Here is a 62745-nt window from a genome sequence, read left to right as displayed (position 1 = left end):
CCATACAATAACCATATAACTTTAAAGAATTGATGTTAACCATAAGTATTCATAGTTTAAGCATAGGAGCTGGGTATGTCATACCTGGTCTTACTGAATTAAGTAAGTTACAGAAATATCACAGTGGTACATGGACATTGTGTATGTGATGTACAGTATTATATATCAACTGTGAGATTATTCACTTAAATCCATCTGTTTTTGATTCAGGGATAAAAACAGCCAAAGAGTAGAACATTGGCATATAGAAATAGCTTATCCTAATACTACATTGACCTATATGCATTAAGATATTTTGTTGAACACTCCTTCCATGAAATGCCTACTCATAGGAGCCGTTTTCCCTAGAAAGATTTCATCAACACTCCTTGCCTTACAGGATAAAGCACTTCTACTCATTGACTGACTCATGATGTGGGTTGAGACTGTTGTGAAATTCCCAGTTCTCTTCTGTGAAAGTTTTTAAAATGTATTTTTTACCAATAAAGCTTTCTGTGCTTCATTCATTGTGTACTGTGTTCTTATATACTATTATACATGCAGATGATAAGAAAATATTCATATATCAAGGTAGTCAGTTAGCAGTTTATATTTCACTGTGTAAGTTGTCAATATTAACATATTGTTTGAGATATATCTCTAAAGAGCTCTGTCTAAGGAATGATGAATATAATTTCATATTAGAACAGGGACACCATGATTTGAAAGGCACTTTCCAACATGTAAGTAAACTTACAAGTTATGCAACATTTATAATAAACGTGTTTAAACTCTGAACAAGTAAAGGCAACACTATTTGGCACCTATAGTTGAAGTCGGAAGTTTACATACACTTAGGTTGGAGTCATTAAAACTCGTTTTTCAACCACTCCACAAATTTTTTGTTAACAAACTATAGTTTTGGCAAGTCGGTTAAGACACCTACTTTGTGCACGACACACGTAATTTTTCAACAATTGTTAACAGACAGATTATTTAACTTATAATTCAATATATCACAATTCCAGTGGGTCAGAAGTTTACATACACCAAGTTGACTGTGCCTTTAAACAGCTTGGAAAACTCCAGAAAATGATGTCAAGGCTTTAGAAGCTTCTGATAGGCTAATTGACATCATTTGAGTCAATTGGAGGTTGACCTGTGGATGTATTTCAAGGCCTACCTTCAAACTCAGTGCCTCTTTGCTTGACATCATGGGAAAATCAAAAGAAATCAGCCAAGACCTCAGAAAGAAAATTGTAGACCACAAGTCTGGTTCATCCTTGGGAGCATTTTCCAAATGCCTGAAGGTACCACATTCATCTGTACAATCAATAGTACGCAAGTATAATCACAATGGGACCACTCAGCCGTCATCCTGCTCAGGAAGGAGATGCGTTCTGTCTCCTAGAGATGAACGTACTTTGGTGCGAAAAGTGCAAATCAATCCCAGAACAACAGCAAAGGACCTTGTGAAGATGATGGAGGAAAACAGGTTCAAAAGTATCCATATCCACAGTAAAATGAGTCCTATATCGACATAACCTGAAAGGCCGCTCAGCAAGGAAGAAGCCACTGCTCCAAAACCACCATAAAAAAGCCAGACTACAGTTTGCAACTGCACATGGGGACAAAGATCGGACAAATGTTCTCTGGTCTGATGAAACAAAAATAGAACTGTTTGGCCATAATGACAATCGTTATGTTCGGAGGAAAAAGAGGGAGTCTTGCAAGCCGAAGAACACCATCCCAACCGTGAAGCACGGTGGTGGCAGCATCATGTTGTGGGGGTGCTTTGCTGCAGGAGGGACTGGTGCACTTCACAAAATAAATGGCTTAATGAGGAAGGAAAATTATGTGGATATATTGAAGCAACATCTCAAGACATCAGTCAGGAAGTTAAAGCTTGGTTGCAAATGGGTCTTCCAAATGGACAAAATGGCTTAAAGACAACAAAGTCAAGGTATTGGAGTGGCCATCACAAAGCCCTGACCTCAATCCCATAGAAAATGTGTGGGCAGAACTGGAAGTGTGTGCGAGCAAGGAGGCCTACAAACCTGATTCAGTTAAACCAGCTCTGTCAGGAGGAATGGGCCAAAATTCACCCAACTTACTGTGGGAAGCTTGTGGAAGGCTACCCGAATCGTTTGACCCAAGTTAAACAATTTAAAGGCAATGCTACCGAATACTAATTGAGTGTATGTACATTTCTGACCCACTGGGAAATGAATAAAATAATTTAAAAAATGAAATAAATAAAAGCTTAAATAAATCATTCTCTCTACTATTATTCTGACATTTCACATTCTTAAAATAAAGTGGTGATCCTAACTTACCAAAGACAGGGATTTTTTACTAGGATTACATGTCAGGAATTGTGAAAAACTGAGTTGAAATGTATTTGGCTAAGGTGTATGTAAACTTCCGACTTCAACTGTATTACATTACACACTGACATTATCAGTGGACGTTCTGTTCGCCTCCTGAACTTTTCTGTATCTCAAGAACAATGTCAAAGTAGTGGTTGAATCTATATACAACTACTGGACTTCTCGCTGTATGTCCCCAGTGTTTTTCACAGACCGGAAGACCGGCACTACAGTATAGGAATGTGGGTGTCAGGTCAGTGTCCTTTCTCTGTCTTTAGCTCCAGTTCCACTCTGAGGTTTCAGTACTCTGCATGCAGAGGGAAGTCTTTGTGCTTGTTGCCCCTGCAGTGAGGAGGAGGGTACGTCAGGGAAGAACAGGTAAAGAGGATAGTGGGGTTGAAGACAGCATCTAGACACTCTGGAACTCTGTGGACTCACCATTCCATAGTGAATCCTCTCCATTTCCTGTTGAAACCCAGGATGACTTTTATGTCTGCGGGACTTAACTTGAAGTCAGACACCTGTTTATAGGCCACAAAATAACAATTTAGGAGTGTGAAGGAAACAGTGGCTCGGGAGTTACATTCCTGCCTTGAAACCAAGAGATTGTGGGTTCAAATCCCACAATCTCTTTTTTTTGCGTGCAACTCTCAATGTGAAATATACAAAAAGAAAAGGTAAAGGTGTCAATGGCTCCCAAGTTAAATCCCTGCCTTGCATGTAGGTTCAAAACTACTCTCGCCTGTTTGTGTACGACTCTCAATATCATATACACTGAGCGTACAAAACATTACGAACACCTGCTCTTTCCATGACAGACTGACCAGGTCATCCCTTATTGATGTCACTTTGTCTTGCCCATTCAAAGGGTGAATGGGCAAGACAATATTTAAGTGCCTTTGAACAGGGTATAGTAACAGGGGCCAGACGCTCTGGTTTGAGTATGTCAAGAACTGCAACACTGCTGGGTTTTTCACGCTCAACAGTTTCCCGTGTGTATCAAGAATGGTCCACCACCCCAAATACATCCAGCCAACATGTCACGACTGTGGGAAGCATTGGAGTCAACATGGTCCACCACCCAAAATACACCCAGCCAACTTGACACGACTGTGGGAAGCATTGGAGTCAACATGGGCTAGCGTGCCTGTGGAACGCTTTCGAACACCTTGTGGAGTTCATGCTCCAACGAATTGAGGCTGTTCTGAGGGGGGGTGCAACTCAATAAGAGAGGTGTTCCTAATGTTTTGTACACTGTATACAAAGAGAAGGGTAACACGTGTGAAGGGGTCTGTGGCTCTGGTGTAAGGATCTTTCCCCCAAAGCACAAGGTTGTAAGTTTGAACTCTTGTGCTGGCTCTTGAGCATGGTTGGCTACTGAGGACTCTGCTGGTCAGTGAGTCAAGACAACTTCAGGGAGTGGCTGCCACACATTTGATGCCCGGGGGGGACTGGCATTGGCTGGAAGAGCGTGACAAGCGGACGGGCTAAACCACTCCTGGAAAAAGTGGGAACTTAGTTTTAAATGAAGATGTGCCTATATTTAAACAAAGTGCCCACTCTTTCCATGAGGGGACACCAAGTATTTACCACCATGAGTTCTGAGAGCCTTCCAACTATCCCAGAGTAAACGCAACTACATTCAGGAGCTGAGCCTGGGATCGAACCTACAACTCTGTACATCAGAGGTAAGATTCTTACCAGAGCCAACAGCTCTTCCACAGTTAGAATACTGCTCTTCGTATATTTGACATTGAAACAGACAAGAGAGGAGATTTGAACCTAGAACCTCTAGGTTGGGAGGCAGGGATTTAACCTCTGGGGGACCAACTCCTTCAGGATTCTGCGTAAGCACGCCCTTAGAATGCACTGACAGTGGTTTCCACATCTCTATCTAGGCAGTTATATTTGAATAGAAAAGACACTGCCAAAGTTCAATGAAGTGAAAAAATGTATTTGAAGTAAAAAAAAATATATATTTTATTGAATCGCTTCCAGTCACAATTGTAATTGTCAAAAATACCTGGAAATTTTCCTTGATCCGGGAGGGCGTTGCCGACTTGGGAATGACGATCACATTTCTCTGGATTTGAAAGCGGATAAGGACCTGTGGAGATAAGAACAGGGATTGGTCCCTTGGCTGGCCTTAGACCAAGACTCCTTTTACCCAGCCAAAGAATGTAACTGTTACCATGTGAGTGTTGGACCCACGTCCTGATGACATGGTTTCAAAACAATGATTCTTATGTTAGAAGAGACTTGTCTTGGAAAACAGCATCCAAAACCTTCACAATTGAATGTCCCCATTCTAATCCCTAGGTGTTTTTCTTTCAATTCTACACAAGGGACCAATATCCAATTTCATACATAGGCTAATCAAGGCTTAAAATATAGGATCAAATCTTGCTACAGTATGTCACTAAAGGCAGAATTAGGGGAAAGTGTTGTTTCTCTCATACCTGTGCTGTGGTCTTATTGTGCTTATCAGCGATGGCCTTTATCTTTGGGTCCTCAAGCAGGGACGGCTCACCAGGTTTCGCCCTGTTGAAAATGTCATTTATTTTATGTTGACGTGAAGTCAAACACAAGTCATTGTTTGTGGTGGGTGGGGCCTGAACAAAAAAATCTAGGGAAAGAATAGGGTCCGACACTGCACGCACTCATTGAAACGTTGTCAATAACCAATTAAACACAATGCATGTTTTCGATCATTTCAGTGTACAGGTTGAGTGTATTTCATTCTTGAACCTTCTATTTGATCCAAAGTGACTGTAAAAGTGTGATCTATCTCACCATGGTCTGTCTGGGGAACCCAGGGGGCTGTAGGCTGTCACAGAGATGCCCTTAGAGTGACAGTAGTTGATCAACTTCTCCTGAGTCAGATAGGGGTGGCATTCAATCTGGACAAATACAAAGATGAGGTGTTGGGAATACAGAGATGGGGGTAATAATGCCTTGATACAAACTGTATTGACTTGTTTTGTCTGTCTTGATCACCACAGACTACAGTACCTGGATGTTGGCAGGTTTATACTTGAGGCCTGGCTTGTTCAGGATGGATTCAATCTGGTCTTTGTTAAAGTTGGAGACACCGATAGCCTTGACCAGTCCAGCATCCACCAGCTCCTCCATAGCCTATTCAATAGGTCAAGATCTAGCTCAGTAAACTGTCAAATATCTTGTGGTATAATCTTGTTTGCTGGTGTCGGGGGATGTCTGTGGAGAGACCTGAAAAGAGCTGTGCAGTGACACTCCCCATCCAACCTGACAGAGCTTGAGAGGATCTGCAGAGAAGAATAGGAGAAACTCCCCAAATACAGGTGTGCCAAACTTGTAGTGTCATACTCAAGAAGAGTCGAGGCTGTAATTGTAATTGTAATTGTAATTATGCTTAATCTTGGTCATCATCATAGTTCATTAAAACTCTCAGGATATATGCCAAATGAGAAGACTGTCAATTATTTGAACATGAACACACCGGTAGCTGCCAAAGGAAGAAACAGTTAACTGCCTATTGTTGATTCCATGAGTTCAGTTCAACAATGATCAATGCCATCCATGCAAGATGACTAGAATTAACAATTACGCTTTATTGTATATTAAAGATATGAAAGATGCTTGATCTTGCTGTCTTTTTCTTTATGTGGAAGACTCTACACTTCTGGTGTCTCACAAAAGTAGAACTATATCTTGGATAGCATACTTAGCACAGAGCTTACTAACATTAGCAAATGGCTTGGAGATAATAAGCTATCTCTGCACTTAGGGAAAACAGAAGCAATTATTTTTGGATCCAGACCTAAATTTAGTAGGTCGTCTGAAATCAGAGTGGAGTTAGGGGGTGAGGTGCTGACTACTAAAACCTCTGTTAGCTACTTGGGATGTATCCTTGATGGAAGCTTGGGAGGTGTGAGCATGGCCAATAAGGTGCTAGGGAAGGTTAATGCCAGGACTACGTTTTTGGCTAGAAAGTCCAAGCTGCTTGATAAGGACTCCATGAATGCCATTTTGACTACGCTAGTACTTCCTGGTTTGGGGGCTTATCTAAACTTATGAAGGGGAAGCTCCAGATAGCCCAGAATAAGCTGGTCAGGGTAGTATTGAAGGTGAGTCCACGTACTCACATAGGCAGGAGCTGCTTTCAGGAACTAAACTGGCTGCCTGTTGAGGCTAGGGTGTCCCAGATTAGACTAAATTTGGTTTACAGGAGTATTTATTGTCTGCGCCCAGATATCTAAGTGATTACTTTCCTCTTGTTAGGGATGCACACAATCACAGCACCAGATCAGGTTCAGGAGTAATGCTGGGAATGTTACTTTCTTGTATACTGGAGCCTCAGAATGGAATGAGTTGCCTCTGCCCATAAAAAAAACGTCCTCTCTGGGCAGCTTTAAAAATAAAGTAAAATTATGTTTGACGCCTTCTGTGCCTATATGAATAACCCCTATGATGTAACTGCAAAGGTGAGAGATGTTTTTTGGTTTTATTATTTCACTGCCATACCTTGTTTAACTGTGTTCGATCTTGTCTAGCTATCTTGTCTCAAGAGGACCACGATGGAAATAAGTCCCAGATTGTATTGAATGTTATCCTCGATGATTTGTATGGCTTTTTCAAGTTTTATGTGTGCTTGTTTTTTTAAATGGTTGAATTAATAAACTAAACTAAATGTCCCCAACATGTGAGGAGGGTTATGGGGTTTATGTAGAGGGAGAGAGTGTCACTAGCATACAATAGATTAAAGGCAACAGATCTACATCACAAGCCTCGAAAGCATAGCTAGTTTACTAGACTTGAACCCACAAGCTATCTAGGTTAGGGTTGGGCATAAGGTTAGCAGTGTGGTTAAGGTTTGGTTTAAAATCACATTTTAAGAAGAGAAATTGTAGAAATGGGAGGGAGTTATAGCTTGGTTGTGGTAACTAGTGACGGCCCTGAAGAGCCTGTCTAGAGGACTTGAGAACTTGAGAAAAGTGTAAATGTACAAAGGATGAAAAGCTGAGATTGAACAGTAAAATATGGTGAGGTGTTCTAATTATTGTATGTTGAGCAATGAATTCAGATTAAAATTAAAATGGATTTGAACATATTTAAGTTTTGTGATACGTTTACATCCAGACCATAACATTGTCCTACCATAATTCTCATCATAGGTGACATTATAATAGTTTTAACACAAAAACATTTTCAAACGCACATACCTAAAGTATTGCAGTAGTTATTAGTGATTCTGTAAAAGCATACTGTTTGGCAAATACTTCGCCAAGGTAATCTACTGACTCAAATACTAAAATAAAACATTTATTGATTTAAACACACATTCAAATGTGTGTGTGTGTGTGTGAAGTGGTGTAATTGTTATAGTTTTGAATTAAAGACCTCAACCAGAAACATTTTCAATAAGTAGAAATTACTCACTCCAAACATCTGTCAAAATGTAAATAACGCAGTATTGTGGAAGTGATCAGACATCAAGTATTTCTCACTGGAACCAGTTAGTAGTGTATTAAAAACATTTTCATTCAAAATAAATAGGAATAAATTGATGAAAAGGACATTATAATGGTTATCATTAGAAATCAATATCAAAGACATCAAACGTTTCACATTGAAATCAATTAGTAAAGTGTTGCCAGATTGTGACCGTTGAGGTTGGGTTAGGAAAACTAAATAAAATGGGTGCATCGTTCCGGACCTGTACCGGACTTAGCAATGATAAACAACCAACTTAACAGAACTTGAAGAATTTGAAAAATAATCATGTGCAAATATTGTACAATCCAGGTGTGTAAAGCTCTTAGACTTTCCCAGAAAGAGACTTACCCAGAAAGACTCACAACTGATATCACTACCAAAGGTTATTCTAAGATGTATTGACTCAGGGGTGTGAATACATATGTCAATTAGATATTTATGTATTTCATTTTCAATAAATTGGAAACATGTTTTCACTTTGTCATTATGGGGTATTGTGTGTGTAAATGGGTAAGAAAAACATTAATTGAATCAATTTTTAATTCAGACTGTAACACAACAAAATGTGGAATAAGTCAAGGGGTATGAATACTTTCTGAAGGTATTGTATATATTTAATGACAAGTACCATGTCCTCACCCTGTAAAGTTTAAACTGAAATTGTTCAAGAGGAACAAGCTAGCTAGCTTGATAAACAGTGCGAACAATTACATTTGGGTTAGCTAGCTAAATTATACAGCCAGAATTGTGTCTATATTGATGCTGTTACAATAACCAAACAGTTGGATAAAAAAATAATTTGTGAATCCATGATGTGGCATGCAATTCCAATGTTGCTTGAGTTAATTTCTTAAGTTGATTTGAGATAATCTCACTGCAACACAGCTCACTGTGTCCATGTTGCTTGAAATAGACGTTTTCAATGAACCGTCAGTCAAGGTGAGCTCCCCACCCACTCAGTCTGCCTTTTCAGAGTCCCTGGTAGTTTGACATGAGAAAAAAGTACCCGGAAAAAATATTATAGGTATTTTAGTCACTCAAAAGGCTATTTTACATGGGCATCATAATGACTTGGCTCAGGACCTTTAAATATATTTGGCTACATGTGAGAGGTTATAGGCCTACAGTCAATGTCCAGACTTCAGAAGATGAAAGGTTTGAACCCTTTCCACCTTGCATGGATTTCTTGTGTTTCATTTATCTGCACAAGGTGCCTCTCTTGGAAAGAAGTATTGTGTGTGGATGTGGGCACACACCAGAGTACTGATTTTGCCATTATGTTGAAAGAGCCTGTGTGCTGGCCGCTCTGATGAACTCTCATTCTGCCACTGAGTCATTACTTAAGATCTACAGATGTATCACGGAAATCAAGTGCTCTTTGCATGTGAAAATATCATGGGATGCACTGCCAACTTCAACATGCCATCACTTTGCTTCCTTCATTCGTGAAAACCGTGGCTTTAAGCATCCTCATCATGAGCCCCACAAACCCTACTGGTTTACTAACTTGGTTTCAACCACATGGAAATGCAGCCTAGCAGATACTACCTCTCTTGTTATTAAACTTTTGTTTCCTCATCTCTCAGAACATTTAAAGACTAAAGAAGACATTGTGGGTCTCTGGCATTGTGCTAGGACTCCAAAATGCAGATGTAGCTTTAATTAGTGGTCCTAGAACCAGTTGTAGCACATATTTACTAAACAGTATGTTGTAAATAGTATGTGTACGTTAACTACACAGTGTGTTGTTTTAGTAAGTATTAGGCAAGACAGAGTTTTTGTCCAGCACATAGTAAATGCACACAGATGTCACCTTGCAGCTCACAATTTCTTTAGTCTTTAAAAAACCAGATTGGCAGTATCAGGTGCTAAAACTACAGCTCACCTTTAGCTGCATTTACACAGGCAGCCCGATTCTGATCTTTTGCCCAATTATTGGCAAAAGAGTGGATCTGATTGGTCCAAAGACCCAATTAGCGGAAAAAGATCAGAATCAAATCAAGCTTTATTTATATAGCACATTTCAGACATGAATACAACGCAGTACGCTTCACAGGAAAAAACAAATAAAAAAACCAGAAATTAAAACTGAAACATTTACTACATAACATAAGAGGATAAAAAATGTAATAATATCAATAAAAACTGCAAGGCTAATAAAAGCACCCTGAGGAAAAGCAAAGCTAAAAAGGTGTGTTTTTAAGATTTATTTTCCATATGCCCACTGTTATGTGCCCCGCAGGTTCTCTGGCAGGCTATTCCAGAGGCTGGGGGCATAATAACTAAAGGCTGTCTCTCCATGACTCTTGGTCCTAGGCTTTGGGATAGTTAAAAGGCCAGTGTCAGAGGACTTGAGGGACCTAATGGGTACATAACTTAAAAGGATGTCTGACATGTATTGGGGTGCACAATCATGGATTGATTTAAAAACCAAAAGAAGAATCTTACAATTATTTCTAAAACTCACAGGCAGCCAGTGCAGAGACTTTAAAACTGGTGTAATGTGTGATCTCTGTCTGGTCTTGGTCAGTACCCATGCTGCAGCATTCTGTCTGTTTTGCAGTTGACCAATGGCTTTCTTGGGTAGACCAGACAGGAGAGCATTACAGTAGTCAAGCCTGCTTGCAATGAAAGCATGGATGAGTCTCCCTGTTTCAGCCTGAGGTAGAAACAGGTGCACCTTGGCAATGTTCCTCATGGTAAAAAGCGTGTGATTTGAAATTGAGTTCAGAATCTAAAGTGACACCTAGATTTTTTACCTGGTGTTTTATCTTTATTGCCTATGAATTAAAATGTATGGACAGATTATCTCAGTGCTTTGGCTCCAATAATAAGGACCTTGGTCTTGTCTTGATTTAGCTTGAGGAAATTGTGAGTCATCCAAGTATTTCAATCACTAATACAGTCTAATCTATCTGTGGAGATAAAATCCTCTGGTGACACAGAAATGTAAAGTTGTTGAAAATCAATGCTTTGCTTTCCGATAGCGCTGTCAAGGGGTAACCTATATAAACTGAACAGTACCGGACCCAAAATCGAACCTCATGGAACGCCACATATGATATCTATAATCTCTGAGTTATGTTCACCCAGGGTGACAAACTCTCGACTGGTTAAATATGTCCTAAACCAATTTAGAACTGGACCGGATAGGCCAAGCCACCTCCTCTGTCCAGAAGGACATCAGGGACATTAAATCCCAGAGTACAAGGAAAGAGAGCTGTTTGGCATCTGTGTTGGCTCTAAGATAATTTACCACTTTAACTTTAACCACTAAGGCTGTCTCTGTGCTGTGGTGGGCACAAAAACCAGATTGGAATTTTTCAAAAATAATTTTGCTGTTTGAAAACCAATTCCTCCAGAATTTTGCTTAAGAAAGGAAGGTTGGCTGAAAATTGCTAAGAGCTGAAGAATCTAGATAACCCTTCTGAAGAAAAATGTCATCATAACAGTTTCGTGCAGTGGAGAAAGAGCCTGTGAACAGGGACTGATAAACAATAGCTTGCACTTCTTCAGATATGCAATTAAAAACTGTTTTGAAGAAGGTGATGGTAACAGGTTCGACAAGGCAGGTGGAAGGCTTAAGTTGTGATATCACTTTCCTGAGAATGTTTGTGTCAACCAGGGAAAATAACTCCATAGTGCCTTTGTGGTAGGCTAGGGCACATATTATCAAACTTATCAGGTCTTGCTTGACTGATAACCAACATTAGGCTGGGTATCTTATCTCTGAAATATGCTGCAAACTCATCATATTTGGATGTGGAGGAAAGTTCACATACTGTAGGTTTGCGGGGTTAGGATTTATCAGGCCATCAATTGTCAAAGAAACATGAACATTTGACTGGTTAAAATATGTCCTTTGGTCTGGATTTTTGTTTCCTACCGCCGAGTCTTTGAGACACAGAGTAGGTGAACGGATGATCTCTGAATGTGTGGTTCCCACCGTGAAGCATGAGGAGGAGGTGTGATGGTGTGATGGTGCTTTGCTGGTGACACTGTCAGTGATTTATTTAGAATTCAAGGCACACTTAACCAGCATGGCTATCACAGCATTCTGCAGCGATACGCCATCCCCTCTGGTTGGCGCTTAGTGGGACTATCATTTGTTTTTCAACAAGACAATGACCCAACACACCTCCAGGCTGTGTAAGGGCTATTTGACCAAGAAGGAGAGTGATGGAGGGCTGCATCAGATGACCTGGCCTCCACAATCACACGACCTCAACCCAATTGAGATGGTTTGGGATGAGTTGGACCGCAGAGTGAAGTTAAAGCAGCCAACAAGTGCTCAGCATATGTGGGAACTCCTTCAAGACTTTTGGAAAAGCATTCCTCATGAAGCTGGTTGAGAGAATACCAAGAGTGTGCAAAGCTGTCATCAAGGCAAAGGGTGGCTACTTTGAAGAATCTTAAATATATTGGTTTAATACTTTTTTGGTTACTACAAGATTCCATATGTGTTATTTCATAGTTTTGATGTCTTCTATTATTCTACAATGTCGAAAATAGTAAAAATAAAGAAAGACCCTTGAATAATTAGGTGTGTCCAAACTTTTGACTGGTACTGTATATGCCAAGTTGCTCCCTCATAATGGACTTGCAACTTTCTTTCTCTACTTCCGCTCTGTCTTTCTGCAACTTCTCTTTAGTTTATTTGTTACCTCATTCATCCAAGGGCCTCTGCATTTGGATGTGGCCTTTTTACATCTTACTGGAGCTATGCATCAATGGTTGCCCTTAATTTGCTATTAAACTTATCAACCAAATCATCACAAGAGGAAGGCAGAATAGGTGATGGTGTATTGTTCATACTGTTAGGTTCTAATTTTTCAGAGTAAATAACTTGCAGACACTAGAGAAGCTTAACCAAGTTTAATTCTTCCCAAAGGGTCGTTACAGCTGTAATTCAGATCAAAAAATACATTTCACACAAACACTGATATTTAACCCTTTCTCATAGGCTGAGTCTCCTCCTCCACAACTGAACATCCAATGCATCTCTGTTGCTAGACAGAACCTTAGTGATATCTGTTCTTCCTCACTTCATCTAACCTGACCTCTACCCCAAATTGCTCACTCCTCCCCAACTTAAGGCTGTCATGGTTATTGATACAAGACTGTGTCCCCTCTCCTCCCAGAGTATCCTTGATAGTTTCCAAGATCTCCCCCTCAACACATTCCAAAGCCACCTGTCTTTCCACAGAAAACCATTAACTTCTGACATAAACCCAGTCTCTTTCACTCCTTATATTCTATGCTTCTGATCTATTATGTATTTAATATAACAATGTTCAAAGTTTAGCCCGACTTCAACAATACACTCAATAAAATCTGTAGCAAGTTCAGAGGTAAGATACTGTTTCTTAATAATGTATTCAGTATTACATTTTGCTGTAGTAAAAAGCACACAGTGGTAATCAGATAAAGCAACAATCAACCATAGAGGATTTGTCAATAGAAAGCCACTTGGTAATAACCAGGTCTAGAGTATGGCCGCAGTTATGGATGGATCCAGTAACATATTGGATAAAGTCCATAGAGCTAAAAGATGAATCAATTCAATGGCCTTGTTGTCAGTCTCTTTGTCAACATGAATATTAAAAATCGCCCAAAACAATGATTTTATCATAGTCCTCAAGGACAATAGACAATAGTTCAGAGAAATCAGTAAAGATAGTGGGGCAGTGCTTTTTGGTGGCCACCAGTGCTGGCTATAACCCTGTATAGCCAGCACTGGGGGCTGACATTTAAACAGTATAGCATGATAAATGAAATGTTCTTACAGCTGAGTGCATTAGTAAAATGCCCACCCTTTTCCCTTTGTTTTATAGAGTATGAAAAGCTGTAGTCCGGGGGGAGGCTTCGGCAAGAGAGGCGCTACAGTCTGAAGACAGCCATGTTTCAGTGAGAAACATGCGATCAACATTGCGCTCTGTAACGAGGTCATTCCCAAGAAAGGTTTTACTAGTGATTGCGCTAACATTTAAAAGCGCCATAATGACTTAGTGAGGGCCACTCTGCTCCTGGGGCATCTGCTTCCAGGTAACCAATGGAATAACAACCAAATTATTAATATTACAACCACGTTTTCTGATAATATCCAATCTATGAGAATGGTAGGATATAACAGTCGTATAAACTCACTAGCAGGTGGAGTTAGAGGAACATACTTCGGTATATGTAGTGTATGTGGACACCCCTTGAAATGAGTGGAATCTGCTATTTCAGCCACATCCGTTGCTGACAGGTGTATAAAATCGAGCACATAGCCATGCAATCTCAATAGACAAACATTGGCAGTAAAATGGCCTTACTGAAGAGCTCAGTGACTTTCAAAGTTGCACCATCATAGGATGCCACCTTTCCAACAAGTCCGTTTGTCACATTTTTTATGCTAATTTTACAAAAGAGGAATTTGTATGCAAAACAAATGACTATGTGAATGAATGTTGCCGTCAACTATCTAAAGGTGACTATCGCACACTGCATTATGTCCCTATCCTATAATTCCACCATAATATCTCATCCACAGTGGAAAGCTGTTTGGAATCAGGACAAATCACCAAAAAATAAGTTGTGTGAAATTTCCCAAGATACCAACTTTCCATACAGTCGCTAAATTACACAAACAAGTGTCTCCTCCTCCAGGTAGACCCATTGTAGCAGCAATCGACTCTGTGACATCCAACATTTTCTAAATTTGTGGATTACCACATTAAACCAATGGTTGAGAATCTCCCATCTTATGTCAGACACTAGTCACATGATCTCATTGATAGAGGGCTTAGGAAGGATACCAGAGGGTACCCTGCTGGCCACTTTTGATGTGGAGAGCTTGTACACTAACATACCACACACTGGAGGCTTGCAGGCGCTACAACACTTCCTTCAGCAGAGAGACTCTACCCTTGCTACATCCAATGATTGCATCTCACAACTTACTGAACTGGTATTATCCAATAACTACTTTGTCTTTGAGTCAGACTTTTTCCTTCAAATTCGGGGTGTAGCCATGGGCTCCCCTTTTCCCCTCAACTATGCAAACCTGTATGTGGGACAATTTCAGGAAGCGCTCATGTACAAAACAGAGACACACCCCCTACTTTCTAAAATACTCCTATGGAAGACATACATAGATGATGTCTTTGTGCTCTGGGAAGGAAGTCAGCAAAAACTAAATGAATTCCAAACTCTACTAAACGAGAGCTCTGAATACCTCAAATTCACCATGCAGACTGATGAGAGAGAAATAAACTACCTGGACCTATGGATCATCAAAGAGAATGATGCATTACACACATACTTATACACAAAACCCACAGACTGCAATACCTTGCTATGTGTGGATAGTATGCATCCCCTTCCCCTCAAGAATGGTCTACCATATAGCCAGGAATTACTAAAAACTCAACCAAAGAAGAAAAACAACGCAACTGTCTTTTGCACTAAGTACACCAAGGGTTCGGAGAAAATGAAAGCAATCCTGAAAAAGCACTGGCATATTCTGCAATCAGACAAAAAAAAAATCGCACACCTCTTCAAGGAACCCCCACTGGTGGTCTGTAAGCGTGGTCATAATATTGGAGGTAGCTTGGTGAGATCTGACATGCCCCCTGAGCTCACTCAGACATTGTTGACACCTATCCCAAATGGGAACTACAAATGTGGCTCATGCGCACAGTGCAATCAGGGGCGGAAATCCCGGGGGGGACACGACCCCCCCATCCTGGGAAAAATATGATTTGTCCCCCCCCAATCTATCACTGAAACATAACTATGTAATTTAAATAATATTAATAATACGCAATGAAAGCAATTGTGCTGATTATAGACACTTAATAGAGCGTTTTTAAGTTTCAAAAGATTGCGACCCCCCCACTCTTTGCCTCACAATGGTTTGATCCACTGCCAGTTCCTTAGCTTGCTAGGTAACAGAGAGGTCGTATATACTGTCTGAAAGGCACTCAATGCACGTAACTGACGTGAGGTTAATCCAGTCAATCGCGCACACACACTAGCTGAATATGCAGAGCTAGCGCGCAAATATTAACTATTAAGCTAGCTAGTACCTATTCCATTTATGTGGCGTCGTCAAAGATGGAATCTTTGCTATCGTCAATTTATTCCAAGATCAGCATGCAGATGATGTAAGTTAGTACTTCAAAGTCCCTGTGATAAAGGTTAGCAATAAACTGAACAGAACTACACTCTCTTCTACCATTGTCTTAAATATATTTAATGGTCTCGTTGCAAAAGTTAAATTGTCGCAAGGGAACTTTTATTTATTTATTTTATTTCACCTTTATTTAACCCGGGTAGCAAAGATTATAGCAAACACCACTGAAACTGAATTGGTGCTCGCTAGCTTTGCAAATTCAGCTATTGTTGGAAGCCAGCCAATATGAAACAAACTATTAAAATTACAAAAGGTTGCAGCATATGTTGTGTAAATGGTGAACTCATACAGCTGTCAACTCTTGTCATTTTAATCCGTTTCACATTTGCTAGCTACCTTTTAGATCGAAGCCCAAATAGAATGATTGAAGATGATAGAAGCCCATCTCCTACTGTAAATAACCTACACACTGTGTGTAGCCAGCCAGCCAGCCAGGTAGAAAAATGGCAGAAAAATAAAAGACGGACATCAGAGTATTTTTCAATACACCAAAACGCATAGTAAGAACCCTAGTAGCCTAATATCTCAAAGACTAGTTGATAAAATGTTCATAAGAAAGAAATGAAATTCTAATGGAAATGTTTCACAATGATGTCATTAGGCAGAGCAGGCAACAGATGGCACACAGACAGCAGAGTTGGGGACAGATATGCAGGGACAGACTGGCAGAGACAGGGAGTCTCAGGTAAGTTTGTTGAGTCTTTGTTTGGCAACATTATGAAAGGTTCTCAATTTTTTTGACTTGTAAAATAGGAACATAATTGGAAAATGCCATGGATACCCCCACTCTCAACTTAAACTGGTGACTGAACTAAGATTTGTTAAAGGCAATGGTATTGCTGTTGTGATTAGTTGTGTAGTTTTGGGTACCGGTAGTTAGGAGTACGGCAAACACCTTATTTCTTTGGTTCCTCAATATACATTTACTATATTACAATGTAGGCTATGTGTTACAGCACTACTTTTGGTGTCCCCCTCAGGAATTGCTCTTGAGAAAATTTCATGTAATTGTCCCCTCCAAAGTTGATATCAGATTTTCGCCCCTGAGTGCAATAGAACTATAAAAACACCCTTCTTCAGACACCCACAAACATGTCGGAAAATACCTGTTAAGGGTATCATTTCATAGAAGACCAAGGGAGTAATCTATCTCATCACCTGATCATGTGGAAAAGCCTACGTAGGACAAATGAAAAAGACAATTAAAACAACGCATAGCTGAACAGCACAGCTCAATCAGGTGTAAGAACATTGACAATCCAGTAGCAGCTCACTTTGTTGAAGCTAACCATCCAATCTCCTCCCTCAAATACACAGGCATTGAGAATGTTGCTCTACCAATGAGAGGAGGTAACATTGAGATCCAACTACTACAAAGGGAGGCTTACTGGATATCCAATCTAAAAACATTGACCCCTAGTGGTCTGAATATTGAATTTGATCTCAGGCCTTTCTTATGAACAAGTATTATATATTGATATATTCTTTCTACAGCTTATTAGCGTACACCTATGATTCTATATGATAACAATAGGCTAATATATTTAATATGCCACAAACTATTGTTTTTTTGAACAGTTTCACTAATTCATTCTAATTAACTTAATCATTATGACACACCCCTCACTATTGTCATTGGTTGCTCTAATTGCACTGTTTGTCTACATAACCTGGTTCAAGTATTCATGACATTACCCTGAAGAAGGCACCGTGATGCCGAAACGTTGGTAAATACCCAATAAATTACTGGGAGTATATATATGGAGTCTGCGACTCTTTATTTTGATAGTTACCTGTTTATTCACCGTTAGTCAGCACTTCCAACAAAGTACTTTTTTCTGGGTGTGCGCCAGCTCATGTTTTTTATGTTGAAAATTCTAAAATAATTTGCTGCATTTTTCACAATTTTCCATCCAGTTTTCTTTATTTTTGTAATACACTGAGTGTACAAAACATTAAGAACACCTGCTCTGACCAGGTGAAAGCTATCATCCCTTATTGATGTCAGTTGTTAAATCCACTTCAACCAGTACAGATGAAGGGGAGGAGACAGGATAAAGAAGGATTTTTAAGCCTTGAGACATGGATTGTGTATGTCTGCCATTCAGAGGGTGAATGGACAAGACAAAAGATTTAAGTGCCTTTTGAATGGGGTATGGTAGTAGGTGCCAGGCACACCGGCTTGTGTCAAGAACTGCAATACTGCTGGGTTTTTCACGCTCAACAGTTTCCCGTGTCTATCAAGAATGGTCCACCATTCAAAGGACATTCAGCCAACTTGACACAGCTGTGGGAAACATTCGAGTCAACATGGGCCAGCATCCCTGTGGAACGCTTTCGACACATTATAGAGTCAATCCCCGACGAATTGAGGCTGTTCTGAGGAAGGTGTTCATAATGTTTAGTACTCCCCAACGAGTTCAGGAGGCGAAGGTCAAGTCATGCATCCTCCGAAACATGACCCACCAAACCGCGCTTCTTAACACCCGCCCGCTTAACCCAGAAGCCAGCCGCACCAATGTGTCGGGCGCTCGAGTCGCAAGAGTGCGATGAGAAAAGTAATGTGGACAGACCTTCTTGTGCTTTCTATTGTCACCATACTGAACAGCTTCCTGAATAAACAGCAAAACTTTATTGGGCTTATTTGACCGTAATAAACAAAGGGTCTTAATTAAAATAAATGTTATTTATTTGTAATCCACCATATAATTTAATTCTGTATGTTAATGAACGTAAAATTCCACTCCACTAATTCTCTAATGCTACAGTACATCCCATGTGTTGTAATAAGAACTGTAGGTGAAGTGAATAACCTCACTAATTATCTCTACTGCCAGGTTGAATGCCACCCCTATCTGAACCAGGAGAAGTTGATCAACTACTGTCACTCTAAGGGCATCTCTGTGACAGCCTACAGCCCCCTGGGTTCCCCAGACAGACCATGGTGAGGGCATATACTTCAACTAATAATACCTGAGAGATATACACTGAATATACAAAACACTAAGAACACCTGTCCTTTCCACGACAGACTGACCAGGTGAAAGCTATGATCCCTTATTGATGTCACTTGTTAAATCCAATATTTCAATTCAATATTAGGAAGGTGTTCCTAATGTTTGGTATAGTCAGTATACATTCACCTTGTACATGAATTCTGAACATACAGACATTTACAGTTGTCCCTGTGAAAAGATTGTAACACTGTGTGTCAATAACAGGACCAAACCAGAGGACCCTTCGCTGCTGGAGGATCCCAACATCAAGGCCATCGCTGAGAAACACAAGAAGACCTCTGCCCAGGTACTGTATTCTAATACCCTTTTCACACTATCGAACCAGCCCGAAAGGTACTGATATTTCTTTAACCTGGGATCCCATTTACATGTCCGCTTTTCTCTCTGTCATCCTCACTTCAGGTCCTGATCCGCTTCCAAATCCAACGGAACACGATTGTGATTCCCAAGTCTATCACCCCCACACGTATCCAGGAGAATTTCAAGGTATTATCTCCCATAAATTCTCCGTTATTTGAAGAGGTGTGTCATCTGATTTAGTTCACACGGGTGGCTTTGGGGTAATTGTCTTTTTGAACCATGCAGGTGTTTGACTTTGTGTTGAGCGATGAGGAAATGAAGACCATTCTGGGCTTCAACAGGAACTGGAGAGTCTGCCCAATGACAGGGTGAGACCCTACGTGGTTCATTTTGACCAATGTACTGTATTTTACAGTATACACACTCTCTGCAGAGGCTCAAACTGTTTAAATAAGTATTGTGAGGTCAAATTTCAGTCATCCTCATTTTAATGTGATGATGACAGCTATGTTTATTATGCTGTTACTTTTCTTTGAATGCAAATATACTTCATGTTTATTTGATTTCTGAACATGTGAAAAACTGTACTGTCTCTCTGAATGGTGTTTTGTTTTTCTTTGTCATCCAGGGGCATGAAGCACAAGGACTACCCCTTCAATGCTGAATTTTAAGGAACGTTACATCTGGTGCTATAACTTGGTTGAGATGTCTGCCCTCTCTCTGTTCTCGTTCAGATTCATTCTTATTTCTCCCTTTAAGACAATATGCATAACAGCCACCCTTGAGCTAGTTTCTAGCGATTGACTGATTTAGTGTCTGTGTGTTGCACTATTGTATTTCTCATGACATATACACTCTGACTTATGTTATAGCCTGCTAACCTAGCCTAATGCACAATGGTCATTATTTTTTCAACAATCATGGAAACATAATTTGACATAGGATTGATATTAGCGAAGTTTAAAAAAAGCTTGAGAGTTTAGTCGCTGGTTTGATAGGAAATCTGGAGCCTTGGATCTGCTAACACACAATAGGGTGTTTGTGGCTTCTCACATGACCTAGTTTGTTTGTCTCATTCGATTTGAGTCTCCAATGGTCTCACAAACTTTTTCATCAATGAGCCTCCACATTTAAAGGCCATACAATAACCATATAACTTTAAAGAATTGATGTTAACCATAAGTATTCATAGTTTAAGTATAGGAGCTGGGTATGTCATACCTGGTCTTACTGAAGTAAGTTACAGAAATATCACAGTGGTACATGGACATTGTGTATGTGATGTACAGTATTACATATCAACTGTGAGATTTTTAATTTAAATCCATCTGTTTTTGATTCAGGGATAAAAACAGCCAAAGAGTAGAACATTGGCATATAGAAATAGCTTATCCTAATACTACCTTGACCTATATGCATTAAGATATTTTGTTGAACACTCCTTCCATGAAATGCCTAGTCATAGGAGCCGTTTTCCCTAGAAAGATTTCATCAACACTCCTTGTCTTACAGGATAAAGCACTTCTACTCATTGACTGACTCATGATGTGTGTTGAGACTGTTGTGAAATTCCCAGTTCTCTTCTGTGAAAGTTTTTTAAATGTATTTTTTACCAATAAAGCTTTCTGTGCTTCATTCATTGTGTACTGTGTTCTTATATACTATTATACATGCAGATGATAAGAAAATATTCATATATCAAGGTAGTCAGTTAGCAGTTTATATTTTACTGTGTAAGTTGTCAATGTTAACATATTGTTTGAGATATATCTCTAAAGAGCGCTGTCTAAGGAATGATGAATATAATTTCATATTAGAACAGGGACACCATGATTTGAAAGGCACTTTCCAACATGTAAGTAAACTTACAAGTTATGCAACATTTATAATAAACGTGTTTAAACTCTGAACAAGTAAAGGCAACACTATTTGGCACCTATAGTTGAAGTCGGAAGTTTACAGACACTTAGATTGGAGTCATTAAAACTCGTTTTTCAACCACTCCACAAATTTCTTGTTAACAAACTATAGTTTTGGCAAGTTGGTTAGGACACCTACTTTGTGCACGACACATGTAATTTTTCAACAATTGTTAACAGACAGATTATTTCACTTATAATTCAAAATATCACAATTCCAGTGGGTCAGAAGTTTACACACACCAAGTTGACTGTGCCTTTAAACAGCTTGGAAAACTCCAGAAAATGATGTCATGGCTTTAGAAGCTTCTGATAGGCTAATTGACATCATTTAAGTCAATTGGAGGTTGACCTGTGGATGTATTTCAAAGCCTACCTTCAAACTCAGTGCCTCTTTGCTTGACATCATGGGAAAATCAAAAGAAATCAGCCAAGACCTCAGAAAATAATTGTAGACCACAAGTCTGGTTCATCCTTGGGAGCAATTTCCAAATGCCTGAAGGTACCACGTTCATCTGTACAATCAATAGTACGCAAGTATAAACACAATGGGACCACGCAGCCGTCATCCTGCTCAGGAAGGAGATGCGTTCTGTCTCCTAAAGATGAATGTACTTTGATGCGAAAAGTGCAAATCAATCCCAGAACAACAGCAAAGGACCTTGTGAAGATGCTGGAGGAAACAGGTTCAAAAGTATCTATATCCACAGTAAAACGAGTCCTATATCGACATAACCTGAAAGGCCGCTCAGCAAGGAAGAAGCCACTGCTCCAAAACCGCCATAAAAAAGCCAGACTACGGTTTGCAACTGCACATGGGGACAAAGATCGGACAAATGTTCTCTGGTCTGATAAAATAAAAATAGAACTGTTTGGCCATAATGACAATCGTTATGTTTGGAGGAAAAAGAGGAGTCTTGCAAGCCAAAGAACACCATCCCAACCGTGAAGCACAGGGGTGGCAGCATCATGTTGTGGGGGTGCTTTGCTGCAGGAGGGACTGGTGTACTTCACAAAATAGATGGCTTAATTAGGAAGGAAAATTATGTGGATATATTGAAGCAACATCTCAAGACATCAGTCAGGAAGTTAAAGCTTGGTCGCTAATGGGTCTTCCAAATGGACAATGACCCCAAGCATACTTCCAAAGTTGTGGCAAAATGGCTTAAGGACAACAAAGTCAAGGTATTGTAGTGGCCATCACAAAGCCCCGACCTCAATCACATAGAAAATTTGTAGGCAGAACTGAAAGTGTGTGCGAGCAAGGAGTCCTACAAACCTGACTCAGTTAAACCAGCTCTCTCAAGAGGAATGGGCCAAAATTCACCCAACTTATTGTGGGAAGCTTGTGGAAGGCTACCCGAAATGTTTGACCCAAGTTAAACAATTTAAAGGCAATGCTACCGAATACTAATTGAGTGTATGTACATTTCTGACCCACTGGGAAATGAATAAAATAATTTTAAAAATGAAATAAATAAAAGCTTAAATAAATCATTCTCTCTACTATTATTCTGACATTTCACATTCTTAAAATTAAGTGGTGATCCTAACTTACCAAAGACAGGGATTTTTTACTAGGATTACATGTCAGGAATTGTGAAAAACTGAGTTGAAATGTATTTGGCTAAGGTGTATGTAAACTTCCGACTTCAACTGTATTACATTACACACTGACATTATCAGTGGACGTTCTGTTCGCCTCCTGAACTTTTCTGTATCTCAAGAACAATGTCAAAGTAGTGGTTGAATCTATATACAACTACTGGACTTCTCGCTGTATGTCCCCGGTGTTTTTCACAGACCGGAAGACCGGCACTACAGTATAGGAATGTGGGTGTCAGGTCATTGTCCTTTCTCTGTCTTTGGCTCCAGTTTCACTCTGAGGTTTCAGTACTCTGCATGCAGAGGGAAGTCTTTGTGCTTGTTGCCCCTGCAGTGAGGAGGAGGGTACGTCAGGGAAGAACAGGTAAAGAGGATAGTGGGGTTGAAGACAGCATCTAGACACTCTGGAACTCTGTGGACTCACCATTCCATAACGAATCCTCTCCAGTTCCTGTTGAAACCCAGGATGACTTTCATGTCTTCGTCACTCAGCTCGAAGTCAAACATTTGTTTGAAGGCGACAAAATAACAAATGTAGAAATATGAAGGATCCAGTGGCTTGAAACCAAAAGTTTGTGGGTTCAAATCTGACATTTTCTCTTTTTGAGTACAATTCAAAAACGGTCAATGTCAAATATATGAAGAGGTAAAAGTGTCTTGGTCTCAGTGGCTCCCAGGTTAAAACCCTGCCTTGCATGTAGGTTCAAAACAAATCTCTTGTCCGTTTGTGTACAACTCTCAGTATGGGGCGAAGGTTAACCTTTCAACGGGACCCTAAGCACACAGCCCAGACAACTCAGGAGTGGCTTCGAGTCTCTGAATGACCTTGAGGGGCCCATCCAGAGCCCGGACTTGAACCTGCCACAACCATCTGTGGAGAGACCTGAAAATAGTTGTGCAGCGACGCTCCCCATCCAACCTGACAGAGCTTGAGAGGATCTGCAGAGAAGAATAGGAGAAACTCCCCAAATACAGGTGTGCCAAGCTTGTAGTGTCATACTCAAGAAGAGTCGAGGCTGTAATTGCTGTCAAAACTGCTTCAACAAAGTACTGACTAAAGAGTCTGAATACTTATGTAATTGTGATATTTCAGTTATTTTTAGTTATTTATTTGCAAAATAAAATGACAAACCAGTTTTGCTTTGTCATTATGGGGTATTATGTGTAGATTGATAAGGGGAAAAAACTATTTAAAACATTTTAGAATAAGGCTATAACGTAACAAAATGTTGGAAAAGTGAAGGGGTCTGAATACTTTCCAAATGGACTGTAATTTTAAATATAGGCACGTCTTCATTTAAACTAAGTGCCCACTTTTTCCAGGTGTTTTTCTCAAATTGTATCTTTTCACAGGCGGGAGCCCAGGTATTTACCACCATGAGTTCTGACAGCCTTCCAACTATCCCAGAGAGTCAGCTGAGCCTGGGATTGAACCTACAATCCCGTACATCAGAGGTAAGATTCTTACCAGAGCCAACGGCACTTCCACACTTAGAACACGGCTCTTTGTATATTTGACATTGAAAGCTGCAGAAAACAGACAAGATATGAACCTAGAACCTCTAGGTTAGGAGGCAGGGATTGAACCTCTGAGCGACCAACGCCATCCAGTTATAATTGTCAAAAAATACCTGAACATTTTCCTTGATCCAGGAAGGTGTAGCCGACTTGGGAATGACGATCACATTCCTGTCATCATTGTGTGTAGGAACGGACCAAGGCGCAGCATGAGTATAGTTCCACATCTTTTATTTGAATGTGAAACTTTGCAAGACAAACAATAAACTATAAACAAAACACAAACCGTGACGACAGAGGTGCAACATGCACTAACTCAAAAATAATCTCCCACAAACACAAGTGGGAAAAACAACTACTTAAATATGATCCCCAATTAGAGACAATGATGATCAGCTGCCTCTAATTGGGAATCATACAAAAACCCAACATAGAAAAAAGAAACTAGAACACAACATAGAAAAAATAAACTAGATTAAAAAAATCAGTCACGCCCTGACCTACTCTACCATAGAAAATAAGAGCACTCTATGGTCAGGACGTGACAATTTCCCTGGATTTGAAAGTGGATAAGGACCTGTGGAGATAAGAACAGAGATTGGTCCCTTGACTGACCTTAGACCAAGACTCCTTTTACCCAGCCAAAGAATGTAACTGTTACCATGTGAGTGTTGGACCCACGTCCCGATGACATGGTTTCAAAACAATGATTCTTATGTCAGAAGAGACTTGTTTTGGAAAACAGCAGCCAAAACCTTGACAATTGATTGTCCCCATTCTAACCCCTAGCTGCTTTCTTTTAAAGCTTTACACATGCGACCCATAACCAATTTCATACATAGGCGAATCATTGTATATAAATCTATCTGCATATATCATTGTACTGTAAGGTTCTTTGAAGCTGTGTTAACCTCAACTTGAATGGACTTTTGTTGAAAATTGAGAATTTCACGAATCATGACAGGAGTAGGCGTGGTTGAGAACAAGGTTTGTTCTGCCCTTTGTATTCCCTATAGCTAGGGCCTTGGGTTTAGTGAAATCATGTGACATGCCTGGATTTTAACCTTTTTTTATGGTCTCCCCTTTCCTTTTTCTGTCAGATGGTCCACCACCATCCTCAGACAATTGCTTTCATTTTTGGTGTAATTCAATATTTCTGAATAAGGCTTAAAATACAGGATCAAATCTTGCTACAGTATGTCACTAAAGGCAGAATTAAGGGAAAGTGTTGTTTCTCTCATACCTGTGCTGTGGTCTTATTGTGCTTATCAGCGATGGCCTTTATTTTTGGTCCTCAAGCTGAGATGGCTCTATTTTAGATGGCTCTATTTTAGTCTTCCTTATGTTGACATGAAGTCAAACACACATCATTTTTAATGGTGGGTGGGGTCTGAAAAAAAATCTGTAAGTGGGGAAAGAATAGGGTCCAACACTGCACACACTCATTGAAACATTGTCAATAACCAATTACATACCATGAATGTTTTCAATCATTTCAGTGTAATTCTATAACCTCGACTTTATACACATCAGGAATATGTTATAAAAGGGTGATCTATCTCACCATGGTCCTCAACCAGGTACTGCAGTCTGTGGTGATCAAGATAGACAAAACAAGTCAGTACAGTTTGTATCAAGGTATTATTGCCCCATCTCTGTATTACCAACGGCGCATCTTTGTTTTTGTCCTTTCAGAATGAATGCCACCTGTATATGACTCAGTAGCAGGCAGGTTGGTACTTGAGCCCTGGCTTGTTCAGTATGTATTCAATCTGGTCTTTGTTAAAGTGTTGTAATACAGTAATATTAGACTGCTGCAGCACGTGTTGAATTACAATTGAAATGACAATATAGCCTATGGTCAAATTGAAGTGTCATGGAGAAGTGTGGCAGTTGAGTAAGAGCACACCCAGAACAAATGATAGTACTAGCATGACATTGGTCACCATACAGAGCATGCACATGACATGCCTTCAGCATGTATGGAGCTCTTTGTCTGCCTGGCGTCTAGTGGGAAATCATATGAACAAATCTACAAACATGAGTCTTGTGACCAAGTTGATAATTGGCCTCGTACGCACCTTACTGACAATGAAAAGATCCAAAGATCCAGAATTCCTAGAGACATGTGTGGTGAGTCAGTGCGAGAGGACGCGTCCTCTAAGACACTATAGGACACTGTACAGTTCTCTTCAATTTAACATCACTTCAACTGGGTTATATTCATTAGACACCAAACGGACTGAAACAGGGACTACCTGGTCCAATAAGAAATGCTCATTTTTGTTTTCCGTTGTGTGCCCTAATGAATACAACCCTGAGTTTATTGTAATCTATCACACATTGGGGATGCCGTGTTGTCCTGTATACTAGGCTATGGAGGAGCTGGTGGATGCTGGACTGGTCAAGGCTATTGGTGTCTCCAACTTTAACAAAGACCAGATTGATTCCATCCTGAACAAGCCAGGCCTCAAGTATAAACCTGCCAACAACCAGGTACTGACTTTCCTTCATTACTGAATGAGTGTTTACTGATGGCGATAGTCACTCAAAAAGCTCACAAGCCTGGGATCAACACCATACATTGTGAAACACAATGCTGATCCTATATTCTTATGTGATGTTAATTGTATCTTGTATCCCTCAACCTTTTTCTAAATTAGACTTTTCAGGACACTGAGCACCCAACGCTTGTTTTAAACATTCCCTCAAGGGACAGAGGCCTCATTTGTCAATATCCCTGCCCTATTGTCTTATTCACAGTGACCGCTTGGTCAAGTAGAGGCCTGTTTAGTGCCTTATAGGCAGCCTCTTTCCCTGAGGCAAGGCAGCAATGCTTTGGTGACCTTATATTCCTGCTGTTTTGCAGGCACATCTATCCCAATAGACATCCTGATTAACAGGTACATATCAATCTGATTATTTGAGTGGACAGACCTTCTTGTGCTTTCTATTGTCACCATACTGAACAGCTTCCCGAATAAACAGCAAAGCTTTATTGGGCTTATTTGACCGTAATAAACAAAGGGTCTTAATTAAAATAAATGTAATTTATTTGTAATCCACCATATAATTGAATTCTGTATGTTTATGAACGTAAAATTCCACTCCACTAATTCTCTAATGCTACAGTACATCCCATCTGTTGTAATAAGAACTGTAGGTGAAGTGAATAACCTCACTAATTATCTCTACTGCCAGGTTGAATGCCACCCTTATCTGAACCAGGAGAAGTTGATCAACTACTGTCACTCTAAGGGCATCTCTGTGACAGCTTACAGCCCCCTGGGTTCCCCAGATAGACCATGGTGAGGACATATACTTCAACTAATAATACCTGAGAGATATACACTGAGTATACAAAACATTAAGAACACCTGTCCTTTCCATGACAGACTGACCAGGTGAAAGCTATGATCCCTTATTGATGTCACTTGTTAAATCCAATATTTCAACTCAATTTTAGGAAGGTGTTCCTAATGTTTGGTATAGTCAGTGTACATTCACCTTGTACATGAATTATGAACATACAGACATTTACAGTTGTCCCTGTGAAAAGATTGTAACACTGTGTGTCAATAACAGGGCCAAACCAGAGGACCCTTCGCTGCTAGAGGATCCCAACATCAAGGCCATCGCTGAGAAACACAAGAAGACCTCTGCCCAGGTACTGTACTCTAATACCCTTTTCACACTATCGAGCCAACCCGAACCATACTGATATTTTCTTTAACCTGGGATCACATTTACATGTCCGCTTTTCTCTCTGTCATCCTCACTTCAGGTCCTGATCCGCTTCCAAATCCAACGGAACACGATTGTGATTCCCAAGTCTATCACCCCCACACGTATCCAGGAGAATTTCAAGGTATTATCTCCCATAAATTCTCCGTTATTTGAAGAGGTGTGTCATCTGATTTAGTTCACACGTGTGGCTTTGGGGTAATTGTTTTTTTGAACCATGCAGGTGTTTGACTTTGTGTTGAGCGACGAGGAAATGAAGACCATTCTGGGATTCAACAGGAACTGGAGAGTCTGCCCAATGACAGGGTGAGACCCTACGTGGTTCATTTTGACCAATGTACTGTATTGTCAGAGGCTCAAACTGTTTAAATAAGTATTGTGAGGTCAAATTTCAGTCATCCTCATTTTAATGTGATGATGACAGCTATGTTTATTATGCTGTTACTTTTCTTTGAATGCAAATATACTTCATGTTTATTTGATTTCTGAACACATGAAAAACTGTACTGTCTCTCTGAATGGTGTTTTGTTTTTCTTTGTCATCCAGGGGCATGAAGCACAAGAACTACCCCTTCAATGCTGAATTTTAAGGAACGTTACATCTGGTGCTATAACTTGTTTGAGATGTCTGCCCTCTCTCTGTTCTCGTTCAGATTCATTCTTATTTCTCCCTTTAAGACAATATGCATAACAGCCACCCTTGAGCTAGTTTCTAGCGATTGACTGATTTAATGTCTGTGTGTTGCACTATTGTATTTCTCATGACATATACACTCTGACTTATGTTATAGCCTGCTAACCTAGCCTAATGCACAATGGTCATTATTTTTTCAACAATCATGGAAACATAATTTGACATAGGATTGATATTAGCGAAGTTTAAAAAAAGCTTGAGAGTTTAGTCGCTGGTTTGATTGGAAATCTGGAGCCTTGGATCTGCTAACACACAATAGGGTGTTTGTGGCTTCTCACATGACCTAGTTTGTTTGTCTCATTTGATTTGAGTCTCCAATGGTCTCTCACAAACTTTTTCATCAATGAGCCTCCACATTTAAAGGCCATACAATAACCATATAACTTTAAAGAATTGATGTTAACCATAAGTATTCATAGTTTAAGCATAGGAGCTGGGTATGTCATACCTGGTTTTACTGAAGTAAGTTACAGAAATATCACAGTGGTACATGGACATTGTGTATGTGATGTACAGTATTACATATCAACTGTGAGATTTTTCATTTAAATCCATCTGTTTTTGTTTCAGGGATAAAAACAGCCAAAGAGTAGAACATTGGCATATAGAAATAGCTTATCCTAATACTACATTGACCTATATGCATTAAGATATTGTGTTAACACTCCTTCCATGAAATACATTTACATTACATTTTACATTTAAGTCATTTAGCAGACGCTCTTATCCAGAGCGACTTACAAATTGGTGCATTCACCTTAAGATATCCAGTGGAACAACCACTTTACAATAGTGCATCTAAATCTTTTTTTGGGGGGGGGGGGGTTAGAAGGATTACTTTATCCTATCCCAGGTATTCCTTAAAGAGGTGGGGTTTCAGGTGTCTCCGGAAGGTGGTGATTGACTCCGCTGTCCTGGCGTCGTGAGGGAGCTTGTTCCACCATTGGGGTGCCAGAGCAGCGAACAGTTTTGACTGGGCTGAGCGGGAACTGTGCTTCCTCAGAGGTAGGGAGGCGAGCAGGCCAGAGGTGGATGAACGCAGTGCCCTTGTTTGGGTGTAGGGCCTGATCAGAGCCTGAAGGTACGGAGGTGCCGTTCCCCTCACAGCTCCGTAGGCAAGCACCATGGACTTGTAGCGGATGCGAGCTTCAACTAGTCATAGGAACCGTTTTCCCTAGAAAGATTTCATCAACACTCCTTGCCTTACAGGATGAAGCACTTCTACTCATTGACTGACTCATGATGTGTGTTGAGACTGTTGTGAAATTCCCAGTTCTCTTCCGTGAAAGGTTTTTAAATGTATTTTTTACCAATAAAGCTTTCTGTGCTTCATTCATTGTGTACTGTGTTCTTATATACTATTATACATGCAGATGATAAGAAAATATTCATATATCAAGGTAGTCAGTTAGCAGTTTATATTTTACTGTGTAAGTTGTCAATATTAACATATTGTTTGAGATATATCTCTAAAGAGCTCTGTCTAAGGAATGATTAATATAATTTCATATTAGAACAGGGACACCATGATTTGAAAGGCACTTTCCAACATGTAATTAAACTTACAAGTTATGCAACATTTATAATAAACGTGTTTAAACTCTGAACAAGTAAAGGCAAGACTATTTGGCACCTATAGTTGAAGTCGGAATTTACATACACTTAGGTTGGAGTCATTAAAACTCGTTTTTCAACCACTCCACAAATTTCTTGTTAACAAACTATAGTTTTGGCAAGTCGGTTAGGACACCTACTTTGTGCACGACACACGTAATTTTTCAACAATTGTTAACAGACAGATTATTTAACTTAATTCAATATATCACAATTCCAGTGGGTCAGACTTTTACATACACCAAGTTGACTGTGCCTTTAAACAGCTTGGAAAAGTCCAGAAAATGATGTCAAGGCTTTAGAAGCTTCTGATAGGCTAATTGACATCATTTGAGTCAATTGGAGGTTGACCTGTGGATGTATTTCAAGGCCTACCTTCAAACTCAGTGCCTCTTTGCTTGACATCATGGGAAAATCAAAAGAAATCAGCCAAGACCTCAGAAAACAATTGTAGACCACAAGTCTGGTTCATCCTTGGGAGCAATTTCCAAATGCCTGAAGGTACCACATTCATCTGTACAATCAATAGTACGCAAGTATAAACACAATGGGACCACTCAGCCGTCATCCTGCTCAGGAAGGAGATGCCTTCTGTCTCCTAGAGATGAACGTACTTTGGTGCGAAAAGTGCAAATCAATCCCAGAACAACAGCAAAGGACCTTGTGAAGATGCTGGAGGAAACAGGTTCAAAAGTATCTATATCCACAGTAAAACGAGTTCTATATCGACATAACCTGAAAGGCCGCTCAGCAAGGAAGAAGCCACTGCTCCAAAACCGACATAAAAAAGCCAGACTACAGTTTGCAACTGCACATGGGGACAAAGATCGGACAAATGTTCTCTGGTCTGATGAAACAAAAATAGAACTGTTTGGCCATAATGACAATCGTTATGTTCGGAGGAAAAAGAGGGAGTCTTGCAAGCCGAAGAACACCATCCCAACCGTGAAGCACGGTGGTGGCAGCATCATGTTGTGGGGGTGCTTTGCTGCAGGAGGGACTGGTGCACTTCACAAAATAAATGGCTTAATGAGGAAGGAAAATTATGTGGATATATTGAAGCAACATCTCAAGACATCAGTCAGGAAGTTAATGCTTGGTTGCAAATGGGTCTTCCAAATGGACAATGACCCCAAGCATACTTCCAAAGTTGTGGCAAAATGGCTTAAAGACAACAAAGTCAAGGTATTGGAGTGGCCATCACAAAGCCTTGACCTCAATCCCATAGAAAATGTGTGGGCAGAACTGGAAGTGTGTGCGAGCAAGGAGGCCTACAAACCTGATTCAGTTAAACCAGCTCTGTCAGGAGGAATGGGCCAAAATTCACCCAACTTACTGTGGGAAGCTTGTGGAAGGCTACCCGAATCGTTTGACCCAAGTTAAACAAATTAAAGGCAATGCTACCGAATACTAATTGAGTGTATGTACATTTCTGACCCACTGGGAAATGAATAAAATAATTTAAAAAATGAAATAAATAAAAGCTTAAATAAATCATTCTCTCTACTATTATTCTGACATTTCACATTCTTAAAATAAAGTGGTGATCCTAACTTACCAAAGACCGGGATTTTTTACTAGGATTACATGTCAGGAATTGTGAAAAACTGAGTTGAAATGTATTTGGCTAAGGTGTATGTAAACTTCCGACTTCAACTGTATTACATTACACACTGACATTATCAGTGGACGTTCTGTTCGCCTCCTGAACTTTTCTGTATCTCAAGAACAATGTCAAAGTAGTGGTTGAATCTATATACAACTACTGGACTTCTCGCTGTATGTCCCCGGTGTTTTTCACAGACCGGAAGACCGGCACTACAGTATAGGAATGTGGGTGTCAGGTCATTGTCCTTTCTCTGTCTTTGGCTCCAGTTTCACTCTGAGGTTTCAGTACTCTGCATGCAGAGGGAAGTCTTTGTGCTTGTTGCCCCTGCAGTGAGGAGGAGGGTACGTCAGGGAAGAACAGGTAAAGAGGATAGTGGGGTTGAAGACAGCATCTAGACACTCTGGAACTCTGTGGACTCACCATTCCATAACGAATCCTCTCCAGTTCCTGTTGAAACCCAGGATGACTTTCATGTCTTCGTCACTCAGCTCGAAGTCAAACATTTGTTTGAAGGCGACAAAATAACAAATGTAGAAATATGAAGGATCCAGTGGCTTGAAACCAAAAGTTTGTGGGTTCAAATCTGACATTTTCTCTTTTTGAGTACAATTCAAAAACGGTCAATGTCAAATATATGAAGAGGTAAAAGTGTCTTGGTCTCAGTGGCTCCCAGGTTAAAACCCTGCCTTGCATGTAGGTTCAAAACAAATCTCTTGTCCGTTTGTGTACAACTCTCAGTATGGGGCGAAGGTTAACCTTTCAACGGGACCCTAAGCACACAGCCCAGACAACTCAGGAGTGGCTTCGAGTCTCTGAATGACCTTGAGGGGCCCATCCAGAGCCCGGACTTGAACCTGCCACAACCATCTGTGGAGAGACCTGAAAATAGTTGTGCAGCGACGCTCCCCATCCAACCTGACAGAGCTTGAGAGGATCTGCAGAGAAGAATAGGAGAAACTCCCCAAATACAGGTGTGCCAAGCTTGTAGTGTCATACTCAAGAAGAGTCGAGGCTGTAATTGCTGTCAAAACTGCTTCAACAAAGTACTGACTAAAGAGTCTGAATACTTATGTAATTGTGATATTTCAGTTATTTTTAGTTATTTATTTGCAAAATAAAATGACAAACCAGTTTTGCTTTGTCATTATGGGGTATTATGTGTAGATTGATAAGGGGAAAAAACTATTTAAAACATTTTAGAATAAGGCTATAACGTAACAAAATGTTGGAAAAGTGAAGGGGTCTGAATACTTTCCAAATGGACTGTAATTTTAAATATAGGCACGTCTTCATTTAAACTAAGTGCCCACTTTTTCCAGGTGTTTTTCTCAAATTGTATCTTTTCACAGGCGGGAGCCCAGGTATTTACCACCATGAGTTCTGACAGCCTTCCAACTATCCCAGAGAGTCAGCTGAGCCTGGGATTGAACCTACAATCCCGTACATCAGAGGTAAGATTCTTACCAGAGCCAACGGCACTTCCACACTTAGAACACGGCTCTTTGTATATTTGACATTGAAAGCTGCAGAAAACAGACAAGATATGAACCTAGAACCTCTAGGTTAGGAGGCAGGGATTGAACCTCTGAGCGACCAACGCCATCCAGTTATAATTGTCAAAAAATACCTGAACATTTTCCTTGATCCAGGAAGGTGTAGCCGACTTGGGAATGACGATCACATTCCTGTCATCATTGTGTGTAGGAACGGACCAAGGCGCAGCATGAGTATAGTTCCACATCTTTTATTTGAATGTGAAACTTTGCAAGACAAACAATAAACTATAAACAAAACACAAACCGTGACGACAGAGGTGCAACATGCACTAACTCAAAAATAATCTCCCACAAACACAAGTGGGAAAAACAACTACTTAAATATGATCCCCAATTAGAGACAATGATGATCAGCTGCCTCTAATTGGGAATCATACAAAAACCCAACATAGAAAAAAGAAACTAGAACACAACATAGAAAAAATAAACTAGATTAAAAAAATCAGTCACGCCCTGACCTACTCTACCATAGAAAATAAGAGCACTCTATGGTCAGGACGTGACAATTTCCCTGGATTTGAAAGTGGATAAGGACCTGTGGAGATAAGAACAGAGATTGGTCCCTTGACTGACCTTAGACCAAGACTCCTTTTACCCAGCCAAAGAATGTAACTGTTACCATGTGAGTGTTGGACCCACGTCCCGATGACATGGTTTCAAAACAATGATTCTTATGTCAGAAGAGACTTGTTTTGGAAAACAGCAGCCAAAACCTTGACAATTGATTGTCCCCATTCTAACCCCTAGCTGCTTTCTTTTAAAGCTTTACACATGCGACCCATAACCAATTTCATACATAGGCGAATCATTGTATATAAATCTATCTGCATATATCATTGTACTGTAAGGTTCTTTGAAGCTGTGTTAACCTCAACTTGAATGGACTTTTGTTGAAAATTGAGAATTTCACGAATCATGACAGGAGTAGGCGTGGTTGAGAACAAGGTTTGTTCTGCCCTTTGTATTCCCTATAGCTAGGGCCTTGGGTTTAGTGAAATCATGTGACATGCCTGGATTTTAACCTTTTTTTATGGTCTCCCCTTTCCTTTTTCTGTCAGATGGTCCACCACCATCCTCAGACAATTGCTTTCATTTTTGGTGTAATTCAATATTTCTGAATAAGGCTTAAAATACAGGATCAAATCTTGCTACAGTATGTCACTAAAGGCAGAATTAAGGGAAAGTGTTGTTTCTCTCATACCTGTGCTGTGGTCTTATTGTGCTTATCAGCGATGGCCTTTATTTTTGGTCCTCAAGCTGAGATGGCTCTATTTTAGATGGCTCTATTTTAGTCTTCCTTATGTTGACATGAAGTCAAACACACATCATTTTTAATGGTGGGTGGGGTCTGAAAAAAAATCTGTAAGTGGGGAAAGAATAGGGTCCAACACTGCACACACTCATTGAAACATTGTCAATAACCAATTACATACCATGAATGTTTTCAATCATTTCAGTGTAATTCTATAACCTCGACTTTATACACATCAGGAATATGTTATAAAAGGGTGATCTATCTCACCATGGTCCTCAACCAGGTACTGCAGTCTGTGGTGATCAAGATAGACAAAACAAGTCAGTACAGTTTGTATCAAGGTATTATTGCCCCATCTCTGTATTACCAACGGCGCATCTTTGTTTTTGTCCTTTCAGAATGAATGCCACCTGTATATGACTCAGTAGCAGGCAGGTTGGTACTTGAGCCCTGGCTTGTTCAGTATGTATTCAATCTGGTCTTTGTTAAAGTGTTGTAATACAGTAATATTAGACTGCTGCAGCACGTGTTGAATTACAATTGAAATGACAATATAGCCTATGGTCAAATTGAAGTGTCATGGAGAAGTGTGGCAGTTGAGTAAGAGCACACCCAGAACAAATGATAGTACTAGCATGACATTGGTCACCATACAGAGCATGCACATGACATGCCTTCAGCATGTATGGAGCTCTTTGTCTGCCTGGCGTCTAGTGGGAAATCATATGAACAAATCTACAAACATGAGTCTTGTGACCAAGTTGATAATTGGCCTCGTACGCACCTTACTGACAATGAAAAGATCCAAAAATCCAGAATTCCTAGAGACATGTGTGGTGAGTCAGTGCGAGAGGACGCGTCCTCTAAGACACTATAGGACACTGTACAGTTCTCTTCAATTTAACATCACTTCAACTGGGTTATATTCATTAGACACCAAACGGACTGAAACAGGGACTACCTGGTCCAATAAGAAATGCTCATTTTTGTTTTCCGTTGTGTGCCCTAATGAATACAACCCTGAGTTTATTGTAATCTATCACACATTGGGGATGCCGTGTTGTCCTGTATACTAGGCTATGGAGGAGCTGGTGGATGCTGGACTGGTCAAGGCTATCGGTGTCTCCAACTTTAACAAAGACCAGATTGATTCCATCCTGAACAAGCCAGGCCTCAAGTATAAACCTGCCAACAACCAGGTACTGACTTTCCTTCATTACTGAATGAGTGTTTACTGATGGCGATAGTCACTCAAAAAGCTCACAAGCCTGGGATCAACACCATACATTGTGAAACACAATGCTGATCCTATATTCTTATGTGATGTTAATTGTATCTTGTATCCCTCAACCTTTTTCTAAATTAGACTTTTCAGGACACTGAGCACCCAACGCTTGTTTTAAACCCTCCCTCAAGGGACAGAGGCCTCATTTGTCAATATCCCTGCCCTATTGTCTTATTCACAGTGACCGCTTGGTCAAGTAGAGGCCTGTTTAGTGCCTTATAGGCAGCCTCTTTCCCTGAGGCAAGGCAGCAATGCTTTGGTGACCTTATATTCCTGCTGTTTTGCAGGCACATCTATCCCAATAGACATCCTGATTAACAGGTACATATCAATCTGATTATTTGAGTGGACAGACCTTCTTGTGCTTTCTATTGTCACCATACTGAACAGCTTCCCGAATAAACAGCAAAGCTTTATTGGGCTTATTTGACCGTAATAAACAAAGGGTCTTAATTAAAATAAATGTAATTTATTTGTAATCCACCATATAATTGAATTCTGTATGTTTATGAACGTAAAATTCCACTCCACTAATTCTCTAATGCTACAGTACATCCCATGTGTTGTAATAAGAACTGTAGGTGAAGTGAATAACCTCACTAATTATCTCTACTGCCAGGTTGAATGCCACCCCTATCTGAACCAGGAGAAGTTGATCAACTACTGTCACTCTAAGGGCATCTCTGTGACAGCTTACAGCCCCCTGGGTTCCCCAGATAGACCATGGTGAGGACATATACTTCAACTAATAATACCTGAGAGATATACACTGAGTATACAAAACATTAAGAACACCTGTCCTTTCCATGACAGACTGACCAGGTGAAAGCTATGATCCCTTATTGATGTCACTTGTTAAATCCAATATTTCAACTCAATTTTAGGAAGGTGTTCCTAATGTTTGGTATAGTCAGTGTACATTCACCTTGTACATGAATTATGAACATACAGACATTTACAGTTGTCCCTGTGAAAAGATTGTAACACTGTGTGTCAATAACAGGGCCAAACCAGAGGACCCTTCGCTGCTAGAGGATCCCAACATCAAGGCCATCGCTGAGAAACACAAGAAGACCTCTGCCCAGGTACTGTACTCTAATACCCTTTTCACACTATCGAGCCAACCCGAACCATACTGATATTTTCTTTAACCTGGGATCACATTTACATGTCCGCTTTTCTCTCTGTCATCCTCACTTCAGGTCCTGATCCGCTTCCAAATCCAACGGAACACGATTGTGATTCCCAAGTCTATCACCCCCACACGTATCCAGGAGAATTTCAAGGTATTATCTCCCATAAATTCTCCGTTATTTGAAGAGGTGTGTCATCTGATTTAGTTCACACGTGTGGCTTTGGGGTAATTGTTTTTTTGAACCATGCAGGTGTTTGACTTTGTGTTGAGCGACGAGGAAATGAAGACCATTCTGGGATTCAACAGGAACTGGAGAGTCTGCCCAATGACAGGGTGAGACCCTACGTGGTTCATTTTGACCAATGTACTGTATTTTCAGAGGCTCAAACTGTTTAAATAAGTATTGTGAGGTCAAATTTCAGTCATCCTCATTTTAATGTGATGATGACAGCTATGTTTATTATGCTGTTACTTTTCTTTGAATGCAAATATACTTCATGTTTATTTGATTTCTGAACACATGAAAAACTGTACTGTCTCTCTGAATGGTGTTTTGTTTTTCTTTGTCATCCAGGGGCATGAAGCACAAGAACTACCCCTTCAATGCTGAATTTTAAGGAACGTTACATCTGGTGCTATAACTTGTTTGAGATGTCTGCCCTCTCTCTGTTCTCGTTCAGATTCATTCTTATTTCTCCCTTTAAGACAATATGCATAACAGCCACCCTTGAGCTAGTTTCTAGCGATTGACTGATTTAATGTCTGTGTGTTGCACTATTGTATTTCTCATGACATATACACTCTGACTTATGTTATAGCCTGCTAACCTAGCCTAATGCACAATGGTCATTATTTTTTCAACAATCATGGAAACATAATTTGACATAGGATTGATATTAGCGAAGTTTAAAAAAAGCTTGAGAGTTTAGTCGCTGGTTTGATTGGAAATCTGGAGCCTTGGATCTGCTAACACACAATAGGGTGTTTGTGGCTTCTCACATGACCTAGTTTGTTTGTCTCATTTGATTTGAGTCTCCAATGGTCTCTCACAAACTTTTTCATCAATGAGCCTCCACATTTAAAGGCCATACAATAACCATATAACTTTAAAGAATTGATGTTAACCATAAGTATTCATAGTTTAAGCATAGGAGCTGGGTATGTCATACCTGGTTTTACTGAAGTAAGTTACAGAAATATCACAGTGGTACATGGACATTGTGTATGTGATGTACAGTATTACATATCAACTGTGAGATTTTTCATTTAAATCCATCTGTTTTTGTTTCAGGGATAAAAACAGCCAAAGAGTAGAACATTGGCATATAGAAATAGCTTATCCTAATACTACATTGACCTATATGCATTAAGATATTGTGTTAACACTCCTTCCATGAAATACATTTACATTACATTTTACATTTAAGTCATTTAGCAGACGCTCTTATCCAGAGCGACTTACAAATTGGTGCATTCACCTTAAGATATCCAGTGGAACAACCACTTTACAATAGTGCATCTAAATATTTTTTTTGGGGGGGGGGGTTAGAAGGATTACTTTATCCTATCCCAGGTATTCCTTAAAGAGGTGGGGTTTCAGGTGTCTCCGGAAGGTGGTGATTGACTCCGCTGTCCTGGCGTCGTGAGGGAGCTTGTTCCACCATTGGGGTGCCAGAGCAGCGAACAGTTTTGACTGGGCTGAGCGGGAACTGTGCTTCCTCAGAGGTAGGGAGGCGAGCAGGCCAGAGGTGGATGAACGCAGTGCCCTTGTTTGGGTGTAGGGCCTGATCAGAGCCTGAAGGTACGGAGGTGCCGTTCCCCTCACAGCTCCGTAGGCAAGCACCATGGACTTGTAGCGGATGCGAGCTTCAACTAGTCATAGGAACCGTTTTCCCTAGAAAGATTTCATCAACACTCCTTGCCTTACAGGATGAAGCACTTCTACTCATTGACTGACTCATGATGTGTGTTGAGACTGTTGTGAAATTCCCAGTTCTCTTCCGTGAAAGGTTTTTAAATGTATTTTTTACCAATAAAGCTTTCTGTGCTTCATTCATTGTGTACTGTGTTCTTATATACTATTATACATGCAGATGATAAGAAAATATTCATATATCAAGGTAGTCAGTTAGCAGTTTATATTTTACTGTGTAAGTTGTCAATATTAACATATTGTTTGAGATATATCTCTAAAGAGCTCTGTCTAAGGAATGATTAATATAATTTCATATTAGAACAGGGACACCATGATTTGAAAGGCACTTTCCAACATGTAATTAAACTTACAAGTTATGCAACATTTATAATAAACGTGTTTAAACTCTGAACAAGTAAAGGCAAGACTATTTGGCACCTATAGTTGAAGTCGGAATTTACATACACTTAGGTTGGAGTCATTAAAACTCGTTTTTCAACCACTCCACAAATTTCTTGTTAACAAACTATAGTTTTGGCAAGTCGGTTAGGACACCTACTTTGTGCACGACACACGTAATTTTTCAACAATTGTTAACAGACAGATTATTTAACTTAATTCAATATATCACAATTCCAGTGGGTCAGACTTTTACATACACCAAGTTGACTGTGCCTTTAAACAGCTTGGAAAAGTCCAGAAAATGATGTCAAGGCTTTAGAAGCTTCTGATAGGCTAATTGACATCATTTGAGTCAATTGGAGGTTGACCTGTGGATGTATTTCAAGGCCTACCTTCAAACTCAGTGCCTCTTTGCTTGACATCATGGGAAAATCAAAAGAAATCAGCCAAGACCTCAGAAAACAATTGTAGACCACAAGTCTGGTTCATCCTTGGGAGCAATTTCCAAATGCCTGAAGGTACCACATTCATCTGTACAATCAATAGTACGCAAGTATAAACACAATGGGACCACTCAGCCGTCATCCTGCTCAGGAAGGAGATGCCTTCTGTCTCCTAGAGCTGAACGTACTTTGGTGCGAAAAGTGCAAATCAATCCCAGAACAACAGCAAAGGACCTTGTGAAGATGCTGGAGGAAACAGGTTCAAAAGTATCTATATCCACAGTAAAACGAGTTCTATATCGACATAACCTGAAAGGCCGCTCAGCAAGGAAGAAGCCACTGCTCCAAAACCGACATAAAAAAGCCAGACTACAGTTTGCAACTGCACATGGGGACAAAGATCGGACAAATGTTCTCTGGTCTGATGAAACAAAAATAGAACTGTTTGGCCATAATGACAATCGTTATGTTCGGAGGAAAAAGAGGGAGTCTTGCAAGCCGAAGAACACCATCCCAACCGTGAAGCACGGTGGTGACAGCATCATGTTGTGGGGGTGCTTTGCTGCAGGAGGGACTGGTGCACTTCACAAAATAAATGGCTTAATGAGGAAGGAAAATTATGTGGATATATTGAAGCAACATCTCAAGACATCAGTCAGGAAGTTAAAGCTTGGTTGCAAATGGGTCTTCCAAATGGACAATGACCCCAAGCATACTTCCAAAGTTGTGGCAAAATGGCTTAAAGACAACAAAGTCAAGGTATTGGAGTGGCCATCACAAAGCCTTGACCTCAATCCCATAGAAAATGTGTGGGCAGAACTGGAAGTGTGTGCGAGCAAGGAGGCCTACAAACCTGATTCAGTTAAACCAGCTCTGTCAGGAGGAATGGGCCAAAATTCACCCAACTTACTGTGGGAAGCTTGTGGAAGGCTACCCAAATCGTTTGACCCAAGTTAAACAATTTAAAGGCAATGCTACCGAATACTAATTGAGTGTATGTACATTTCTGACCCACTGGGAAATGAATAAAATAATTTAAAAAATGAAATAAATAAAAGCTTAAATAAATCATTCTCTCTACTATTATTCTGACATTTCACATTCTTAAAATAAAGTGGTGATCCTAACTTACCAAAGACCGGGATTTTTTACTAGGATTACATGTCAGGAATTGTGAAAAACTGAGTTGAAATGTATTTGGCTAAGGTGTATGTAAACTTCCGACTTCAACTGTATTACATTACACACTGACATTATCAGTGGACGTTCTGTTCGCCTCCTGAACTTTTCTGTATCTCAAGAACAATGTCAAAGTAGTGGTTGAATCTATATACAACTACTGGACTTCTCGCTGTATGTCCCCGGTGTTTTTCACAGACCGGAAGACCGGCACTACAGTATAGGAATGTGGGTGTCAGGTCAGTGTCCTTTCTCTGTCTTTAGCTCCAGTTCCACTCTGAGGTTTCAGTACTCTGCATGCAGAGGGAAGTCTTTGTGCTTGTTGCCCCTGCAGTGAGGAGGAGGGTACGTCAGGGAAGAACAGGTAAAGAGGATAGTGGCGTTGAAGACAGCATCTAGACACTCTGGAACTCTGTGGACTCACCATTCCATAGTGAACCCTCTCCAGTTCCTGTTGAAACCCAGGATGACTTTCATGTCTTCGTCACTCAGCTCGAAGTCAAACATTTGTTTGAAGCCGACAAAATAACAAGTGTAGAAATGTGAAGGATCCAGTGGCTTGAAACCAAAAGATTGTGGGTTCAAATCTGACATTTTCTCTTTTTGAGTACAATTCAAAAACGGTCAATGTCAAATATATGAAGAGGTAAAAGTGTCTAGGTCTCAGTGGCTCCCAGGTTAAATCCCTGCCTTGCATGTAGGTTCAAAATGGATCTCTTGTCCGTTTGTTTACAACTCTCAATATGGGGCAAAGGTTAACCTTTCAACAGGACCCTAAGCACACAGCCCAGACAACTCAGGAGTGGCTTCGAGTCTCTGAATGACCTTGAGGGGCCCAGCCAGAGCCCGGACTTGAACCTGCCACAACCATCTGTGGAGAGACCTGAAAATAGCTGTGCAGCGACACTCCCCATCCAACCTGACAGAGCTTGAGAGGATCTGCAGAGAAGAATAGGAGAAACTCCCCAAATACAGGTGTGCCAAGCTCGCAGTGTCATACTCAAGAAGAGTCGAGGCTGTAATTGTAATTGTAATGATGCTTAATCTTGGTCATCATCATAGTTCATTAAAACTCTCAGGATATATGCCAAATGAGAAGACTGTCATTTATTTGAACATGAACATACCTGTAGCTGCCAAAGGAAAGAAACAGTTAACTGCCTATTGTTGATTCCATGAGTTCAGTTCAACAATGATCAATGCCATCCATGCAAGATGACTAGAATTAACAATTACGCTTTATCTTACCCTCTGTGCTTGGGTCTTTGCTGTTTTTATTGTATAGTAAAGATATGAAAGATGCTTGATCTTGCCGTCTTTGCCTTTATGCGGAAGACTCTACACTTCTGGTGTCTCACAAAAGTAGATCTATATGTTGGAGAGCATACTGAGCACAGAGCTTACTAACATTAGCAAATGGCTTGGAGATAATAAGCTATCTCTGCACTTAGGGAAAACTGAAGCAATTATTTTTGGATCCAGACCTAAATTTAGTAGGTCGTCTGAAATCAGAGTGGAGTTAGGGGGTGAGGTGCTGACTACTAAAACCTCTGTTAGCTACCTGGGATGCATCCTTGATGGAAGCTTGGGAGGTGTGAGCATGGTCAATAAAGTGCTAGGGAAGGTTAATGCCAGGACTACGTTTTTGGCTAGAAAGTCCAAGCTGCTTGATAAGGACTCCATGAATGCCATTTTGACTATGCTAGTACTTCCTGGTTTGGGGGCTTATCTGAACTTATGAAGGGGAAGCTCCAGATAGCCCAAAATAAGCTGGTCAGGGTAGTATTGAAGGTGAGTCCACGTACTCACATAGGCAGGAGCTACTTTCAGGAACTAAACTGGCTGCCTGTTGAGGCTAGGGTGTCCCAGATTAGACAAAATTTGGTTTACAGGAGTATTTATTGTCTGCGCCCAGATATCTAAGTGATTACTTTCCTCTTGTTAGGGATGCACACAATCACAGCACCAGTTCAGGTTCAGGAGTAATGCTGGGAAAGGTACTTTCTAGTATACTGGAGCCTCAGAATGGAATGAGTTGCCTCTGCCCATAAAAACAACATCCTCTCTGGGCAGCTTTAAAAATAAAGTAAAAATATGTTTGACGCCTTCTGTGCCTATATGAATAACCCCTATGATGTAACTGCAAAGGTGAGAGATGTTTTTTGGTTTTATTATTTCACTGCCATACCTTGTTTAACTGTGTTCGATCTTGTCTAGCTATCTTGTTTCAAGAGGACCACGATGGAAATAATTCCCAGATTGTATTGAATGTTATCCTCCATGATTTTGTATGGCTTTTTCAAGTTTTATGTGTGCTTGTTTTTTTAAATGGTTGAATTAATAAACTAAACTAAATGTCCCCAACATGTGAGGAGGGTTATGGGGTTTATGTAGAGGGAGAGTGTCACTAGCATACAATGTATGAAGGTGGCATAGCATAAAAACACAATAGATTAAACGCAACAGATCTGCATCACAAGCCTCGAAAGCATAGCTAGTTTACTAGACTTGAACCCACAAGCTATCTGGGTTAGGGTTGGGCATAAGGTTAGCAGTGTGGTTAAGGTTTGGTTTAAAATCACATTTTAAGAAGATAAATTGTAGAAATGGGAGATAGTTATAGCTTGGTTGTGGTAACTAGTGACGGCCCTGAAGAGCCTGTCTAGAGGACTTGAGAACTTGAGAAAAGTGTAAATGTACAAAGGATGAAAAGCTGAGATTGAACAGTAAAATATGGTGAGGTGTTCTAATTACTGTATGTTGAGCAATGAATTCAGATTAAAATTCAAATGGATTTTAACATATTGTAACGACCCGGTATTGTGTTCTGTGTTCGTGGGTGTGTTATGGTTCTCATGGCTACTAGCAGGGGTTGAATGTGTCAGGACAGAGGGAAAGGGTGGGGGGTATGATGGGTAATCCCGCGGGATTTGGAAATGCATAAATAGGGATTACTGTCTCATCTCTCTCTCTCTTTCTGTTCGGGCCTTGATCTCTTCTTATGGGGGTGACCCTTAACCCGACATGGTGTAATTGTGTACGTTCGGTATTTAGCGGCGTGGGCTGTGGCCACAACAATAGCCCAGTTTAGGAATAAACCTGTGTTCTAACCTGCACACCTGGAGTCCGTCTCTTTTCCTTTTATGACCCAGCCGGGTCATTACAATATTTAAGTTTTGTGATACGTTTACATCCAGACCATAACATTGTCCTACCATAATTCTCATCATAACTGACATTATAATAGTTTTAACACAAAAACATTTTCAAACGCACATACCTAAAGTATTGCAGTAGTTATTAGTGATTCTGTAAAAGCATACTGTTTGGCAAATACTTCGCCAAGGTAATCTACTGACTCAAATACTAAAATAAAACATGTATTGATTTAAACACACATTCAAATGTGTGTGTGTGTGTGAAGTGGTGTAATTGTTATAGTTTTGAATTAAAGGCCTCAACCAGAAACATTTTCAATAAGTAGAAATTGCTCACTCCAAACATCTGTCAAAATGTAAATAACGCAGTATTGTGTACGTGATCACACATCAAGTATATCTCACTGGAACCACTTAGTAGTGTTTTACAAACATTTCATTCAAAATAAATAGGAATAAATTGATGAAAAGGACATTGTAATGGTTATCATTAAAAATCAATATCAAAGACATCAAATGTTTCACACTGAAATCAATTAGTAAAGTGTTGCCAGATTGTGACCTTTGAGGTTGGGTTAGGAAAACTAAATAAAATGGGTGCATCATTCCGGACCTGTACCAGACTTAGCAATGATAAACAACCAACTTAACAGAACTTGAAGAATTTGAAAAAGAATCATGTGCAAATATTGTACAATCCAGGTGTGTAAAGCTCTTAGACTTACCCAGAAAGAGACTTACCCAGAAAGACTCACAACTGCTATCACTACCATAGGTTATTCTAAGATGTATTGACTCAGCCAGCTGAAGTGTCTCCTGGGCTACAATCACCTATCCTGACCCGCTTTACTGCCGATGCGGAGCCCCATCGGGCCTTCATGACTGGACCACCGACGTTATCTGCCCGAGGGAGTTATCCAACTGGCCCCTCCGTCGCGACGTAACCTGATCGCCCATCTGCGGTCCACTAATCGTTAATCGTTAGCTGTCTTATCGGCTGCAATCTGAATAGGTCTATCGGACACTTTTCTTGGGCCACTATAACTAACTATTTTGCCAACTTGGACTGGTCCCCCCTTCCACACGGAACCCCACTAACCCACAGACGGAAACGCACGAGGTGGCTTAAAACAGACCTCCCTCCATCTTCCACCAGCTTGCTACCTATGGCCCGGCTAGCTGTCTGAATATCACTGGACCCTTTGATCACTCAGCTAAGCATGCCTCTCCTCAATGTCAATATGCAATGTCCATTGCTGTTCTGGTTAGTGTTTATTGGCTTATTTCACTGTAGAGCCTCTAGCCCTGCTCATTATATCTTATCCAACCTCTCAGTTCCTCCACCCACACATGCTATGACATCTTCTGGTTTCAATGATGTTTCTAGAGACAATATCTCTCTCATCATCACTAAATGCCTAGGTTTACCTCCTCTGTATTCACATCCCACCATACCTTTGTCTGTACATTATACCTTGAAGCTTTTTTAATCGCCCCCAGAAACCTGCTCCTTTTTCTCTCTATTCTGGACGTCACAGACGACCAATTTTTATAGCTTTTAGCCGTACCCTTATACTCATTCTACTCTGCTCCTCTGGGGATGTAGAGGTGAATCCAGGCCCTGCAGTGCCTGGCTCCACTCCTACTCCCCAGGCGCTCTCTTTTGATGACTTCTGTAACCGTAATAGCCTTGGTTTCATGCATGTTAACATTAGAAGCCTCCTCCCTAAGTTTGTTTTATTCACTGCTTTAGCACACTCTGCCAACCCGGATGTCCTAGCTGTGTCTGAATCTTGGCTTAGGAAGTCCACCAAAAACTCTGAAATCTTCATCCCTAACTACAACGTTTTCAGACAAGATAGAACGACCAAAGGGGGCGGTGTTGCAATCTACTGCAGAGATAGCCTGCAGAGCTCTATCCTGCTATCCAGGTCTGTACCCAAACAATTTGAACTTCTACTTTTAAAAATCCACCTCTCCAAAAACAAGTCTCTCACCGTCGCCGCCTGCTATAGACCCCCCTCGGCCCCTAGCTGTGCTCTGGACACCATATGTGAACTGATTGCCCCCCATCTATCTTCAGAGCTCGTGCTACTAGGTGACCTAAACTGGGACATGCTTAACACCCCAGCCATCCTACAATCCAAGCTTGATGCCCTCAATCTCACACAAATTATTAATGAACCCACCAGGTACAACCCCAAAGCCGCAAACACTGGCACCCTCATAGATATCATCCTAACCAACGTGCCCTTTAAATACACCTCTGCTGTTTTCAACCAAGATCTCAGCGATCACTGCCTCATTGCCTGCACCCGTAATGGGTCAGCGGTCAAACGACCTCCACTCATCACTGTCAAACGCTCCCTGAAACATTTCAATGAGCAAGCCTTTCTAATCGACCTGGCCCTGGTATCCTGGAAGGATATTGACCTCATCCCGTCAGTAGAGGATGCCTGGTTATTTTTTTTAAATGCCTTCCTCACCATCTTAAATAAGCATGCCCCTTTCAAGAAATGTAGAACCAGGAACAGATATAGCCCTTGGTTCTCCCCAGACCTGACTGCCCTTAACCAACACAAAAATATCTTGTGACGTTCTGCATTAGCATCGAACTGCCCCCGCGATACGCAACTTTTCAGAGAAGTTAGAAACCAATACACACAGGCAGTTAGAAACGCCAAGGCTAGCTTTTTCAAACAGGAATTTGCTTCCTGCAACTCAAACTCTAAAAAGTTCTGGGACACTGTAAAGTCCATGGAGAATAAGAACACCTCCTCCCAACTGCCCACTGCACTGAGGATAGGAAACTCTGTCACCACCAATAAGCCCACTATAATTGAGAATTTCAATAAGCATTTTTCTACGGCTGGCCATGCTTTCCACCTAACTACCCCTACTGCATTCAACAGCACTGCACCCCCCACAGCTACTCGCCCAAGCCTCCCCCATTTCTCCTTCTCCCAAATCCATTCAGCTGATGTTCTGAAAGAGCTGCAAAATCTGGACCCCTACAAATCAGCTGGGCTTGACAATCTGGACTCTTTCTTTCTAAAATTATCTGCCGAAATTATTGCAACCCCTATTACTAGCCTGTTCAACCTCTCTTTCGTGTCGTCTGAGATTCCCATAGATTGGAAAGCAGCTGCTGTCATCCCCCTCTTCAAAGGAGGTGACACTCTTGACCCAAATTGCTACAGACCTATATCCATCCTACCCTGCCTTTCTAAGGTCTTCGAAAGCCAAGTCAACAAACAGATTACCGACCATTTCGAATCCCACCGCACCCTCTCCGCTATGCAATCTGGTTTCAGAGCTGGTCATGGGTGCACCTCAGCCACGCTCAAGGTCCTAAACGACATCGTAACCGCCATCGATAAGAAATAATACTGTGCTGCCGTATTCATTGACCTGGCCAAAGCTTTTGACTCTGTTAATCACCACATCCTCATCGGCAGACTCAGTAGCCTTGGTTTCTCAAACGATTGCGTCGCCTTGTTCACCAACTATTTCTCTGATAGAGTTCAGTGTGTCAAATCAGAGGGCCTGCTGTCCGGACCTCTGGCAGTCTCTATGGGGGTACCACAGGGTTCAATTCTTGGGCCAACTCTTTTCTCTGTATACATCAATGATGTCGCTCTTGCTGCTGGTGAATCTCTGATCCACCTCTACGCAGACGATACCATTCTGTATACTTCTGGCCCTTCTTTGGACACTGTGTTCACAACCCTCCAGACGAGCTTCAATGCCATACAACTCTCCTTCCGTGGTCTCCAACTGCTCCTAAATACAAGTAAAACTAAATGCATGCTCTTCAACCGATCGCTGCCTGCACCTGCCCGCCTGTCCAGCATCACTTCTCTGGACGGTTCTGACTTAGAATTTGTGGACAACTACAAATACCTAGGTGTCTGGTTAGACTGTAAACTCTCCTTCCAGACTCGCATCAATCATCTCCAATCCAAAGTTAAATCTAGAATTGGCTTCCTATTTCGCAACAAAGCATCCTTCACTCATGCTGCCAAACATACCCTCGTAAAACTGACCATCCTACCAATCCTCGACTTCGGCGATGTAATTTACAAAATAGCCTCCAATACCCTACTCAACAAGCTGAATGCCGTCTATCACAGTGCCATCCGTTTTGTCACCAAAGCCCCATATACTACCCACCACTGCGACCTGTACGCTCTCGTTGGCTGGCCTTCGCTTCATAATCGTCGCCAAACACATTGGCTCCAGGTCATCTACAAGACCCTGCTAGGTAAAGTCCCCCCTTATCTCCGCTCACTGGTCACCATAGCTGCACCCACCTGTAGCACGCGCTCCAGCAGGTATATCTCTCTGGTCACCCCTAAAGCCAACTCCTCCTTTGGTCGTCTCTCCTTCCAGTTCTCTGCTGCCAATGACTGGAACGAACTACAAAAATCTCTGAAACTGGAAACACTTATCTCCCTCACTAGCTTTAAGCACCAGCTATCAGAGCAGCTCCCAGATCACTGCACCTGTACATAGCCCATCTATAATTTAGCCCAAACTACTACCTCTTCCCCTACTGTATTTATTTATTTTATTTATTATTTTGCTCCTTTGCACCATATTATTTATATTTTAACTTTGAACTTTCTTCAAATTATAATTCTACCATTCCAGTGTTTTACTTGCTATACTTTATTTACTTTGCCACCATGACCTTTTTTTGCCTTTACCTCCCTTATCTCACATCATTTGCTCACATTGTATATAGTCTCATTTTTGTCTACTGTATCATTGATTGTATGTTGTTTTACTCCATGTGTAACTCTGTGTTTTTGTATGTTGTCGAACTGCTTTGCTTTATCCTGGCCAGGTCGCAATTGTAAATGAGAACTTGTTCTCAACTTGCCTACCTGGTTAAATAAAGGTGAAATAAAAAATAAATAAAAAAGGGGTGTGAATACATATGTCAATTAGATATTTATGTATTTAATTTTCAATAAATTGGAAACATGTTTTCACTTTGTCATTATGGGGTATTGTGTGTGTAGATGGGTAAGAAAAACATTAACTGAATCAATTTTGAATTCAGACTGTAACACAACAAAATGTGGAATAAGTCAAGGGGTATGAATACTTTCTGAAGGTATTGTATATATTTAATGACAAGTACCATGTCCTCACCCTGTAAAGTTTAAACTGAAATTGTTCAAGAGGAACAAGCTAGCTAGCTTGATAAACAGTGCGAACAATTACATTTGGGTTAGCTAGCTAAATTATACAGCCAGAATTTTGTCTATATTGATGCTGTTACAATAACCAAACAGTTGGATAAAAAAATAATTTGTGAATCCATGATGTGGCGTGCAATTCCAATGTTGTTTGAGTTAATTTGTTAATTTGATTTGAGATAATCTCACTGCAACACAGCTCACTGTGTCCATGTTGCTTGAAATAGACGTTTTCAATGAACCGTCAGTCAAGGTGAGCTCCCCACCCACTCAGTCTGCCTTTTCAGAGTCCCTGGTAGTTTGACATGAGAGAAAACTTATCAACCAAATCATCACAAGAGGAAGGCAGAATAGGTGATGGTGTATTGTTCATAATGTTAGGTTCTAATTTTTCTGAGTAAATAACTTGCGGACACTAGAGAAGCTTAACCAAGTTTAATTCTTCCCAAAGGGTCGTTACAGCTGTAATTCAGATCAAAAAATACATTTCACACAAGCACTGATATTTAACCCTTTCTCATAGGCTGAGTCTCCTGCTCCACAACTGAACATCCAATGCATCTCTGTTGCTAGATAGAACCTTAGTGGTATCTGTTCTTCCTCACTTCATCTAACCTGACCTCTAACCCAAATTGCTCACTCCTCCCCAACTTAAGGCTGTCATGGTTGTTGATACAAGACTGTGTCCCCTCTCCTCCCAGAGTATCCTTGATAGTTTCCAAGATCTCCCCTCAACACATTCCAAAGCCATCTGTCTTTCCACAGAAAACCATCAACTTCTGACATAAACCCAGTCTCTTGCATTCCTTATATTCTATGCTTCTGATCTATTATGTATTTAATATAACAATGTTCAAAGTTTAGCCCGACTTCAACAATACACTCAATAAAATCTGTAGCAAGTTCAGAGGTAAGATACTGTTTCTTAATAATGCATTCAGTATTACATTTTGCTGTAGTAAAAAGCACAAAGTGGTAATCAGATAAAGCAACAATCAACCATAGAGGATTTGTCAATAGAAAGCCACTTGGTAATAACTAGGTCCAGAGTATGGCCGCAGTTATGGATGGGCCCAGTAACATATTGGATAAAGTCCATAGGGCTAAAAGATGAATCAATTCAATGGCCTTGTTGTCAGTCTCTTTGTCAACATGAATATTAAAAATCACCCAACACAATGATTTTATCATAGTCCTCAAGGACAATAGACAATAGTTCAGAGAAATCAGTAAAGAAAGTGGGGCAGTGCTTTTTGGTGGCCACCAGTGCTGGCTATAACCCTGTATAGCCAGCACTGGGGGCTGACATTTAAACAGTATAGCACGATAAATTAAATGTCCTTACAGCAGAGTACATTAGTAAAATGCCCACCCTTTTCCCTTTGTTTTATAGAGTATGAAAAGCTGTAGTCCGGGGGGAGGCTTCGACAAGAGAGGCGCTACAGTCTGAAGACAGCCATGTTTCAGTGAGAAACAAACATTGCGCTCTGTAACGAGGTCATTCCCAAGAAAGGTTTTATTAGTGATTGCGCTAACATTTAAAAGCGCCATAACGACTTAGTGAGGGCCACTCTGCTCCTGGGGCATCTGCTTCCAGGTAACCAATGGAATAACAACCAAATTATTAATATTATACCACGTTTTCTGATAGTCTCCAATCAATCAGAATGGTAGGATATAACAGTCGTATAAACTCACTAGCAGGCGGAGTTAGAGGAACATATATATATATATATATATATACACAGTGGGGCAAAAAAGTATTTAGTCAGCCACCAATTGTGCAAGTTCTCCCACTTAAAAAGATGAGAGAGGCCTGTAATTTTCATCATAGGTACACGTCAACTATGACAGACAAAATTAGAAAAGAAATCCAGAAAATCACATTGTAGGATTTTTAATGAATTTATTTGCAAATTATGGTGGTAAATAAGTATTTGGTCACCTACAAACAAGCAAGATTTCTGGCTCTCACAGACCTGTAACTTCTTCTTTAAGAGGCTCCTCTGTCCTCCACTCGTTCCCTGTATTAATGGCAGCTGTTTGAACTTGTTATCAGTATAAAAGACATCTGTCCACAACCTCAAACAGTCACACTCCAAACTCCACTATAGCCAAGACCAAAGAGCTGTCAAAGGACACCAGAAACAAAATTGTAGACCTGCACCAGGCTGGGAAGACTGAATCTGCAATAGGTAAGCAGCTTGGTTTGAAGAAATCAACTGTGGGAGCAATTAGTAGGAAATGGAAGACATACAAGACCACTGATAATCTCCCTCAATCTGGGGCTCCACGCAAGATCTCACCCCGTGGGGTCAAAATGATCACAAGAACGGTGAGAAAAAATCCCAGAACCACACGGGGGGACCTAGTAAATCACCTGCAGAGAGCTGGGACCAAAGTAACAAAGCCTACCATCAGTAACACACTACGCCGCCAGGGACTCAAATCCTGCAGTGCCAGACGTGTCCCCCTGCTTAAGCCAGTACATGTCCAGGCCCGTCTGAAGTTTGCTAGAGAGCATTTGGATGATCCAGAAGAGGATTGGGAGAATGTCATATGGTCAGATGAAACCAAAATATAACTTTTTGGTAAAAACTCAAATCGTCGTGTTTGGAGGACAAAGAATGCTGAGTTGCATCCAAAGAACACCATAACTACTGTGAAGCATGGGGGTGGAAACATCATGCTTTGGGGCTGTTTTTCTGCAAAGGGACCAGGACGACTGATCCGTAGAAAGGAAAGAATGAATGGGGCCATGTATCGTGAGATTTTGAGTGAAAACCTCTTTCCATCAGCAAGGGCATTGAAGATGAAACGTGGCTGGGTCTTTCAGCATGACAATGATCCCAAACACACCGCCCGGGCAACAAAGGAGTGGCTTCGTAAGAAGCATTTCAAGGTCCTGGAGTGGCCTAGCCAGTCTCCAGATCTCAACCCCATAGAAAATCTTTGGAGGGAGTTGAAAGTCCGTGTTGCCCAATGACAGCCCCAAAACATCACTGCTCTAGAGGAGATCTGCATGGAGGAATGGGCCAAAATATCAGCAACAGTGTGTGAAAACCTTGTGAAGACTTACAGAAAACGTTTGACCTGTGTCATTGCCAACAAAGGGTATATAACAAAGTATTGAGATAAACTTTTGTTATTGACCAAATACTTATTTTCCACATAATTTGCTAATAATTTAAAAAAAAAATCCTACAATGTGATTTTCTGGATTTTTTTTCCTAATTTTGTCTCTCATAATTGACGTGTACCTATGATGAAAATTACAGGCCTCTCTCGTCTTTTTAAGTGGGAGAACTTGCACAATTGGTGGCTGACTAAATACTTTTTTGCCCCACTGTATATATATATATATATATATATATATATATAGCTCACAGAACGATATATATATATACACTGCTCAAACAAATAAAGGGAACACTTAAACAACACAATGTAACTCCAAGTCAATCCACTTCTGTGAAATCAAACTGTCCACTTAGGAAGCAACACTGATTGACAATAAATTGCACATGCTGTTGTGCAAATGGAATAGACTACAGGTGGAAATTATAGGCAATTAGCAAGACACCCCCAATAAAGGAGTGGTTCTGCAGGTGGGGACCACAGACCACTTCTCAGTTCCTATGCTTCCTGGCTGATGTTTTGGTCACTTTTGAATGCTGGCGGTGCTTTCACTCTAGTGATAGCATGAGACAGAGTCTACAACCCACACAAGTGGCTCAGGTAGTGCAGCTCATCCAGGATGGCACATCAATGCGAGCTGTGGCAAGAAGATTTTCTGTGTCTGTCAGCGTAGTGTCCAGAGCATGGAGGCGCTACCAGGAGACAGGCCAGTACATCAGGAGACGTGGAGGAGGCCGTAGGAGGGCAACAACCTAGCAGCAGGACCGCTACCTCCGCCTTTGTGCAAGGAGGAGCAGGAGAAGCACTGCCAGAGCCCTGCAAAATGACCTCCAGCAGGCCACAAATGTGCATGTGCCTGCTCAAACGGTCAGAAACAGACTCCATGAGGGTGGTATGAGGGCCCGACGTCCACAGGTGGGGGTTGTGCTTACAGCCCAACACCGTGCAGGACGTTTGGCATTTGCCAGAGAACACCAAGATTGGCAAATTCGCCACTGGCGCCCTGTGCTCTTCACAGATGAAAGCAGGTTCACACTGAGCACGTGACAGATGTGACAGAGTCTGGAGACGCTGTGGAGAACGTTCTGCTGCCTGCAACATCCTCCAGCATGACCGGTTTGGCGGTGGGTCAGTCATGGTGTGGGGTGGCATTTCTTTGGGGGGCCGCACAGCCCTCCATGTGCTCGCCAGAGGTAGCCTGACTGCCATTAGGTACCGAGATGAGATCCTCAGACCCCTTGTGAGACCATATGCTGGTGCGGTTGGCCCTGGGTTCCTCCTAATGCAAGACAATGCTAGACCTCATGTGTCTGAAGTGTGTCAGCAGTTCCTGCAAGAGGAAGGCATTGATGCTATGGACTGGCCCGCCCGTTCCCCAGACATGAATCCAATTGAGCACATCTGGAACATCATGTCTCGCTCCATCCACCAACGCCACGTTGCACCACAGACTGTCCAGGAGTTGGCAGATGCTTTAGTCCAGGTCTGGGAGGAGATCCCTCAGGAGACCATCCGCCACCTCATCAGGAGCATGCCCAGGCGTTGTAGGGAGGTCATACAGGCACGTGGAGGCCACACACACTACTGAGCCTCATTTTGACTTGTTTTAAGGACATTACATCAAAGTTGGATCAGCCTGTAGTGTGGTTTTCCACTTTAATTTTGAGTGTGACTTCAAATCCAGACCTCCATGGGTTGATAAATTGGATTTCCATTGATTATTTTTGTGTGATTTTGTTGTCAGCACATTCAACTATGTAAAGAAAGAAGTATTTAATAAGATTATTTCTTTCATTCAGATCTAGGATGTGTTGTTTAAGTGTTCCCTTTATTTTTTTGAGCAGTATATGTGGACACCCCTTCAAATTAGTGGAATCGGCCATTTCAGCCACATCCGTTGCTGACAAATGTATAAAATTGAGCACATAGCCATGCAATCTTCATAGACAAACATTGGCAGTAGAATGGCCTTACTGAAGAGCTCAGTGACTTTCAAAGTTGCACCATCATAGGATGCCAACTTTCCAACAAGTCAGTTCGTAAAATTTCTGCCCCGGTCAACTGTAAGTGCTGCTATTGTGAAGTGGAAATGTCTAAGAGCAACAACGGCTCCTCCGCAAAGTGGTGGCCACACAAGCTCACAGAACGAGACCACCAAGTGCTGAAGCACGTAAAAATTGTCTATCCTCGGTCGTTACCAAGTTCCAAACATCAGCACAAGAACTGTTCGTCAGGAGATTATGAAATGGGTTTCCATGGCCGCACACAAGCAAAAGATCCAGCCGATGCTTGGCAATGCACATGGTGAGTGGTGTAAAGCTCACTGCCATTGGACTCTGGAGCAGTGGAAACGCATGATGAATCACACGTCACCAACTGGCAGTCCGACAGAAGAATTTGTCTTTGGCGGATGCCAGAAGAACGCTACCTGCCCCAATGCATAGTGCCAACTGTAAAGTTTGGTGGAGGAGGAATAATGGTCTGGGGCTGTTTTTTATGGTTCGGGCTAGGCCCGTTAGTTCCAGTGAAGGGAAATGTTAACGCTACACCATACAATGACACTCTAGATGATTCTGTGCTTCCAACTTTGTGGCAACAATTTGGGGAAGGCCTTTTCCTGTTTCAGCATGACAGTGCCCCCATGCACAAAGCAAGGTCCATACAGAAATGCTTTGTCGAGATCGGTGTGTAAGAACCTGCACAGAGCCCTGACCTCTACCCCATTGAACACCTTTGGGATGAATTGGAACGCCGACTGCGAGCCAGGCCTAATCGTCCAACCTCACTAATGCTCGTGTGGCTGAATGGAAGCAAGTCCCTGCAGTAATGTTCCAACATCTAGTGGAAAGCCTTCCCAGAAGAGTGGAAGCTGTTTTAGCAGCAAACTTCATATTAATGCCCATTATTTTGGAATGAGATGTTCAGCAGGTGTCCACATACTCTTGGTCAGGTAGTGTAAGTTACTCACAATAGCCATAGTGCTATTTCTACAGGATTTAATATGCTTTTAAAATCTTCTGTTGCTTATTATGACAGGGAGGACTGGAGCACTACCAGACCCTGTCCGTCAGTCTAAAACAGTTTGCGATGTTGCTGGAAATAATCCTGAGATCCCTGCGGTTAGGGTCTCTTTAAAAAAATGCTGGTTGCTCCCAAAGCAAATCAAAGTGGTCACAAAAGGAGACATTCCTGTCATGTCATTGCAACGTTTCTTCAGGTACTTGTTTAGGCAGTGGTGGAAAAAGTACCCAATTTTCATACCTGAGTAAAAAAAAAGATACCTTAAAAGAAAATGACTCAAGTAAAAGTGAAAGTCGGCCAGTAAAATACTACTTGAGTAAAAGTCTAAAAGTATTTGGTTTAAAAGTAAAAATCATTTAAAAATCCTTATATTAAGCAAACCAGACGACATCATTTTCTTGTTTTTTATATATTTAGCCAGGGGCACAGTTAAACACTCAGACATAATTTACCAACAAAGCATTTGTGTTTAGTGAGGCAGTAGGGATGACCAGGGATGTTCTCTTGATAAGTGCGTGAATTAGCAATTTTCCTGTCCTGCTAAGCATTCAAAATGTAACTAGTACTTTTGGGTGTCAGGGAAAATGCAAGGAGTAAAATGTACATTATTTTCTTTAGGAATGTAGTGGAGTAAAAGTGGTCAAAAATATTAATAGTAAAGTACAGATACCCCAAAAACTACTTAAGTAGTACTTTAAAGTATTTTTACTTAATTACTTTACACCACTGTATTTAGGGCAAAAAGGCAGCTGAAACGTTCCAAACCCCTTTGATGGCACGGGAGGGGGCCAAAGAAAATGATTCTCTTCCCTGTGCTATCGAGGGTGTTGAATTTTTGGGGGGTATTCCTCGCGTAAAGTGAAGGTTGTAAAACCTATGTGAGTGACGATGGTGTCATTATTGGAGTAGTTGGCCAGAACCGTGGGCATGAGGGAGCTGATGTCATGAACACCAGCTCTTGGATGACAGTGGACCTTGGTCGGTCTGCAGACCGTAGGCAGGCAAAAATCTCTCACCATTGAGATGCCCACAATGGTGGTCGTGATGGAATCCGACGGGAAGGAAGATGGGGAGCGGCATGGCTCGGGCAGGGTGGATGGTGCTCCGAGGTAGCAACAGCGGATGACGTTGAAAACCCCAGGAAGGGTCTCAGGCTATCTTAAGTCAGCAACCTGCTGAACTGTGGTGGCCGTGGGGGAGGGTGCCACTGGGCGGCCACCGGCATACTCCAAGAATCCGTGCTGACTCCCGGGGTGGGTAGGTCCATCTCAAGTGGGGCAAAGCTGTTTGATAGCTGGATCGGATCTTCTCAGATGAAGGGTAACCAGACTGCCTCCCCGATATCCTACGCCTTATGTGTCCAGTCTCCCATGGGCAGTGGAGTTGAGATTAACATCTGTCCATTGGATTGGGACAGAACAACACCGCCCCAACTCATCGACTGCTTTGGTATAGGAGTCATTTATAACTAAGATTCGGTTTGCCTGGGCTACAGCAAGGTCGGTGTACTTAGAAAGCAGGTTATCCTTTTCTCGCAGCCAAGCGAGCAGCCAGAGAATCTCTTCCCTAAACTGCTTGAAGGTAGTACATTTAGGTCAGACAAATCCCTGTCCATTTCTCAGTTCCATCTTCATCTTGTGATTGCGTGGAAATTGTTTCACACCTAAAGCATTTGTGCCCAGCAATGGGAAGAAAAAAAAGTTTAACTCAAAACGTACTCAACCCAACTACCTCAACTCATGGAAGATTCCAAAGACAAACTTAACCTCAACGAACTAAGAGGGAATATTCCTGCTAAACCTTGAAATGTCCCCTGAATTCTGAAAACCTTCAGGAATTTGGGGAATTAGTTTAACATATAAAATAATACAATAAGATGTTTTTCAAAATAAAACATGCAATCATGAAGATGTACAAAAAAAAATATCACCCATACAAAAGTGAATATTACAGATATTGTAATAATATTGTAATAATGGACCAACAAAACAGCATCCTGGGAAATATGTTAATCAGCCCCCTGACACCATTTAAAATGTATTTTTCCCAGGCTAAAAGTAACCAAAACAACATGTAGAAAAACATGTTTTATTCCTCTGTAGCTCAATTGGTAGAGCATGGACTTTGCCACGCCAGGATAGTGGGTTCAGATCCAGCGACCACCCTTATACATGCATGCCTAAGTTACTTTGGATAAAAGTGTCTGCTAAATGGTGTATGTTGTAGAGACTTATAAAGCAATACAGAATTATTGGGTAAACAATAGTCAGTGGAATTTTGAAATTTTGCCTCCATAGAAAAGGCATCCTTAAGGGATAATTCACCCAAATGACAAAAATATGTCACGTCCTGACCAGCAGAGGGAGTAGGTGTATTAGTTTTGGTCAGGACGTGGCAGAGAGTTTGTGTTTTTTTTTATGTATTTCTACGTTCTGTCTAGTTTGTTGTTCTATGTATAGTTAATTGGGGTTGGACTCCCAATTGAAGGCAGGTGTGTTGAGTTGCCTTTGATTGGGAGTCCTATATAATAGGGTGTGTTTGTTTTTGTGTTTGTGGGTAATTGTTTCTGTCAGTGTTTTTGTACCAGACAGGACTGTTTTGCTGTCGTCTTTCATTTATTGCTGTAGTGTTCTCTGTAGTCATTAAATATATCATGAACACTAACTCCGCTGCATTTTGGTCCACTCTTTCTAGAGACAGCCCTTACAAAATAACAATGTAATAGTTCATAGACTGCTTAAAGATCACTTTAATTGGACCAAAATAACCTAACTGGAGAAATAACATATCTGGAAATATATTGCACATCAACTCCTGATTAGAAAATATTTTTTTAAGTATTTATATGCAGTAATGTACATAATTTAAAACAAAATGTGCATTCAATTTCAATGCATTAACTCCAGTAACTGGAAATTGCACCATTATAATACAATTCAAGGCAAACAATTCAAAATGCCAATTGCATTCCAAGGATGTTTTTATTTTCCAATTAAATTCCAATTCAGACCGTCTAAATTACAATTCAATTCTAAGTAAATTGTCCACTTCCTGCTTGAATTCTAAAATGGAATTTGAAATTTAATTGGAATTTACCCTAACCCTGGTCAGAGAGGAAGAGGCAAAGTGAGAAGGATAACTGGGCCCAAAGTCATTTCTTAGACGAATTTGGTAACCAAAAGTGTAATGGCTTATTTCAGTGGTTCCCAAACTTTTTATAGTTCCGTACCCCTTCAAACATTAACCTGTTGGGGCTAGGGGGCAGCATTGAGAATTTTGGAAAAAATATGGGCCCATTTTTAACTGCCTCCTACACCAACTCAGAAGCTAGAATATGCATATTATTGTTCAGGTTTGGATAGAAAACACCCTAAAGTTTTTAAAACTGTTTGAATGGTGTCTGTGAGTATAACAGAACTCCTATGGCAGGCAAAAATCTGAGAAGGTTTCATGCAGGAAGTGGCCTGTCTGACAAGGAGTCGTTCTTCTTGCCTCTGTTTATTGAAGAGTAAGGATCTTAGCTGTAACGTGACAATTCCTAGGGCTCCAATAGGCTCTCAGAACCCGGGAAAAACCTGAACGATGATGAGGCAGCCTCAGGCTGAAACATATTATCGCCTTTTCCAAGTGTCCCATTAGGTGACAATAGAACTAGGCGCGTGCGCAATTCGCCCCCGTGGAGTATTTTCATTCGGGCTGTTTAGCTTATTGCAGATTCCCGGTCAGAATATTATAGCTTTTCTACGAGATAAATTGCATAAAAATAGATTTTAAACAGCGGTTGACATGCTTCGAAGTACGGTAATGGAATATTTAGATTTTTTTTGTCACGTTCTGCGCCATGCGCCCGACCGTGATTTAGCATTCTGATAGTGTCTAGAACGCAAGAACAAAACGTCGCTGATGGAACATAACGATGGATTATTTGGGACCAAACCTACATTTGTTATTGAAGTAGAAGTCCTGGGAGTGCATTCTGACGAAGAACAGGAAAGGTAAGAGCATTTTTCTTATAGGAAATATGATTTTGGTGAAGGCTAATCTTGCCGGGTGTCTAAATAGCTAGCCCGTGATGGCTGGGCTATGTACTTAGAATATTGCAAAATGTGCTTCATCCGAAAAGCTATTTTAAAATCGGACATATCGAGTGCATAGAGGAGTAATGTATCTATAATTCTTAAAATAATTGTTATGCTTTTTGTGAACGTTTATCGTGAGTAATTTAGCAAACTGTTAGTAAATTTCGGGGGTATGCTTTTTCTGAACGTCACATGCTAATGTAAAAAGCTGGTTTTTGATATAAATATGAACTTGATTGAACAGACATGCATGTATTGTATAACATAATGTCCTAGGTGTGTCATCTGATGAAGATCATAAAAGATTAGTGCTGCATTTAGCTGTGGTTTGGGTTTTTGTGACATTATATGCTAGCTTGAAAAATGGGTGTCTGATTATTTCTGGCTGGGCACTCTCCTGACATAATCTAATGTTTTGCTTTCGTTGTAAAGCCTTTTTGAAATCGGACAGTGTGGTTAGATTAATGAGAGTCTTGTCTTTAAATAGCTGTAAAATAGTCATATGTTTGAGAAATTGAAGTAATAGTATTTCAAACGTTTCAAAAATCGCGCCTTTGGATTTAAGTGGCTGTTGCCAGAGAGGTTAATAGAAAATTACAGGTTAATGAGAAGGGTGTGCTTGAAAGGATGCACATAACTCTGCAATGTTGGTTTGTATCAGTCTTAAAAAAAATTCCACACAGTCTGTGCCTGTATTTAGTTTTCATGCTAGTGAGGGCTGAGAATCCACTCTCACATAGGTACGTGGTTGCAAAGGGCATCAGTGTCTTAACAGCGCGATTTGCCAAGGCAGGATACTCGGAGCGCAGCCTAATCCAGAAATCTGGCAGTGGCTTCTGATTAAATTCAATTTTCACAGAACCGCTTGTTGCAATTTTGATGAGGCTCTTTTGTTCAGATATCGGTAAGTGGACTGGAGGCATGAAAGGGATAACAAATCCAGTTTGTGTCATCCGTTTCGGGAAGGTACCTGCATAATTGCGCACCCAACTCACTCAGGTGCTTCGCTATATCACATTTGACATTGTCGGTTGTTATGAGAATTCTGTTCCCGATGTTCATAAACTGAACTTCAATTAAACTACTCAGTCTGCACCCGAGAGTTTATACAATTCTGGTTAAATGACACAGACGGAGGCCCAGCTTACAATAGTCAACCAAGTTTATTCACGAGAGCTCTGAATATCATACAATGTACACAGCCTTTTATACCTAACATTTGGTCATACCATATGTCATACCCCTTACAAATGCCCCTCCTCTTCTTTAACACTGTCGATGCTTATTTACAAGTCTTCTCCATCACACACATTGCTTATCATATCCTGCCCCATGTTACATAATCTACTGCAAGCCTAAAGGTTTCTCCCCTCCCTGGGTGGGGAGACCTTCTTCCTGTTATCAGTTTCACAGTGGTCACAAGTTGTCTGCTGTCTGTTAACAGTTCTCCTTTTCCTTGAATGTCTCACTTATATTGCTAAATAGTAAAGTCTTAGCTTGTCCTATGCACACACAGTTATAGAATTAGTATTATAATCACTCAGTTATACATTTTCAGGGTGGAATCATTTAGTCAAATCCTTAAACGTATAAATTATTTTATCAATCCACCCTATTGACTAAATGTTACACAAAATCAAACTAAATTCAAACAAGACCAATACATGTATTTTATCACATAGTCATCAACGACTGTTCTAGGCCCATATCCAGTCCTAACTCTTCCGATTAGGATTTTCGTTATGACCTTCATTTAATCTGTTATGGCTAGGTGGCAGTATTTTCACGTCCGGATAAAAAACGTACCCGATTTAATCTGGTTATTACTCCTGCCCAGAAACTAGAATATGCATATAATTATTAGCATTGGATAGAAAACACTCCAAAGTTTTTAAAACTGTTTGAATGGTGTCTGTGAGTATAACAGAACTCAAATGGCAGGCCAAAACCTGAGAAGATTCTGTACAGGAAGTACCCTGTCTGACCGTTTCTTGGCCTTCTTTGCCATCTCTATCCAAAACTGAGGATCTCTGCTGTAACGTGACAATTTCTATGGCTCCCATAGGCTCTCAGAAGGCAGCAAAACGGTGAATGATGTCTTTGCAGACCATGGCTGAAAAACACTAGCACATTTGGATAGTGGTCGTTCTGATAACAATGAGACTGGGGCGCGCGTGCACGAGACGACTCCATGTTTTTATTTTCAGTCTTTGAACGAAAACAACGACTCCCGGTCAGAATATTATCGCTATTTTACGAGAAAAATAGCATAAAAATTTATTTTAAACAGCGTTTGACATGCTTTGAAGTACGGTAATGGAATATTTTGAATTTTTTTGTCACGATATGCGCCGGGCGCATCACCCTTCGTTACCCTTCGGATAGTGTCTAGAACGCACGAACAAAACGGCGCTATTTGGATATAACTATGGATTATTTGGAACCAAAACAACATTGGGTGATGAAGTAGAAGTCCTGGGAGTACATTCTGACGAAGAACAGCAAAGGTAATCCAATTTTTCTTATAGTAAATCTGAGTTTGGTGAGGGCTAAACTTGGTGGGTGTCAAAATAGCTAGCCATGATGGCCGGGCTATCTACTCAGAATATTGCAAAATGTGCTTTCACCGAAAAGCTGTTTTAAAATCGGAATCTAAATCTAAATCCTTTTTCTTTACGCTTTTAATGGTAATTCATACCTTTAAGCAATACTTCCCTTTCTCTGGATTGCAGTCAAAAACCCTGGCCTTCACTATACTCCATCTGTTTCTATATTGGGTGTGTGGATTGACATAGCCTTCTCTCTCTGTGTGAGCTATGACCTGATTCCATAAGTTACACAGGGATCGACACAGATATCTTCCCCATGAAGTCAGAGTCCTAGACTGCCAGGAGGTTAGGGACCCCATTTGGTCTGCATAGAACTCTATTTCGACATCCTTCCCTAACTC

The 62745-nt window shown here is 40.8% G+C and overlaps 4 protein-coding genes and 2 long non-coding RNA genes across 6 annotated transcripts; 3 read left to right on the top strand and 3 right to left on the bottom strand.

Moving 5' to 3' along the window:
• Positions 1-2418: 2418 nt before the first annotated feature.
• On the bottom strand, positions 2419-5480 carry LOC115180538 (aldo-keto reductase family 1 member B1-like). Its single transcript, XM_029742702.1, has 6 exons — positions 5361-5480; positions 5142-5248; positions 4808-4889; positions 4372-4455; positions 2787-2869; positions 2419-2690 (listed from the first exon to the last, which is right to left on the bottom strand). Exons 1-6 carry the CDS (start codon positions 5478-5480, stop codon positions 2648-2650), a joined length of 519 nt encoding a protein of 172 aa, XP_029598562.1. The 3' UTR covers positions 2419-2647.
• Positions 5481-18736: 13256 nt separating this feature from the next.
• On the top strand, positions 18737-20955 carry LOC115180541 (aldo-keto reductase family 1 member B1-like). The gene is made up of 5 exons (XM_029742705.1): positions 18737-18946; positions 19224-19305; positions 19422-19505; positions 19605-19687; positions 19948-20955. Exons 1-5 carry the CDS (start codon positions 18762-18764, stop codon positions 19988-19990), a joined length of 477 nt encoding a protein of 158 aa, XP_029598565.1. The 5' UTR covers positions 18737-18761; the 3' UTR covers positions 19991-20955.
• A 2147-nt stretch (positions 20956-23102) lies between these two features.
• LOC115180548 (uncharacterized) lies at positions 23103-23353 on the bottom strand. The gene is made up of 2 exons (XR_003873104.1): positions 23268-23353; positions 23103-23171 (listed from the first exon to the last, which is right to left on the bottom strand). It is a non-coding gene; the product is annotated as an uncharacterized LOC115180548 (long non-coding RNA).
• A 3384-nt stretch (positions 23354-26737) lies between these two features.
• On the top strand, positions 26738-28843 carry LOC115180546 (aldo-keto reductase family 1 member B1-like). Its single transcript, XM_029742711.1, has 6 exons — positions 26738-26857; positions 27563-27669; positions 27947-28028; positions 28146-28229; positions 28329-28411; positions 28653-28843. The coding sequence occupies exons 1-6, from the start codon at positions 26738-26740 to the stop codon at positions 28693-28695; spliced, it is 519 nt and encodes a 172-aa protein (XP_029598571.1). The 3' UTR covers positions 28696-28843.
• Positions 28844-32277: 3434 nt separating this feature from the next.
• On the bottom strand, positions 32278-32528 carry LOC115180547 (uncharacterized). Its single transcript, XR_003873103.1, has 2 exons — positions 32443-32528; positions 32278-32346 (listed from the first exon to the last, which is right to left on the bottom strand). It is a non-coding gene; the product is annotated as an uncharacterized LOC115180547 (long non-coding RNA).
• Positions 32529-35893: 3365 nt separating this feature from the next.
• LOC115180537 (aldo-keto reductase family 1 member B1-like) lies at positions 35894-38018 on the top strand. The gene is made up of 6 exons (XM_029742701.1): positions 35894-36032; positions 36738-36844; positions 37122-37203; positions 37321-37404; positions 37504-37586; positions 37828-38018. Exons 1-6 carry the CDS (start codon positions 35913-35915, stop codon positions 37868-37870), a joined length of 519 nt encoding a protein of 172 aa, XP_029598561.1. The 5' UTR covers positions 35894-35912; the 3' UTR covers positions 37871-38018.
• The last annotated feature ends 24727 nt before the right edge of the window (positions 38019-62745 follow it).

This window comes from Salmo trutta, chromosome 40 (genome assembly GCF_901001165.1).
Source record: "Salmo trutta chromosome 40, fSalTru1.1, whole genome shotgun sequence".
Lineage (NCBI taxonomy): Eukaryota > Metazoa > Chordata > Actinopteri > Salmoniformes > Salmonidae > Salmo > Salmo trutta.
Note: the sequence above shows the minus strand (reverse complement) of the source record. Positions and strands in the feature narration are given on the sequence as shown.

Excerpts from the sequence above, each read along its gene's own strand:
- LOC115180538 (XM_029742702.1), bottom strand. The coding sequence starts at position 5,480 with ATGGAGGAGCTGGTGGATGCTGGACTGGTCAAGGCTATCGGTGTCTCC. Across the intron at positions 4,456-4,807 it reads ACAATAAGACCACAGCACAG|GTCCTTATCCGCTTTCAAAT; the intron begins GTATGAGAGAAA and ends TTATCTCCACAG. Across the intron at positions 2,691-2,786 it reads AGAGGATTCACTATGGAATG|GGGCAACAAGCACAAAGACT; the intron begins GTGAGTCCACAG and ends TCCTCACTGCAG.
- LOC115180541 (XM_029742705.1), top strand. The coding sequence starts at position 18,762 with ATGCTACAGTACATCCCATGTGTTGTAATAAGAACTGTAGGTGAAGTG. Across the intron at positions 18,947-19,223 it reads GGTTCCCCAGACAGACCATG|GACCAAACCAGAGGACCCTT; the intron begins GTGAGGGCATAT and ends TGTCAATAACAG. Across the intron at positions 19,506-19,604 it reads GTATCCAGGAGAATTTCAAG|GTGTTTGACTTTGTGTTGAG; the intron begins GTATTATCTCCC and ends TGAACCATGCAG.
- LOC115180537 (XM_029742701.1), top strand. The coding sequence starts at position 35,913 with ATGGAGGAGCTGGTGGATGCTGGACTGGTCAAGGCTATCGGTGTCTCC. Across the intron at positions 36,845-37,121 it reads GGTTCCCCAGATAGACCATG|GGCCAAACCAGAGGACCCTT; the intron begins GTGAGGACATAT and ends TGTCAATAACAG. Across the intron at positions 37,204-37,320 it reads ACAAGAAGACCTCTGCCCAG|GTCCTGATCCGCTTCCAAAT; the intron begins GTACTGTACTCT and ends TCCTCACTTCAG.
- LOC115180546 (XM_029742711.1), top strand. The coding sequence starts at position 26,738 with ATGGAGGAGCTGGTGGATGCTGGACTGGTCAAGGCTATTGGTGTCTCC. Across the intron at positions 26,858-27,562 it reads ATAAACCTGCCAACAACCAG|GTTGAATGCCACCCTTATCT; the intron begins GTACTGACTTTC and ends CTCTACTGCCAG. Across the intron at positions 28,412-28,652 it reads AGAGTCTGCCCAATGACAGG|GGGCATGAAGCACAAGAACT; the intron begins GTGAGACCCTAC and ends TTTGTCATCCAG.